The sequence below is a fragment of the Cannabis sativa genome, chromosome X, assembly GCF_029168945.1.
Source record: "Cannabis sativa cultivar Pink pepper isolate KNU-18-1 chromosome X, ASM2916894v1, whole genome shotgun sequence".
NCBI lineage: Eukaryota > Viridiplantae > Streptophyta > Magnoliopsida > Rosales > Cannabaceae > Cannabis > Cannabis sativa.
In genome coordinates, this window is record NC_083610.1 from 81073598 (window position 1) to 81145686 (window position 72089).

Below are 72089 nucleotides of genomic sequence, written 5' to 3' on the forward strand. Positions count from 1 at the left end.
GTCGAGACAAGATTTGTCAGGACAAGAGACACCAACCTTGTCCTAAACAACAAGGTAGGCGCGTAGCTTATGCCCTGTCCCTATAGGATTTGTTTTTTTTTTTTTTTGGGTTAATTAATTATTCAATTAATTCAATTAGGTAAATATCTAATTTAAAAAGTGGTTAAAGATATTTCAATGTTGTTGAGATATTCTCTCAAGTGATTGAGAGATTCTCTCATAAATATCAGTATCCGAATTTGGTTATAAATATATATTTATTTAAATAATTAAATAATGATTTAATTAAAGGAATTTAACTACTATAAATAGAAGCCTGATTTGGGAAATCATATGATCACTTACACTGCTAATTTCGAAATCTATAGAGAGAAAAAGCAAATTAATTTTTCTCTCAGTTGTTCTTGCTCATGTGTTGAGAACTCAACAAGAATAATGTTATACACTTTATCCTAATAGTCGACACTATTCCTTGTGTGTAGTAGATTGATTTGGAAGACACTGGTGTGAGTCTAAATTGCAAATTCCTCATCAACTGGATTAAGAGTGTTGACCGAGGTTTTCGGCAACCAATAAAATATGAGTATAATAATGAGCTGTACGAAAGCGAGATGAAGACTTTTTACGTGGTTGGGGCGTTAATGAGCCTTAGTCCACGAGCCACTGATATTTATGGATGTCTTTAATACAGATCTTACACTTGGGAGAATGTTTCTCTCTTTTATACAAGGAATGTTCTTGGTGAGTTTTTTCTCTGTTTGCTCTTAAGCAGCCAAGACTTTTCCGACCCCATTAAATGAGCTTTGAGGGGGTATTTATAGTGTTGTAGTGGGGCAATCCCTAGAATTGTACTTACACATGTGTCTGTAAGTATCCATAAAGTTGGGCATTTCCGATGAATATACCATGGGTGATGCATGGTCAAATCCTTAGGTGCTGTAGGGTTTTTATGAAGAATGTCCTTTTTGTCTTATGATTGACGTGACTCTTCGCAGAGTAGCCGTCGCTAGACTTAAATGATCATTACTGTAGCGCTGCTGTTTGGGGGATGTGCTGTCAGACTTTATTGCGTGTACAGTCCCAACACGCTTCCTCCCATGCGGCATTAAATGCGACTTGATGTCTCGGGAGAGACCTGACACATCCCGGAGTGCCTTTGAGTTATGCTCGCTTCCGGGAGTACCTTGTACTCCGGGTGTATCTTCCGGGACCCATGCGAATAACGCTTCCTGGTGCCATTTAAAGACTTAGCAGTTCTTCTCAAGTAGTTTGATCCACGTGTCCCTTCCTGACTGGTCCACGTATATTGGGCGATTTTAGGAGCAACATTTACCCCCCAAGCCTTGTTTACTTAGTAAAAATAAACCAAGGCTTGTCCAAGTGTCTCCAGTTGGCTCCTCGTTTCCCCAGCTCGAGTCTCGAGCGCGTGGGAGGCACATTAAATGACGTTATTTAATGCGACAATTCGTTTGTTCGTAGGAATGTTTCCAGCCGCCTCCTCGGTCTTACGATACGACGTGGGGCGCGTGAAGGTGTGCCTAATAATGGCATTAAATGCAGTGATTCACTTTTGCAGAGGTCGATTCGTTTCACGCCCCATGATTGATGCGGCGCATTGATGGTGTCAGGCGGATACTCAAACGTTTGCACCGCCTTAATGGCGGATTGATCTGGCCCGTTGATCTGTTGGGAATTCGAATCGTGCGCTTCCCCAACCGTACGATTGGTAGGTGAAGACGCCTGTTCCTCATGCATTTTTGCCTATAAAAGCCACCACCTTTCCTTCATTTCGGTTACATTCCATTCCTTACCATTTTTGCTTGAATTTCTCAGAGAGAAAATTTCCTCAAAGTAGCACAAACCGTCTTAACACTTGAACATTTTCTGTAATCTTCCAGTGTTCGATTTCGCCAGTGCTTCTCAACTCTCGCTCAACCATACCCAGTACCCCCAGTTCAACAATCAACTGTAAGTTTTTCGAATCTTTAGACTCTAGCATGCTTACATTTATTTTGTTTGTTTTCTGGGTTCGTACTCAGAGATTTCTGGAGTGTGAGTGTTTGAGCTCTTTGAGTTCTGCTCTTACGTTTTGCTGTATTAGTTGTAGTCGTACAGTTTTGTTTGAAGAAGGCCGTGTATCCTTCGTTTAGCATTTACTTAGGGCATAGGAAGACCTTTTTCTTTTCCTTTTTGCAAAACCACTTTTACTGTGATTTTACTGCACCCGACACTTGTTCAGGGATTCTCTTTCGAGTTTCCCAGGTGACACGTGTCCGGAGGGGGCCTCTTTCCAGCGGTTAGGGGACCCCCACTCCCTTTTTTCTGGTTTAGGGTTTGATATGGGGCCTAACTGCTGGGTTTTTTCTTTTCGTTTTTCTCAGAGCATATCATGTCTGCTTCTGGCTCAAAGTCCTCGAAGAAGAAGGGGAAGAGTATTGCCACCCTGGAGGAGGTTTCTCTGGGACCTGTTGCCCAGGAAGGGTACAAGTCCCGCGCCACTGGCTGGGAGGCGGCCGAGCTTCGATCGACCCTGACCTGCCCTCACCAGCTGGAGAACATCATTAACGTAGCTGGAATCAAACCCTCTACCTCAGGGACCTTCCACCGGCCTCCCCGTGACTCGGAGACACCCAACCTCAACTATGATGGCTTCGGGGCTTGGAGTCAGACCCATCTGATGGCCGGTGCTATGCTCCCGCTCCAGGACTATTTTGTTGATTTTCTTGTATTTGTCGGCCTTGCGCCATACCAACTTATCCCTCAAGCATACCGCCTGCTCTCAGGCTTATTTATTTTTTATGCCGCACGCGGCTGGGGGTCTCCCAGCCCGGCGGAGATTTTATATTTTTACGAACTTGTATCCGTCCCCAAGAAAGGGGACAAACTTAAGGACGGTTTTATGGGTTCGGATCCACCACCCTGCTAACGAAGGGGTGGTTCCGTATAATAGGCAGACTCATGTTAAGGAGTACCGCCACCGATTTTTCTTCTCCTCCGGCTTTAGGGCCGTGGACCATCCGGAGCTGCTCACGGAGTGGGTGCGGATCCCACCTTACCAGCGGACGCTCACTACTCAGGCGTTCCTTCGAAGGGCCCAAGCCTTCGCCTCTTACGACCATGCCGATCTTGACGTCGGGGGCTTGGTCACCACGGAGAATTGCAGAAAGGCCAAACTCATCCTTTCTCACCAATCCGTGGATGACTCCAACCTTTCCAAGGTTATCTGCCCTAACGTGAGGGCGCCAGTCGCGGAGAAGGCCTTCCGGGATGAGCTTATTGCTACGGCAGAGAAGAAGTACCAAGATTATCTCTACCGGAAGGCCCAGGAGAAGGCGTATTCCAGTGCCCAGGCTGCCTCTGGGAGAGGGCTCCGCGTGGGGAGCCCGGTGATGCGGAGGAGCCAAGCCATCGGCGGGAAGTCCGAGGCAAAATTTTTTGACAAGATTCTTCAAGAAGAGATTGGAGGTCCTTCCGCCGGGGGACCCCTTCGTCTTGAAGGTTCTTCCGAGAACCAGACTTCCCGGCCTCAGCCTTCAATCCCCGAACCAAACTCGGGCGCTCCTGGTGCTAGCACTTCTGGTGCTGGTGGTAAGTCTCCTTTGATAATTCAATATGTCCCTTCTGTTGATGAATATACCAGTCGTAGGCCCATAGGGTTCGACGAGCGTCTCCGTAGGTTTAAGATGCCGTCGACCCGGTGGGGGAATCATTTGAAGGAGTTTTATTTTACAAACTTAGGAGATTACCTAGGTCGGTCCCGGATGGGCCCCGGCCCTCCGGAACCTATTCCCTTAAGTCCGTCGGCTTACATAGCATCCAGCTGGTTTCGGCCCTCGGACAGTTATCTTGGAGATGATGCTGCCAGCATTAAAGTTCAGGACTTTGCTAGGGCCGAACTAGGGAGTCCGGGTAGGAGTAGTTTATTTGCTGCACCTCTTTGTAAGTAGTTTCTCACGGACTTTTAACACTTGCTTGTTTTATTGGAACAGGTACCTCCATGGATGCCATCCTGGAACGGCTGGCTGGGGTCCATACTCCGGTGGCTCCTCCGGCTTTCACCCCCTCTCCCCCGGCCCCTTCCTTGAAGGTTTCCTCCGGCGCTCCTCCCGAAACCATCGACTTGGTGGATGACGAGGAGGTGCTTCCGGGAGAAGGCCAGGGGAAAGGGTGGGACTTCTCGGAGGAAGCCGCCGAGGGTACTGGAGACCCTCAAGCTCTTCCAGTGGTAGCAGAGGAGGACGAGGAGGAGTCTGAAGTGGCTCTGATCCGCAAGCGTAAGGGCAAGATGATCGCCCAAGACGAGCCGAAGAGGCCTCGGAGGGCCGACACTCCCGCTCATGGCCTAGACGGCGGGGTGTCCCCAATGGAGGAAAATCCTGCTCCTCCTCGTATTGAGCTTACCCCGATTCCGGGGGATGAGGCAAGACAGGAGCTTCGCATAGCCAAACACAACTACGCTATGGACGAGTACTCCCGGGGATATGCCGATGTGGAGGCCCTTAGGAGAATCCTGCGAGCGGAGGTTGAGGCGAGCATTAACCATCCGGACTATCATGATCCGTGGAACCTCAACCTGGATCCTTTGGCAGACTGGTTCCGTCCCCTCCTAGGGCCCACTCTGGCTCCCTTTGCCGCGGAAATGACCGGTGAGTTCGCCTCTCAGCTTACACGCTGTGCGCCCAAACGGTTCGCCACTTGCGCTTCCCTGAACTCCATCTTCCAAGTCCAGGACCTCAGCCATTCCCTCACAGTGGTAAGTACTTTGCAATTTCTTGCGTTTCCTTTTTGGTGTTTGCATTTTGTTTTCTTCCTTTGAGAAATTTCTCCTTATGTCCCGTTATGGTTCAGCTTGCAGCTGAGGCTGGTCGCCTCTCCAAGAACATCATAAGCCATGGCTTCGCTCTGTCCGATTTTGGGGACATGAACGACGTCAAGAAGGTCCTCCAAGACCTTACTGCGGAGAGGCAGATCTACCAGGAGGCCGCCGAGCGCCAGGAAGCAGCGGCCAAGGCTAAGGAAGAGAGGGCCAAGGCCAGGGAGGAGGAGGCCATCCGGAGGGAGGCTCAGGCGGAGGATATGATCCAGGCCGAGGCCCAGCGGAGAGGCAGGATGGAGGCCCATCATCAGGAGGAGCTAAGGGCTCAAACTGAGGCTGCCGAGAAGGCTAGGCGGGACCTTCGGGAGGCCAGGGAGGCTTTGGACGAAATGGCCGCCAAGGTGAAGTCTCTAGAGGAGACTCACCAGTCGGATATTGAATCCAAGGCCGCTGCGTCGCGGAGTTGAAGGAGCTTCGGGACTATAAAGATCGGGCCTATTAGGAAGGCCAAGAGGGCCGAGCTCCTTTCTCCCGTCTCCTGTGCCCGGTGCCCGAAGCGCTTTGATGATGGTGTCTACATGGCTTGGGCCACCAACGATCAGAGTATCAAGCTTTCTTTCTATCCCAAACCCGAGGACATGATTGCCAAATTTCGGGAGAAGAAGAAGAGACTTGATGCTGAGCTTGAGGCACGGATCGGACCTCGTCTTCCGCCGCGGGCTGACTGAGCTGCCCTATTATTGACCCAGATTGTACCCGTTCTTTTCATAACTCTTCTTTTTTTTTCTTTGTACATACTTGCTGCTGCCTTAGAACAATTTACACAGGCGGCAGCCTTTATTTAAAGGGGAGACAATTTAAGGCTTGTCCCCGGGCCATTTATATGTGTATGACCTAACCTTCGGGTTAGGATATTTTATTATATATTTTTTTTTTATATATATGTGCGATCTTTTTTCCACACTTTATATATTTCAACCTGTCCTTTGGCTCAGGATTTCATACTTACGCCTTTTATTTTTGCGCATGTTTTTGACCTGCCCTTTGGGTCAGGATATTTTACTTAGCTTAACCTGCCCTTTGGGTCAGGATGTTTTACTTAGCTTGACCTGCCCTTTGGGTCAGGATATTTTACTTAGCTTAACCTGCCCTTTGGGTCAGGATGTTTTACTTAGCTTGACCTGCCCTTTGGGTCAGGATATTTTACTTAGCTTGTTTTTGTTTGTCCGTGCGGTATACCCTAGTACCCCCCTGAGTGGCATAGAAACTTTGTTTTTAAGGCACTCAGTTTTATTTAATATAGAGGAGGCATACATTTGGACGGTACAAACCCTTTGAACAAAAGCTAAGTTTAATTCGCTACTGGTAGTATTTTCTGAGGTGATCAGCATTCCAGGCTCTTGGGACAGTAGTTCCGTCCATTCTTTTCGGTTGTAAGTGCCGGGCCGATTTCGTCCTCGATTTCATATGGTCCTTCCCAATTTGGTCCAAGTACCCCCACTCCGGTTCTTGGGTGGGCCGGGAAGACCCTTCTTAGGACCATGTCACCGATAGCGAATTTTCTCGTTTTTAACCTTGGAGTTAAAATACTTTGTCACCTTCTTTTGATAAGCAGCCATCCGTATTTGGGACTCATCCCGGAGTTCTTCGACTTGATCCGCAGCTTCTTGGAGCGGGGCCCGATTGGTGGCCGATCATAAGTCGTTCTCCCGTGGGATGGGAATAATGTTTCCACCGGACCATTGCTTCACAACCGTATGCCATCGAGAACGGCGAGTGACGGTTGTGGTTCCGGGGTCGTCCGTAGGCCCACAATACCCTTGGCAATTCTTCGGGCCGCTATTTTTACAAGCCGGCGGCTTCTTTTTCAAGGTGACCTTTAGGATTTTATTATTTGCCTCACTTTGGCCGTTTGTTTGAGGCCGGGCTACCGCGGAGAAGCTTTTCACTACTCCGTGTCGGTTGCAGAAGTCAGTAAATTCCTCGCAATCAAATTGCTTTCCATTGTCTGAGACTATTTTGTGAGGTAAGCCGTATCGACACACTATGTTTTTGACAACAAAGTCCAACGCCTTCTTAGCGGTTATTGTCTTCATAGGCTCAGCCTCTGTCCATTTGGTGAAGTAGTCTACTGCTACTATTGCATACTTTACTCCTCATTTTCCCGTAGGTAGAGACCCGATGAGATCTATGCCCCAGACCGCGAAGGGCCAGGGGCTTGTCATCAGCGTGATCTCATTTGGAGGAGCTCTCGGTATGTTCGCGTACCTTTGGCACGAGTCACACTTTTGGACATAGTCTATACAATCTTTTTTCATTGTTGGCCAGAAGTATCCCTGCCTCAATATTTTCTTTGAGAGGCTGGGTCCTCCTGTATGATCTCCACAGAACCCTTCGTGGACCTCCAGCATGATTTGTCTAGCTTCAGGGTCCGATACACACCTTAAATAAGGCATGCTGAGTCCTCTCCGGTAGAGAATTTGGTCCATCATTACATAACGATGAGCTTGATACTGAATCTTTCGAGACAGTGCCTTCTCTTGGGGCAACTCACCTGTAGTTATGTATTTTATGATGGGGACCATCCAGCTGGGTTCTTGCCCAACCGTTTGTGTGGTCTCTTTTATTTTGATGCTTGGCTCTGCCAAGCGTTCCACGGGTACCATCCCCAGCTCTTCGATCTCACTATCCGAGGCTAACTTAGCCAGACAGTCCGCATGAGCGTTCTTTTCTCGGGGGATTCTTTCTATTTTATAGTCCGTGAACTCGTGGAGCAGTTCTCGGACTATTGTTACATACGCGGCCATTCTTTCGCCGCGGGTCTGGTATTCTCCGGATACTTGGTTTACGACCAGCTGGGAATCACTGTAGATTTCCACCCTCTTGGCTCCTACAGCTTTAGCCAATTTTAGCCCTGCTATTAGGGCCTCATACTCGGCTTCATTATTCGAAGCTGTGAAGTTGAATCGGAGTGCTGCCTGGAGCCGCAACCCAGTGGGTGATATCATAGCCACTCCGGCTCCCGAACCGTTTTCGTTTGAAGCTCCATCCACGAATACTCTCCAAGTGGGGATGGGTGGCTCCGGAGTATTGGCTGTTGCCTCGGCTTCATTACATTCGGTGATGAAGTCTGCCAAGGCTTGGCCTTTTACAGAAATCCGGGGCACGTAATGCAAGTCAAACTGACTCAGTTCCATTGCCCATTTGAGGAGTCTTCCGGAGGCTTCAGGTTTCTGGAGAACTTGCCGGAGTGGATGGTTGGTCAGAATTCTGATCGGATGGGCTTGGAAGTATGGTCTCAACTTCCGCGATGCCATCAGGAGGCAGAATACTAGCTTTTCAATGACCGGGTACCTTGTCTCGGCCCCTATCATGCGCTTACTAACATAGTACACGGGATGCTGGATCTTTTCTTCCTCCCGGACCAATGCAGCACTGACAGCATGTTCGGAGACAGCCAAGTAAAGGAACAGGTCTTCTCCAAGGACGGGCTTTGATAGGATAGGAGGCTTGGCCATATGGTCTTTTAACCTTTTGAATGCCTCCTCGCATTCGTCCGTCCATTCGAACTTTTGGCATTTCTTCAGTATGTTGAAGAAGGGTATGCACTTGTCCGTGGATCGTGAGATAAAACGGCTCAATGCGGCCACCTTTCCGGTCAAACTTTGCACGTCCTTATGTTTCTTGGGGGATGGCATGTCCAAGAGAGCTTGGATTTTCTCCGGGTTCGCCTCAATCCCCCTTTGGCTGACTATGAAGCCCAGGAATTTTCCCGACTTGACTCCGAAGGTACACTTCTTCGGATTGAGCTTCATGCCGTATCTTCGGACGACTTCGAAACATTCTTCTAAGTCGTTTGCATGGCTATTGCATGCTTTGGATTTGACGAGCATGTCGTCTACATATACTTCCATGTTTCGTCCCAGGAGGCTTTTAAACATCCGGTTAACCATTCTTTGATAGGTTGCTCCGGCGTTTTTCAGTCCGAAAGGCATGACTAGGTAACAGTATACCCCCTTATCGGTCCTGAAGCTAGTGCACTCCTGGTCTGCCGTATGCATCTTTATTTGATTGTACCCAGCATAGGCATCCATGAAAGATAACAGTTTAAATCCGGAGGTGGCGTCCACCATCTGGTCAATCCTGGGCAGCGGAAAGCAGTCCTTTGGGCAGGCTTTGTTTAGATCTGTGAAATCTATGCAAACCCGCCAAGTCCCGTTCGGCTTGGGCACCAGGACCGGATTGGCTAGCCATTCCGGATAGTATACGTCGCGGATCATGTCGTTGGACAAAAGTTTATCCACCTCTTTCTCTAAGGCCTCGGCTTTCGCCGAGTCGAGCGGGCGTCTCTTTTGTTGTATAGGAGGCATGTCCGGGTTGACGTTGAGGACATGGGTGATGACATGAGGGCTGATGCCGGTCATGTCCTCTTGGCGCCATGCAAAAACATCAATGGCGCCCTTCAGTGTTTTTATTATTTTATCCTTTTCCTCCGGATCTAGGCCTCTTCCTATCCGGAGTACTTTGGTGGAGTCGTCGTCGCACACTGGTATCTCTTCGACGTCCTCCATTGGTTCTACGACCCTTTCGGATCCTATACGAGGATCCAACTCGTCTTCTTCGGCCTTCTCCACTTCAGGGGGCCCCCGGACCATGAGCACTGGCAAGTGGGTGGCAACGTTGTAACATTGCCTGGCCTCTCCTTGGTTTCCCCTCACCGTTCCGACTCCGGCTTCCTGGGTAGGAAATTTTAGGCATAGGTGTCGGATAGAAGTTATTGCACCAAAGTCAACGAGGGCCGGTCGGCCTAAGATTGCGTTGTAGGCTGTTGGACAATCTACCACCACGAAGGTGCAATACTTAAACGTGCTCTGTGGAGTGTCCGGGCACAGGGTAACTGGGAGCCTGACTTTTCCCATCGGGATTAGAGTTGTCCCGTTAAACCCTGTGAGCTGCGATCCGCTAGGAGAGAGGTCCCGGTCGGTCAACCCTATCGCAGTGAAGGCCTCTTTGAAGAGCAAGTTCACGGAGCTTCCATTATCAATCAGGACCCTGGCCACCACTTTATTTGCAATGGGGGTCTCTATGACCAGCGGGTCGTGATGAGGAAAACGCACCGTCTTGGCGTCTTCTTCCGTGAACGTTATGGGTTGGTCCATTAGCCGAGGCCTTTGAGCTGGGAGTTGGGTGACCTCCCACACCTCACTGTGCCTTGCGGCCTCGGCATATCTTTTTCGCTCCTTTCGAGTGTTTCCTCCGATATGGGGACCTCCGGAGATCATGGCTACCCGTCCATTAGGCCGAGGCGGTAGTCCGGGTATATGCTGGGTGTCACCTGCGGGAGCAGCTGGAGGCAATACTCTCCGCCGTACCCCCTGGTGTTCCCGAAGGCATGCCCCCGGCCACCTGCCCCGGGTTAAGGTGGGGTAACCTATTTTTGATCCACTCATAGAGGTGGCCCAACCGGATCAGATTCTCAATCTCATCCTTGAGATTTTTACACTCGTTGGTGCTGTGACCGATGTCATTGTGATATTCGCACCTTTTGCTCGGATCTCTCCGGGAGCTGTCCCTGTACAAAGGTTGGGGTCTCCGGTAATGCGTATTCTGCCTTGTGGCAAAATAGACACGTTCCTGAGAGTCCGTGAGCTCTGTGTACTGGGTGTATTGGGGTGTGTACCCCTTCTTTTGGCGCTTCTCTCCCGTTCGGGTGCTGCCCTTGGAAGACCTCTTGCTTCTAGACCCTTGAGTGGGGCCTGTTAAGCTAGCGGTTGGGGCAGCCTGTGAAGGAGCCCGTCCATTCACCCCGGACGGATTGCCGTAATGGGAAGACGCCGGCGTAGCTTGCCCTTGGTTGTACCCGGGAGTGGCAGAAAACTGTATGCCACTAACCGGAGGGGTCGCGGTCGGGACAGTACCCGAGGGCGATACTCCTGGCATGTATCCTGCTATCCCGGTTGGATAATAGCCCCCGTAAGCCACGATCTGGGCTTCTTCGAGGTTAATATATTTTTGGACTCACTTCTGGAAGTCCTGAAGGCTAGCAGCGCCTTCTTGCTGTAATTCGTTCCAGAAGGGAGTCCCAGTACGGATTCCTGCTTGGAGAAGCGCAAGCTGTTGTCCGTCGTCAACCTTCTTGGTCTTCGAGGCTTCCTCTCGGAACCTCTTGATGTAATTTTTCAAAGTCTCGGTGGGTAGTTGCTTGATGTTAGTCAAGGCACTGACTTCCAAATTGACCTTCCTGGCGGCGACAAATTGCCTCCGGAAGTTGGTTTGGAGTTTGTTCCAACATCCCACCGATCCTGGTTCTAGTTTCTTGAACCACTCCTCCGCCGAACCGCTCAAAGTGAGGGGGAAGCATAGGCACTTGGCGTCATTGCTGACCCGCATGACGTCATGACTCGGTTGAATCGTGACGGTGATCACCGGGGTCGGAGTTCCCGCATATGCCGCCATTTCGGCATTTTGAAGTTTTTAGGGAGCTCCGCCTCCAGATATGCTTGGCGCAGGCTCCCGGTCCTCACCGTCCGAGTCGAAGTCATCTCCCTTCCGCCTCCGGAGACTCGGGCAATATCTTTTCGAAGGATGGCAAGCTCGCCATAATCCCTTCGTTTACGCACCCGAGGAGACTTCGGGTCTGTATCTTTTTTGATCAAGGTGATCCCGGAGGTCACCTTGATTCCCATTGATTTGATTTCTCAAATCAACGGGTGGACATCTCTGTCCTCCTCTTCCTCTACCCCCCGGTTCCTGGTGCACGGAAACGCTCTTTCGGTCCCCTCGATCCTGAGGGCCAAGACTCCCTCTTTGGGGCTTGCCCCTCTGCGGACCTTTCCCTTTAGGGAAATCTGAGCGGACCTTACGCGGATCCTGCGCCTTTTTCTTCCGACCAGGGGCAGAAGTAGGGTTTTTTGTTTGGTTTTCCTCAGCAGGGTGCCTTATAGGGCTAGGTTCCCTAGGCCTTTGCTGCTGGGAATTGGGCGAAGACGTAGCTGGCTCCCCCTCGAGTCCAGCGGCCATTGCCTTGGGATGCACGTGAATGCCAGCTGCCTCCATGGCTTTTTGCATGGCTAGCATCACCTCATGCATCTTTTGATTTTGCACTTTCTGAGCTTCGATCTCAGCTTCGTGATCGATGGCTTTTTGTCTGAGGAGCACCAGCTCTTGGTAGCTTCCATCATCGTAAGCGTATTCGTCGAGGTGTTCCTCGTGGTTTTCATCTGGAACTTCTTCCTCGGACTCCTCTGCTGCCCTTGAGGCTACATCCTCTTCATTGGGATCTTGAGCGTCTTCTAGAGGGCGAGGGTGACGTGTAGCTCTTGTCTCCACCATTGTTGTGAAGTTAAATGCTTGTTGCGAAGCAGCTTTCCTCAGCTCTCAATGAAAGCACCAAAATGTTGACCGAGGTTTTCGGCAACCAATAAAATATGAGTATAATAATGAGCTGTACGAAAGCGAGATGAAGACTTTTTACGTGGTTGGGGCGTTAATGAGCCTTAGTCCACGAGCCACTGATATTTATGGATGTCTTTAATACAGATCTTACACTTGGGAGAATGTTTCTCTCTTTTATACAAGGAATGTTCTTGGTGAGTTTTTTCTCTGTTTGCTCTTAAGCAGCCAAGACTTTTCCGACCCCATTAAATGAGCTTTGAGGGGGTATTTATAGTGTTGTAGTGGGGCAATCCCTAGAATTGTACTTACACATGTGTCTGTAAGTATCCATAAAGTTGGGCATTTCCGATGAATATACCATGGGTGATGCATGGTCAAATCCTTAGGTGCTGTAGGGTTTTTATGAAGAATGTCCTTTTTGTCTTATGATTGACGTGACTCTTCGCAGAGTAGCCGTCGCTAGACTTAAATGATCATTACTGTAGCGGCCATTTCTTGTTTGGGGGATGTGCTGTCAGACTTTATTGCGTGTACAGTCCCAACACGCTTCCTCCCATGCGGCATTAAATGCGACTTGATGTCTCGGGAGAGACCTGACACATCCCGGAGTGCCTTTGAGTTATGCTCGCTTCCGGGAGTACCTTGTACTCCGGGTGTATCTTCCGGGACCCATGCGAATAACGCTTCCTGGTGCCATTTAAAGACTTAGCAGTTCTTCTCAAGTAGTTTGATCCACGTGTCCCTTCCTGACTGGTCCACGTATATTGGGCGATTTTAGGAGCAACAAAGAGATACAACTTACGAGAAGTTTCGAAGATACCCTGATAGGCTTCAATAGGTATACTCTAAATTTATAATTTTTATTATTTTGATTTAATGTACACACATCTGGAGATCCTAGGGGCTATGGTACAATGATAATCATATAATACAAACTTTTCCGTTGCAGACCTGATTTAATACTATAAAACCAACAGTAAGGACAACAGTGGTGGCAAGCTCAAAGGCAAGAAGTCACCTAAGGCCATGAAGAACAAAGCTAGCTGTAAGTCCAAGGATAAGAAGACTAAAGGCGAGTGTTTCTATTATGGCGTAATGGAACACTGGAAGAGAAACTATAACAAGTATCTCTCCAAGCTTAAGAAAGGTAAATATGATTTATTCATTCTTAAAGCTAACTTAGTGGAAGATGAAAAATCTTTATAGATTGTTGATTTTGGAGCCACTAATCATATTTGTCCTTCTATGCAGATACTTGAATCGTCAAGGGAACTGGCCGATACGGAGGTAACTATGTGCGTGGATAATGGAGCACAAGTGTCTGCTAAGGGTGTTGGCAGAGTACGTCTAAAATTTAATAATAAATTTTTGTTATTGAACAATGTTTATTTCATTCCTGAATGTACCTGGAATATTATTTCTTTATATCTTTTGCATGAACAATTTTTTAATATTAGTTTTATTAATAATGAGATTATTATTTCTAAAAATGGTACGCCCATTTGTTCTGTAAAACAGAATAATGGATTTTATGTGCTCAAGCCAAGTGAGAAATTAATTTTAAATAATGAATTATTTAGAGTAGTTTTTTTTTAATCAAATAAGAGGCAAACTGTTTCAGATGATGATGAAACGTATCTATGCCATCTACGTTTAGGCCACATTGGCCTAGACAGAATAAACTAGTTAACAAAGAATGATCTTTTGAGAGAACTACAAGATGGAACTCTTCCGGTATGTGAGTCTTGTTTAGAAGGCAAGATGGCCAAATATTATTTTCTGCAAAAGGCAATAGAGCCAAAGAATAACTTGAGCTTACACATACTGATGTGTGGGAACCTATTAATATTCAAGCTTGAGGTGGTTCTGAATACTTTATCACTTTCATTGATGATAATTCTAGATACAGTCATACTTACCTAATGCCCAAGAAGTCTAAAACTTCTAGAAAGTTCAAAGACGTCAAGAGTATGGCTGAAAAACAATTAGGTAAATCAATAAAGACACTTTGATCAGATCGTGGTGGCGAGTATTTGGATTCCAAATTCAAAGACTATTTTCTAGAAGAAGGGATCTTGTCCCAACTTACAGCACCTAGAACACCTCAGTAGAACGGTGTTGTAGAGAGAAGAAAATAGACCTTGTTAGACATGGTCAGATCGATAATGTACTATTCATTACTGCCATTGAACTTCTGGGGATACGATCTTCTAGCAGCTACCTACATTTTGAATGTAGTACCCCTCGAATATCATAGGCAATACTCCAATGGAATTATGGAATGGGACAAAACCTAATTTGAAATATTTCCGTATTTGGGGTTATCCTGCTCATGTTCTTAAACCTAAGTCTAGGAAGCTTGCTTCTAAGACTTAAGTGTGTATATTTGTACGATATTTAGATGAGACTCGAAGTGCCTATTTCTATATTCATCAAGATAATAAAGTATTTGTGTCAACAAATGTTACTTTTCTTAAACATGACTACATGAAAAGTCACAAGCCACACATTCAAGTGGTTATCGAGGAAATTAGAAATGAGATTTTTGAACTAATGATTTTAGCACCATTAGTTGAACAACCAACAACGGTTATCATGGTTTCTGAAAAGGAAACCCCGATACATTGTCGTAGTGGGAGGATTATGAGACAACCTGTTTGCTACGAACATGAAGCACATGTTCTTATTTCTAACACAGACAAGGAGGATCCATTGACTTACAAAGAAGCAATGGATGGCCCTGAATCAGACATGTTATCGACTTCAAATTTCACCCCAAGGGAGTTACAAAAATAAGCTCCAACTTACCCGAAGTGGGGCTTGCCAGGCTTCGAAAATTGACTATCAGCTTCAGAAGTTAATTTTGATCGTTGGATCATCATATACAATCAAAAATAGCCAATTTAGAATTTTTTTTTTTTTTTCATATTTTGAATTATTTTTTCCTATTTTTGTGGGCCTCATTCACTTATAAAAGGAGAGCTCCCTTTGTTCATTTTTCACATTCAGAAAACTACCTACAAGGTGAGAGCATCTCTCTCTATAAAAACTAGAGTTTCAACACTTAGCCTTTTTCTGTAATACCATCTCGTGAGAAATAAAAACTCGAACTAGACGTAGCTCTATTACTGTTACGATACAGAGAGTGAAATACTATAAATTTGATGTGTCTCTCTTACAAATACTTAACAAATATTTTATTCTCGCCAATCTAGCAAGTGAGTGTGGCTTAGGAATCTCTATCCAAATTTCTGAGTCAACATAAACCATCTCTTTACTTTTTTTCTCAAATAAGCCCTTGTTTAGTAAAATTCATAAATAAGATAAAATACTTAAACCAATTAATTGAGTCTATAAGACAATATTATCTCAGATAGTGTGGGGATCGTGGATTTATATAATTAAGCTCCTAATAAGCAGTTTTAGAATTTACTAATTCTCTATCTTAATAATTCCTCCTGACTCCACTATAAATTCAGAATTGTACTCTTAATAATTCCTCCCGACTCCACTATAAATTCAGAATTGTACTCTTAATTACATAGAATGCTCTATTTACCAAGAATAGATACACTATGATTATCCAATATTTTAATTTAAACAATCAATGATCCTCTATAGATAGTCCACATCGATTAGCGACAAAATTATCGACCCCTCAATGTATTTTATCCTTAAAATACTTAGCTACTTGTAAATGATATTCCAGTAAATTATATAATTACTGAAATGAGTACTCCACCATTTAAACTCGTTTATCCAAGTTTTAAGGAAACTATCGTTTTACTTCTAAGTGTTTATAGAAGCTATAAATTCCATATCTATGATTAAAGCTCCCACTCAATTGCACTACCGTGTTCTCAAGATGTAAGTATGGGCTAGTCCTACGGGTAAGCGGGTAAGATTATGATATCTTTTCTACTGTCAATATTAGTCTAGTCTGATGTATTGCTAATACATCTGATACAGACTTACTTTGTTATGAAATGGAAAAGATATTATACTTATAGAAGTGCAAGTAAATCACATCGTTGATTATCACGTCAGTGTAAATCCAGTGCACTGATAAATTACGGGACTAAAATAGTTTATATCATATAATCATAATTACTTTCAAATACGTAAACACCACTATAATCATGAATATTAATATGATAAGGATTTATTAAAATTTATATATCAAACATATGATCAATGAAATAAACATGTGAACCAAGTAATATACGAAATAAGTAATAAAATAATTTTTGTTATTTTATTGATAATAAAATTAAGATTACATTGAAATTGAGTTTTATTTAAGGCATAAAATTCCAACACTCCTTTGCCATATCCACTTCCTGAGATGTCAATATCTTATTCTCTTCCTGTTGCAGCTGTGGAATCTGTTTTTGAGCCTTCTTCATCAGATAATGTTCCTGCAATTGAGCCTCAAAGAACTCACTCTATGGTAACTAGTTCCCAGCAATGTATTTACAAGCCAACGACTTATATAGCTACCAAGCATAAATTGCATGAGTCTTTATTGCCTAGTGATCCTAAATCAGTAAAAGTTGCACTTAAGAATCCAATTTGGAATGCCTCAATATCCAAAGAGTTTCATGCATTAAGAACTCAATGCACCTGGACTTTAGTTCTTTATGCGTCTTATATGACTCTTATTGGCAACAAGTGGATCTTTCGAATTAAGTTAAAAGCAAATTTTTCTTTAGATAAATACAAATTTAGATTAGTTGCTAAAGGATATATTCAACAACTAGAGATTTATTATGAGGACACATTCAATCATGTGGTAAAAATTGTTACTGTGAGGTCGATTCTTGCTTTAGATGTGTCATCTAACTGGGAAGTGAGGCATTTGGATATGTCTAATGCCTTTCTTAACGACACTTTTCAAGAGACATTATACATAACCATAGGGTTTTGAAGATCCAGATCACCCTACTTATGTTTGCAAAATTCACAATGCCATTTATGGCTTAAAGCAAGAACCTTGTGCCTAGAATGACAAGCTTAAACTTACATTGCTTAGTTGGGGATTCAAGGCTTTTGATGCAGACACTTTTTTGTTTGTCTATGGTTCTAACTCTAATTTAGTCATCCTACTTGTCTATCTAAATGGCATTTTGATTATAGGGCCTAGTTCAAGTCTTGTTGAGAAATTAATTAGTGATTTGAATTCATCCTTTTCTCTCAATTATATGGGACAGGTTTACTATTTTCTTGGAGTTGAGATTCATAGAACTCCTAAGGATATGTACTTATCTCAAAGTAAATGCATCATAAAACTCCTAGTCATAGTTCATTTGGAGGGTGCTAAGGTGTGTTATAGTCCTACTAGCAGCTCTCTCAAGCTTGCTCTCATTGAAGGCACACCATTTGAGAAAAAAACTCTTTACAGAGGTACATTGGGTACTATGCAATATTTAACTTGGACCAAGCCTGATGTTGCAACATCATTAACAAGCTTTCTCAATTCTTTCATGCTCCTATTAATGTGCACTAGGAAGCTTGTAAACGATTGCTAAGTTACTTGAAAGGCAATATTTTTGAAAGTTTGCTCTTTAAACTAGCTTCTGGAATGTCTCTTGAAGCCTATTCAAATGTTGATTGGGCAAGTTGTCCTAATGCTCGAAGGTCCGCATAGGGCTATGTAGTGTTCCTATGACCAAATCTGATTTCTTGGTCTACTAAGAAGCAACAAGTAGTTGCTCGATCCTCTATTGAGTCTAAATTCTATGTGTTAGCCAACACTGATACCGAGCTTAAGTGGTTGCAATCTTTCTTCATTGAACTTTAGGTTACTTTAGCTGTTGTTCCCATTATTTGGGTCGATAATTAGGGTGCAGTTGCCTTGGCTACTAATCTGGTTTTTAATGCATGCTACAAGTATATTGAGATTGATTAATACTTTGTTCAAGATCAAATCCTCAACAATGAACTCTTTGTTCGTTATGTTCATTCAGTTGATCAAATTGCTGATGCACTTACTAAATCTTTGCCTAAAAATCGATTTCACTATTTGAAAACTAAACTTAAAGTGGTTTCTACCCATTTGTTTGAGGGAGTATGATGACCAACAAACTAATTAGTTAGTTGTTTGGTAGTTAAGTTTAGTTGTATTCTTGATTTTTAAATTGTACTATCAACTAAAGTTTATATATAGTGAAATGAATTCAAAGACATGTTATGATTTTCTAGCATCATTTCTCAAATACTCTCTCTTATGTTCTAATTTTTCACACTGAAACGGCCGACATGCATTAAAGACAGATGAGGCATGCCAGCGTTTCGAGACGTATTTTAAAATCGTTTTTATCATTAATGCATTTATTAGTATTTAATTATCAAATGGTTAATTGAGTGATCTAGTATGTTACATGCACCTAAGTTTCGTATAAATTAAAATTAGTTAAATTATTTTTGTTCAACTACTAATCTCTTGTTTATGTAATTACTCTTCTAAATGTGTACTTGCTGCATATATTTAGATAGGCTTTACTTTCATTAAGTAAAATAAAATTGGGGGAGCCATTTTCATATAAACGTTCACGCGAATGAAATCGCGTGTGAATACGTTCGGTTCTGTTTCAGACTCTCAGTCTCCCCAAAGGTTGCTTACAGGAACGTGTGAGCACGCGCCTTGTAGTACTGGTGGTGGTGTAATGCATCAACCAAAAACAAAACAGTTTGGTTTTGAGTTTTGAGTTTTGATCATCTCATTATTTTCATAATTTATTCCTTCATGTAATTGCCAGGAAAATGTCCAAGGGTCGTTTGGTTGCCTAGAAAATTTGATCTGAAAAATCAGTTCTTTTGAGTGAGAAAGGTCAAACTGTCGGTTTCCATGGAAACAGAATCTATGATAGTGCTGCCCAGTGGTAAAAGGCCTCACTTCTATGCGTTTTACTCTTCTCACTTAAGCGCAGAACAACTGGTAATCAATCTTTTCATCATAATAATAGAGTTTTTTTCTTTAATTATTGTTGTATTTCTTCTTCTGCTTTTGTTTTTGATTTTTTTTTTTTCTTGTGCGTTTGAAGAAATTAGGGTTAGGGGAAATTTCTGGGTATTACAGTATGAAGATTATAATGGTTAGAAAGATTTGGTAGCAGAGAGTTAGAGCTTTGTTTTTTCGTTAGGAATTTTTATTTTCAAGGAAAAAGGGAGGATTTTGATTGGGTAAATGTTTGATTTTGGCTATTTATTGTGTCCATTTTCTCATTTGCATGCTTTGAGAGTAAATCAGGTATATGAAATTGAGTTATTAGCGGTTCCAAACCCCAAATAAGGTTCTTCATTTCATAACTAAAACCCAAAACTAGTAGTTTAGCACCTACATTTTGAATTCCTTTTCCCAGAAATCTAAGTTGGAAGTAATGTACTACCCTCTAACTATTGCACTGCCTGTGCCTACTGCCTAGTATAAGGAAGCTGGGTATTTTTTGCTAGAATTAGATTGTTCAAGACTTCATCTATGCTCAATGTTGCTGGGTTTTCTTTTCTTTGAATTTCGCTTTCGTGAAAGGAAACGTTACTATGTCTTGTCAGTATTTTGGTGGAATACCTGTTGCATTGTTGGAGGGTGACACGTTGCAATCTATCGCAGAAAATTCCTACGAAATTCATGAAACACTTGGAAGGAAGATCTTCTGGTTCTGTTGCATTAGAGGGTCCTAGCGGCAAGACATGGCTGGTTAATTTGATTCAGAACAATGGTGATTTATTCCTCCATCATGGATGGCCGACATTTGTGAGAGATAATTACGTGGAATGTGGTGACTTTTTAATCTTCCGGTATGACAGCGAGTTGCATTTCACTGTGCAAATTTTTGATCAAAGTGCATGTGAGAAAGAGGTGGCATTTCATTCCAAATGCAGTCAAAATTTCCATGATCAAGATTTGGGGAAGAAAAGAGTAAGGGAGGATGGTATCTCGTCTTCAGATAGAATTGTTGAAGGTGTTCTAAAGAAAATGAGAGAGGGTTCTCCTGAACTTTATCCAGATCGGATTCACAGAACCCAGGAAGCAGTATTGGATTTATGTCGTCAGAATGGATGCCATTGTGATGGGGTGACAAGACCATGTGAACATATAGATTATTCAAAAGAAACTCAACAATTGTCAAAGAGTTATGCGATTACCTCCCACTCAGAAAATTGTGATGAAAGGCCTGGTAAGGTGGCTGAATGTTCTCTTTTGGTTTTTCAATATAAAATTTATAGAAGCTCTTTTTTTTCCCTCACAGCAGAGACGAATCATATATAAAGTCCTGATAGAATGTAGACTAGATAAGAGCTATTATCATTTTGGAGTTGTTGCAATCTAAACTTTATGTAGTTACATCTGTGCACATAATCTCCCTGTTTATAGCATAAACTATTTGTATTATAAAATTCTGTTAGCTTAAAGATTTTTTATCAATGTGAAAAAGAATTTCTTGAATAACAAGTGTTTATGTTTATTATTAATTATTTAATTTTCTAACAGATTTTTAAGTGATAATTCTTTATTGCAGATTTGGATATAGTTTTATTTAAAGCAAAGGCCTTGCAGAGTTTATGTAGCAATGGAGACAGATTTAATGTAAATGGTGGAGGTTGTGTGCAAATGTCCTCAGCACATGAAGTGGTTCAGTCATTTACTTCTTGCTACCCTTATTTTGTGAGAATAATGAAAAGCTTCAATGTCAGTGGTTCATTTACTCTGGTGGGTTTTCGTTTTGTTTTATTTGTCTTTTAGTTTTTTTGTTTGAGTTCTTAGTTTATTGTACATGTGTGTTTCTTACTTTTTGTAGAACATACCCTATCAATTTTCAATGGCACACCTTCCAAATTGCAAAGTAAAGATTGTACTTCAAAATTTGAACGGACAATGCTGGACAGTTAATTCCGTACCATCTACTAGAGTTCATACAAGTCATACTCTTTGTGGAGGATGGATGGCTTTTGTCCGTTACAATGCTATCAAGATTGGAGATGTCTGCATTTTTGAACTTATGGGTGAGTGTGAATTTCGTGTGCACATTCTTGGAGTTGGAGATGAAGATGTTGACTGCCAAAGTGGTAAAGTTACTTCTAGTAGGCCGAACACAGGGCATGCTGTGACATCACATAAGAGTATCAAAGGTTTGTCAAAGAAACTGAGGGGAAACTCTTCTAAGGCTTATTCTAAAACCTTAAAACTGGTAGATGTATCTGATAAAAAAGTTTCAAAGAAGCTTACAGAGGCTCCCTATGCTAATGATACAAAGAAACGCAGCAGTGCGTCAAAAGCTTTAACTAAAGTTGCACTTTGCTCTCAGTCCAAAGCAGCCAATAAAAAGTTGGGTGAGTGTTCCAATTGTAATACTTGACAATAATGCCACTAAGTACACTAGTTTTGTACTTTGCAGTGTTCTTGTATGTTTTACACTATTTTATTATGGCTCTTGTTTACTGGTCGTTGAAAGGTGGAAATGGGGTAATTGTTGTTAGAATAAGGAAAGGAGAAAGTAGTAATGATGCACAACTAATTTTGCAGAACAGCATGTTAAGCTATGGTGTTCTTATAATAGTGATTCTTGTTGGCTCTTACCATCGTTAAAAGGCTGTGGCACTTGTATAATTGAAATGTTTATACTCCTTAATATTTTGGACTTGAAAAGAGTTTTAAACTGTAAAAGTGTACAGTTGTTCACAGGTCAAGAGGTGTCGAAGATGAACTAGGATCACAACCTAGAAGTGGTCCAAGATTGCTGTTAGCACTTGACGAAGAACGAGCAGCTCGATCCTTCTCTTCTTGTTTCCCCAACTTCGTGAAGATCATGAAGAAATTCAACATTAGCGGTTCTTATACCTTGGTGAGTCTTGTATCTGGGTTATACTTCTCGTAAAATTTATTGGAGATTGTTTTTTTAGATCTGAACTAAATTTGATTTATTTGTTGGTTAGTGAACCCCTGTGCAGAAGATATGAAGCTTTATGTTTTGTTTCATTTTATGCAGAAAATCCCGTACCAGTTTTCTATAGCGCACCTCCCTAATTATAAAACTGAGATTTTACTTCGTAATTTGAATGGAGAGTGTTGGACTGTTAATTCTGTCCCAGACTCGCAAGGGCGACTTGTGCACACATTCTGTGGAGGTTGGATGGCTTTTGTTCGTGGAAACGATGTCAAAATAGGAGACGTCTGCATTTTCGAACTGGTTGGTAAATGTGAAATGCGTGTACATATATCCGGGGTGGGAAAAAGAGGGTTGGATCATCAAGTTGGAGAATCAACGTCTAATAACCTCGCTCTGATTTCATCTACTAGCGATCATCTTTCGTTGTGACCTGTAATGTTCTACCAATATTAGCTATTTTATTATATATGTGTCCTTTAAGACAAGTATGATAGCACAGCAGGGTAACTTTCCTGGAAAATACATTGTGGTGAACTTAGCCTCCTTGCTCAAATTCGAGTGCATTTGCCTTATTGTCTCAATGAGTTTAGTTTTCAGCGTTTTCTAAATTAAATTTTCCTTCTAGCTGCCTCATTTGTGCAACTTTCTTTCATCTGATTTGGGTGGATGGAAGCGGCGTGGAAGCTTTAACTAATTAGGGGAAATTACATTAAATATGGCTTTGTTTTTCCTACTAATTTTTAAGTAGTTTTACTTTTCATCCTTTTTTTATTAAAAAAAACCTGAAAGTTATTTTTAAAATAATTAGTGCATGTTTGACATCATAATTAAAAAATTGTTTTTTTTTGTTTTTAAAAATATAAAATTGTTTTTTGAAAATAATTTAGCTTGTTTGGTTTTATTTTTTTAAAACAGTTTTCAGAAAATAAAATTACAAAAAAGTATTTTGAAAATAACAAAATGTTGTTTTCTGTTTTAAAAATAAATTCATTTTTGGTCAATATTGTTTTTAAAAAGCACTAACCAAACGTGACTTGTATTTTAAAATTTCAAAAACTATTTTCTATTCTCATTTTTAAAATTAACTTTTTGAAAACAAAAAATAGAAAACAATACTAAAGATGCTCTTAGTACTTTTATTTTATGAACTTTTGACACTACTTGATTTTGCACTCTTGTTAGGTTTTGATTATTTTATTGTTTTCTAATATTTTTATATCTTAAACTTTGATCAATACTAAATTTTGTCCTATTTTATTAAAAAAAAATTATCTTAAAATTATAATTTTTAATAATTTTAAAATTTTTTAAAAATTATTAAAAAATTTAATAAGAGTATTAAAAGTTATTTTCTATTTTTAAAAACTGAAACAATTTTTAAGTTATGAAGTCAAACAACCCTTGAGTTTATACAAGATATTGAAATTTTAATATACTTTTTTATATTTTAAATAGATTTTTTAATAAAAAATAATTATTTTTTAAATCGCTTCATTAGTTTTAAAATTTTAAATTTTTTAATCATTCAAAATTTAAATTGTTTAATCATTCAAAATATTTTTATAAGATATAAATTAATTTTTTAAGATCTAAAAAAAAATATTGAATGTTTCATTTTTATTTAGAGGGGGTACGATTTGATAGTTGTAGTGTTTAGGAGGTAAAATTGTTAATTTATAAAGACACACTAATATTTAAACGAAATAATGAGATGAAATCTAATAGAAAGAGAAAATTTTAACAAATCAGATATTTTAAGGGTAGAATCAAGTAGTGTCGAAAGTTCAAGAAACAAAATTATTAATTATTCTTATGTTTATGAGATTCATTTCTCCTAAAATTGACAAAAAAAAAAAAAAGAAAGAGAAATAGTGTAATTATACTATATATATTTGTTTTTTTTTTTTAAAAAAAAAATTATGCCTTTAATAAAATCAATCGAATAATTTTTGTTTTTGTTTTTTAATTTTTATTTTCTTTTACGATATGTATGCTTAAGCCTTTTCATTTACAGTAATTATAAAAAAAAACCCATTACCTTCACAATTTTATTTAATAATTTTATCTTTACTACATGTTTCCATTAAGGTAAATGGTTATATGGGTGGCGAGGAGTATGGCATGACGCTAACCTTAAGGATAACTTCTATATATTATGAGTTCTTGGTTACAATCAGATTAACATGTTACCCTCCTATAGGTGTAAATAACGGGTCGGGTTTTTGGACATGACACGAGTTTGAGAGATAAGAGTATTGTTCATCACGAAAAAATATTTGTTTGGGCACGTCACAATACGATTTTAAAAATTGGCATAATACGATATTAGAAAAAAATAAGCTTAAATACGACACGGTATGATAAGTCCGAAAGTACGACACATAAGTACGAGTAAATTAATATAAAAGCATAATACGCTAAAAATTCTTATAATTTAAAAATAATAATAATACATTATGTATTTATTAATAAATATTCAAATTCTAATTAATTTTTTTATATAATTATGTGTAAATTATTGTTGAAAAATTATATAAAATAATTGAAACTGTACAAAATACATATAATTTAGTAATTAACTTATTAATTGAAAAAAGTAGTGAAAAATAGAACATATATTCGAGCCCGTATAAGAAAACGGTTTGACTCATTTATGAAAAATGGGCCGACATGAGTAAGGCATGACATGAGTTCGAGCACGCCACGAAAATATGAGTTTACAAGGCGTGTTGGGCTTACCCTTTAAAATATTGGTACGACACGACACGACACGACACGACCTATATCTTTTATAAGCCGACACAATACAACCTCATATTATTGCAGACTTTTCAAAATATGAGCCGATTCTGCACGCATGATTGTAATATATAAACGCTTAAATAAAAAAAAAATATATATATATTTAATTGTTATTTTGGTTCGGTTTGTTTTTGGTGTTGTTTTGACTGGTTTTAGTATATTTTTAAGGCAATTTTGTATGTATTTATAGTTAATCTTGATACAATTTTTTATAGGATTAGATTTGGGGATGACACTATTATAAAAAGAGCTTCACCAAAATAAGTTCACTTTAATATTTTTGCTTTGTTTAATTTTTTAAGAAACTAATTGAGTATACTTGGTGAATTATATTACAGAGTGTAAAACAACGTCACATGTAATGGTGACACTTTTACCAATAGAGACTTGGACCTTCTGAGATATTTTTACTTGAGTTGGTTTTATAACAAGTTTTGTTCTATATTTATTGTTAAGATTTGAAATAACACATTTTCAATAAAACGCTTCATGAAGATAAGTAACTTTTCATAATAATTTTAGTTCTTTCATTTATATTTTCTTAAGAAATTATTTTCAATATATATATAATGGTTATGATAAGTTATAGTTATTACATTATAATAGAAATTTTTATATTTTTATTATTTATTTAATTTGATATTGATATAGTTTTCTTTTTGTAGATATGTTAGTGGGATAAGAACACATTTAAAAATTTCTTTTCTAATATAAAATTTTTATTATCTAATTTTTCGGAACATCTATATAAATCGTTAATGTTGTAGTTTAACATGCCTTTAAAATAAACAATTACCCTTTTTAAATAAAAGAAATATCTTCATTTTTGTTTAATATTTTTTTTTCTAACTTAAAACGGTTACCTTTAAAAAAAAAACTGACTATTTGTTATTCAATGTCGTCTTCAATGTTCCAAGTGATTGTGTATAATAAAGATACCAAGTACCAAAAAAACACAAAGATAATATGATTATTTTTACAAAAAATAAAATAAATGTAATTTTTTTTAGAGTTTTTTGCGACAAAATCTTCCTAACTATCGTTTCACTTGCATTTAACCTTCTAAACTCAAATTTTAACGGTAAAACTCTCAAAATTACTGAACTAGTAGCAAATTTAAGGTGTCATTCAGTTAGCTGTCACTATAGGCTGTTTATGTATACACTCTTATACACATGACACGTTTATATTGGTATACCTAATATTATTTAAAAATTAAATAAAATTATAAAAAAATAAAAATAAAACATTTTAAAAATAAAAAATACTATAAATTTTGAAATAATTTTTATACTTTTAAAATAATAATATTAGGTGTAACAATATAAATTTGACACATATATAAAAGTATACACATAAACAGTTCATATTGGCAACTAACGGTAAAAAATAAATGACACCTTAAATTTGCAAGCAGTTTAATAATTTGAAGGATTTTACTGTCAAAATTTGAGCTTAAAGGGTAAAGTACAAGTAAAGTAATAGTTGAGATGGTTTAGCCGAAAAAAAAAATCTTTTTTTTATAAATAATTTTGCTCAAGACAAAATTATAACTAAGATAAAAAAAAAATAATAACACATTAAGAAAATCACTATTTTTTCCCATAATTTTTTTAGCATTTATTTAAACTTTCCCACAAAATTTGGAAAAAAGTTATTTCCCCATAAAATGAAAAAAAGAAAACCGCTGTGAATAAATGTGTAAAGAGAGTGGGAAAAACAAGAAATATGTTGTGAATATGACTAATAAAAAATGGTATTTCTGCAAATTTTTTGTAAAGTAAGATGAATTGGAATGATATTGGGCCATATTGGGCTTAAAATATATTGGATTTGAGTCCAGTTGAGATAGTTAGTAACACGTCATTCTTATCTTTTGGTATTATTATATTCGCTCGCAGGTGCCAAAATCTAGTCAGTTCAAATAATATTTCGCCCAAATTCAGTTCCTCCAGTGTTCTCCTGGCTAGCCTATTATACCCTATTTTCTTCTGGTTATCGTATTTTTGGAGGTTTTTTCTCATTTTTTTCTTCTTTTTTCCGGTTCACATACATACATGGTTTATTGACTTGATTTCAACAACTGTTTAGTTTCTACTTTTACAACTCATTCTTTGTATTTGAAGCTGTTCAGATCTGTGGGGCTGTTAAAAAATGGGGGATTCGTGTGTGGAGTGCACTAAATGGGCTGAAGAAATTTACTGGACTCGTTTTCAAGACATCCACTTTTCTCAGATTATGGCCTCTGGTTTCGATCGGCATCTGGTCTGTTTTCCTTTTCTTGTTCTTGTTTGTTTTTCTTTTTGATGAATAAATTGTTAACTGAGATTTCTTTATAATTATGTTTTTCTTTTGTTTAATTTTTGGATAAATCCCTAATCTTTATTATTGTGTGTTCTGGGCAAAATGTTATTCATGTCAACCCTGGGTTGCCCTTCTTTTTAGGGTTTGGCTTACACAGACATCGCAAATCCTGTAAAAAAAGTTGATTTTGGGTTTTACTTTATTTTGGCTTTAGATTTCACAGTTTCACGTGTACCACCCCTTTGTGCATGTATTAGTTTGATCAGGCTTATGAATTTTGATTATCTTATGCTTTTAATTTTAAAGGTAGAATCTGGCTCTTATGTTTAGATGATACTCTGCATGAAATTGCAGGCCATTCCCAAAAAGTTTTCCAGTAGCCTAAGAGAGAAATTGCCAGAATGTGTGACCCTTAAAGGTCCTGGTGGTGGTACTTGGAGTGTAGGAGTAACAACCACCGGTGACACGTTGTACTTCAAACATGGCTGGCAAGAGTTTGTGAATGATCACGGTTTGGCAGAGAATGATTTGTTGATCTTTAAGTATAGTGGGAAGTCTGTTTTTGAGGTTCTTATATTCAATGGACAAAATATGTGTGAGAAGGAATTTTCATATTTTGTGAAGATTTGTGGGCATAAAAAGGATGATCATGGTACCTTGAGTAAGAAGGTATCCAGGAGAACTTCTTGTGATGAAACCAACAATGACTCTTTTGAGAATGTTGAATGCACTCAGGTGAAAAAGTCTAGGAATTTTGATGGTCTGTGGCTACAATCAGGAGACCAAGTTATCAGCCTGAGCAATGATAAGGGGGGTCACAGAAAATCTACTGTTCGTCGTCGCATAGTATCCAACAATAACGATGGCAGCTTGGTACCATCAGGAGAGGCATTCGACTTCCCAAATACTGATGAGGCTGGCATGAACTCCACTTCTACTCGCCCCGTAAGAACCACACGCAGTCACAATACACTTAACGAAGGATCCTCCCCTGTCAGTGGGGAATTGGTGTACGTCTCCGGTATGTACCGTTCTATTAATATAAAATACCTTTGCAATGTTAATCTCTTCTCTTTTGATATCTATAAATGATGACTAATTTTGTCCTGATTGTGAATTGTAAAGGGAGAGAAGAAATTGAAAAACAAACCCACCACGAAAACTCTGATTGTTGTAGAAGCTCTGTGGTTTTTTTATTTTCCAGAATTATGCTGTTAACATGGTTAATTTGATTTGTGAAATGATTTAGATGCTGAACATACACCTACCAAAAAATCTGGACCATATGGTGTGCAGTATTCATCAAATAGAAGGCCTGTAACTGAAGATGAGAAAAACTTTGCCTTGCAGTTGGCGCATTCTCAAATTTTAGAATCAAACAGTGAGGGCTTAATAGTAGTCATGAAACCCTCACATGTGTACAAGAGATTCTTTGTGGTAAAACTGTTATTTCCTTATGGATCTTGTTCATTAATGATGTCTGTTAAAATTGTGTTTCATTTAATTTTATTGAGTTTTATGCAAAGCTAAAACATTAATTAAAACTTCTAAATCGTTACTGTTGGTTGTCATTATCTTTTGCTTGATCAGTTACTCCCTACTGACTGGGTCATGAAATATATCTCTTTGGAAAACCAAGATGTATTTCTACGATATGGAGAGAGAGAATGGCGTACAAGGTTTAACTACAACCAGCTTCGCAAATCTGCGGCGCTCTCTTCTGGTTGGAATCATTTTGCTACAGACAACAACTTGGAAGAATATGATGTGTGCGTGTTTCAGCCCGGTAGTCCTGTTAATGACTCATTTTGCTTGGATGTTAAAATTTTTCGGGTTGTCGAAGAGATTACTCCTCTGACTACAATCAGTTCTTCATCAAGAAAGTACAAAAGGAAATTGATCAAGATGGATGGGCAATCTATTGTTTAGTGTGTTTTTAGTTACGTTTCTAGTTGTTTCTTTTGATATGTCTCCGGCAGACTTTGGTTTCCAGCAGTTGTACTTTGCTAACGTGGTTAAATACTGTTTGATGTTTTCATAATATTAATGCTTATTTTTCGTTGTATGTGGTTAAAGATCGAGCAGAAGAGGAAGAGTATATTCTGATTGAAACAGATAACAAGGCTTTTGTCTTGTACCCAAATTAAACTGGAGACATAATCTGATTTCGATTTAAATCCATAATTTAGGGTAAGTTTGGTGAACCGTATAAGCACCTTTTGTATTGTATAACTTTATTACAATACAATATTTGGGATACATATTGTATTGTATGTATAATCTATCATAATACTTTAATGCAATACAACTTGCAAAAAGATGGTATTTTGTTTTGTAATATTTTATCAAGTCTCGTAATATTCTCTACACTCTCACTCAACGAAACTCTCTCACAGCCTCATTCCAATCGTCAAAGATCTGATCAACATCAACTGGTTCATCTTCTTTCTAGTCGCTCTGATCTCCATGGATGAATATATATGTGGTAAGTTTCTTCTACCTCTCCATAAGGGTCACGTTTGGTATCTTCTGTTTTGGAATTCTAGTGTTATCATCTTCTTTCTTTGATTTTCATGACACTCCTTTCTTTGATTTTCATTACACTCCTTTCTTTGATTTTCATTACATTCATTTTCAATTATCTGTCTTTGAAATGGTTTTGGATTTATAAAAAATTTAATTTATTTCTTATTTCTATTTGAGAGTGGCTGTCATATGTTTGATCAAAAGTCTTCTTCAATGAATTCTCTGCTTCCCAACAGAGTTTTGGGGGTGCCCTTTATGTTTAATCCCAAGTGGGTGTCTTACAATTATTATTTGCTGTCTTTTCCTGCTAATACTTAATTAATTATTCATATGTACAGTAAAAGATTGTTATATATATATATATATATATATATATATATATTTCAAACAAGTGATAGCAGGCAAGTGCATGCATTAGCGAGAACAGAACTTTATTTTTAATTATATATTAATTACCAAACAAACACTATATGTGATAAACAGCCAAGGTCAAGAAACATTAAAATGTATGTAATCTGTTCTGTCATACAATGTACCTTGATGTTTGGTTTCGTAAACTATGTGCAAGTTCTTGGTTTAAAGTGTGTTGAAATTGTTTGGCATCTTGTAAATTCAGTGCTTTGAATTTTCATTTTCTGTTCGATTTAGTTATGATTTCCCAAATGTGTTGGTTCTGTTGCAGGTTTATATAGTTTCCTGACCCTTGATTATTTTATTTTTATTTAATTTCGTTAACGAAAAAAAAGTCATGATTTTTTTGTTGCAAATTTTTTTGATAGTTTGATTCTGAATATAAGGTTCCATGTTGATGGAATGTTGCAAATGTTATCAACACTATGGATAACATTTTTCCTTTCACACTTTCTGTTTTATACAGACTGTACCTGATTGTTGGAATCTCTACGAAAATTCCTCCAAGATGAAGTGACTTTACAATTTGATGAACCAGTTTTTAGGTCTGTATTTTCTCTTGGCACCTGTATAATGGGTTTGTATTGTATTAAATAAATACAACATCATATTTGGATAAAACTCTGTAACGTATTAATTATCACAATAACTACTTCTAACACAATACAAACCATAATATTTTATACATAAAAGTAAATGTAAGACGGTATTGTAGTATTTTACCCTCTCTCTAACGTCTCTTCGATCTCCTCAGTGCCGACCATCTATTCTGATGACGTCCATGTATTCCGATGGAGCTACGAGGAAGTTTCAGACTCTGTTCAAGAGGAAGTGAAGAAGGTTGTATTAACCTAGGTTTACCTTTTCTTCTCTAAATCTATGGTTTATACCCATTCGATATTAGATTTCTCATTCATTTCAACTTATTCTCCAAAGATCAAATTTTGATCTATGGTAGGGTTTCAACCTTCAAAATTAAAACAAATTTAAAACTTAAAACTAAGCAAGATTTTAAAAACTTAATTCGGGAATTGAGACATTTTCCCTATGCGTAAGGCGTAAGCCTCAATAATAAGAACAAAAATTACATAAAATATCATAAAACATGTACAAACAATATACAATTTTATAACAATCATATAATACATAAAATTACATGTTTAAAAAAAATTCCTAATTAATAATGGAATGTATTCTCGATAACATTTGTAGGCACACAAATGATATCTTTTGAAATTACTCGAAATAAGATTTTTTTTCTTCTTAATAGTTGATAGTAAAATACTAGATTTTGTCTAAGGTGATGAGATAAGGATAGCGAGTGCATGGGCGATATGGGAGGGTGGGTGAATGCGATAAGGAGAGAAGATGCTGCGTGCCTGTTGAGTGATGAAGGGAAGAAAGATGTTTGAGTGGTAGACGGAGTAAGGAATTTAGTTTAGGGTTTTATTTTTTATGTTTTTAGATTTATTAATATCTTATGTGTCATATGCATGGCCTAGTGATACTGCATTTCTCTTCACATAAAGGAGGTTCCAAGTTCAATGCGTCCCTCTCCTAATTTCAAAAAAAGGAAAAGCTTGAAAAACTAAAAAAAAATCCACATTGGGTTAAGAAAAACACAACCCTAGTCGTGATTGATGGAACCTCATGCACGTCAATATGTTACACCTTTGAGGTGTAGCCTCAGAGGCAGTTTTCCACCTCCTCGAATGGAGACATGCATATTTTTCCCACGGGGATGGGTCTTACAAGCATTCTCCGTCTGAATGGGGAAGCAAATGCAATGTGAATAGCCTCGTCCTCTTTGAAAAAAGGGTGCTTGAAATAGGGGCATGGACGTCGATAATTTGTCATCTTGAATGTTAAACGTGATGAGGACCATTTAATATTTTGTTCATTTTCTTAAATATCGTTTCTTGTTTTGTTTTGTTTTTTTAGTATATTCTTAACATTTACATATAAGAAAATTTATTCAAGGCAATATTTTATATTTTAAATTATGAATAATGTTTTATTTTAATTTTATGTACTCTACATTTTTTATACTAAAATTTAAATAATCGTTATTTTTAAATAAATAAGTCTCATCCCGCCTTGTCCCCTATGGGAAAGAGTATCTGCGAGGGTGGGAACGACATACAATTAAAATTGTAAATAGGGACAAAGATAGGGGTGCACTCCGCTCGTGTTTCTCGTCCCATTTCCATCCGTAGCCCTAAAGGTTTTTTAAATCCATATCTTGTTGAATATTTCATTTTAGGACACTAATTTATAATTTTGAACACCTCCCTATAAGATTTTTAGTTTTAATTGCGTTATAATTTTTTTTTTATTTTCCCTTAAGATATGAACAAAAAAAATGGCACTTTGCTATGGTTTTATGTGAAAATTTAGCTTCTTAAACGATTTTTTTACGAGGCCATCGTTTAACATCATTCTGACCACTAAAATTAAATTTTTATTTGTCTCGTTTTGACATTTAAAGTAATGTTTTCATGGTATCATTGGTAACCATCATTGCATAACATTTTGATAACAATTTAAGTGAGGCATAACTTTTAATTCGATTGTTGATTTGAGTTTTTATTTTTCAAATCTACATGTTTAGATTGCATTATACTTAAGTTTAGGATGTAGAACGTAAAATTTTAACATATGTCGATTTGTCCATCCATTTGATGTTGTAATGAAGATTGACTTAGATGATCAAAATTTTAAGTTCTATACACTTGAAGTTTAAAGTTTAACACACTCAAAAAGTGTAGATGTAATCGAAAATAGACAACGAAATGAAAAGCTATGCTATGCAAAAGTTATTTTTTAAATCAAATTTTATGCAACAAAAGTTGTATTATGAAAACATTATCGTAGAGGCCAAAATGATGGTAAACGATGTTAAAACGACAATTAACTATGTTAAAACAATAATTCACGATGATAAAACGATAATTAGCACGACTTAATTGATTTGCCTTGCAAAAGTTTTTACTACATTTTATGTAATGATGCTTAACGATGATACCATGAATACTTAATTTTTAAGGCCAAAATGATGATAAAATGATTGTAAAACGATGGTTCACTATGGTAAAACGATAGTTGATGATGTTTTTGTCGTTACGCTAAACTAAAGATCAAATGTTCTGCAAGGAGGCTACCGTAAAAATTTGATTTTTGAGGCCAAATTTGATAGTGCCATTGCAAACCATAGTTAAGTATTGATTTTGCTCAAAATTTTGTAGATCTTTGTATGCAAGTTTTTTTCTTGATTCTTATTTTATTTACAAGCTCATCTCTCTAAACTTTCTAATTCTTTTCTTTAGGATATATTATAAATGATAGTCCATCTATGGTTTTATTATATAGGTTTTGGAAATAAAAATGATGGTGAAAATTACTTTATGGTTAGGTGACTCCCATTGAAATTTGTCCAATTTAGCATTCTTTAAGTATACTCATAAAACTTAATTTGAGCTAAAAAAATAGTTGGTCTTATTACCTTAACAATCTTCTACTTAGAGATTGATTTTAATCTCTTTTCATTACTCGTAGCGATGAAATTAGAGTTCTTTTGGTATTGTTAGGAGAACTGAAGTTGAACACAACTTCAAATTGTTTATAACCGGAGTCTTGGTCAACTTATCCTTTGTAGTCTTACATCCTTGAATCTTCTCCAATATTAATATGACTAACTTTTGCTATTCTACTATTGATCGATATCTAGTTTTGTACAAACCATCACGCAGATCAAACTCCCAATGGGTAAGACATAAGGAACCTTAGTCATGAGATTTCTGTCTTCCCCTGTTGGAGGATACTGATCCTTGCATAAGGTGTACTAACTGGCTTACTGTCGTCATGTTGAATCTTTGCAAAACACATTTGATGTACTCTGATTGAGAAAACTGCAAAATCCCTTTATAATTATCCCTTGTTGTTTGTATCTTAAGAATCTTTTTTGCTGGACCAAAGTTCATATCATACTCATTTTCCATTTTCAACATTTTGATATCATTCATATCTATAATTGTTATTAACTTACATTGACAATTGACATAAAGTAGTAAAATGATATTTTCGGATCTACATCTTTTAAAATAGCAATTGTGGTCAACATTACATTTTTGGAAATCTTCCTTGTGCATGTAGCTGTCAAACTTTATGTAGCATTATCTTGGTGCTTCTGTAAGGCCATACGAGCATTTCTCAAGTTTGCATACCGTGTTCTTTTCCCATTTCTTGAGAAAATAGCTGATGTAGTATACCTCCTCATCTAAGTCTTTGTGAATAAATGTGGTGTTTACTTCTAACTATTCAAGATGAAGATCTTTAACGATGACACTCAATAGTGACCTGATAGTATTGAACTTCACAATGGAAGTAAAATTTTCAGTGTAGTCAACTCATTCCTTCTATTAGATTCTTTTGACAACTAGTCGTGACCTGATAGCATGCTCTTTTTTTGCGAGTTGCTCCTTGTTGGAGATTAGAGATTGCATCTCCTCTTTCATGGAAAGCTCTTAGTTTGTTACATCACTAGTGTGTTGAGGTGTGCGCGACATATTTTTTTCCATTTGAATCCCCTGCTCATAACAAATCTTTTTGAAAACAGTGTCTTCACATTCACATCCTTCGTCTTTTCTAAGCTTTTTCTGCTCCATACATCTTGTATTCTGTGCTCTAATAGATCTAATAGGTCCTAATTGATCAGGTAAGTTGATTGCTTTTTCCTAGAATTGTTTTGGTAAACCCGACTGTATACGAATGCCTTTGGTTTTATTTGTTAACATTCTGCTCATACACCCAACTACATTATTCTGTTGAGGATGTGACACAATTCTCTCCCTTTGACTCCCGTGCTCATAGCATGTCTTCATACTCACATTTCATATGTGGTTTCTAAGCCTTTTATTTATCAAGTATATCTCATTTTCAACTAGAGCATTTCATCTCTTGAAAGCTTCAAACACTTCAAATTTATGTTTTAGATAGTAAAACACTACCTTCTACGAGTGATCATTGATAAAAGTCACGAGGTAGTGTTTCCTAGCAGGAGATGAAGTAGTCGTTTGTCCTAATCATCATAGGAAACAAGCTTTCATTCTCTGGGGTTCAACCATTTGTTTGAAAGTAGACCTTCCTCTGCTTTCCTAGTATGTAATTTTCGCACATGTTTATCTCAATTGAATGTAGACTTGGAAGTTTCCCCTTTTAATACAAACAGTCACGAAGTTATAATATCGAGCTTTTGAAAGGCTCATCTCACCAAATTCCCAATCTTTTGAGAGGATTGGTATCTCCACAGAGAGTCAACTCTTTAATGCCAAGCTAGTTGAAATGAATCCCTCACCCCTATATTTATAGGTTCAGTCACAGTACAAAAAGATGATTGAGACCCTTAACTTAAAACAACCACTAATACAAAAATGGGGATAACTTACTAAAAGACCATAATACAAAATAATCCCCTATCGAAGCTATTCCCCCAGTCTCCTAGAGTAAACAAAGTGTACTGAGACTTATTAGGCAAATTGCCAAGTTCTTTCTTAGGTTGGGGATGTGCCTAACATCCTTTAGCTGCTAAAGGGACACATTCAACTTAATTTGCACTACATTGTTACCAACAATAGCATAAGGGGCATCTTCCTTGTGTGGACATACCTTCCAAGGTTTCTCAGGCCACCTCTCGAAGAATTCTCCTTTATAACTATCCAAGAATTCCTCGAATATTCCTTTCAAAGAGCATCAGCACATCATCTTTGTTAGAGGTGGAAGTAACATTTGTCTCTACCTTCACATCTTGGTTCTTGGATGCACTCTTGCACTGATTTTTATAGTACTTAGTGGGAAATATTGCGATTCTAAGATTTGGACCTTTTATATTTTGATCTATCTCGTTAGTTAGATCTCCCATCTCCATTCCCTTTGGTTGAGTATCCTCCTCATGACGTTATATGTAGATTTGAAGAGGTTGGTGATCCACTTGACTGTCTCAGTCGGATCTATTCACTGAGAACTAGATCACGAGCATCATCAAATTTGAACTTACTACTTCTTGACGAGTTTCTCCTAGTCATGACAATAGGATTCCACATAACTTAATTTGGACAAATAAGTTAATCTGTAATATTTTGACCAAACTATCCCTTCCATTCAAATGACCTCATCTCTCCCTTCTCTCTCACATCTTAAGCCCTTTTTATCTCCTTCTCATTTTTCACTCTCCTTTAAACCATCATTAATCATCTATCTCTCGAAATTCCAGTCTGATCAACTGTCGTACTATTCACTCTTTCATCTCTTGCTTTCTTTCCTTTCTTTCTCACTAAATAAAAATACCCGAACCATAAATCTATACATATACATATGCATATGTATATTTCAATGATTTTATAATTCAAAATCCAATCCAAAGCTTAAATTCCAAGCAAAGTTTTAAAAAGTTTATTAAGGCATTAGCCTCAATATAAGAATAAAACAGCACATAAAATATCATAAAACTCATACAAACAATAGAATAATCCTCTTTAATAGAATAGTAGAATTTAAATTCGAAAATTCATATTATATAGAAATCTTTAAAATGTCTTACAAAATAACTATCATATACTATAGTTTAGCGTAAAACGACAATTTAGTTAATTTAAATATTCCGATTACGTTTCCTAATAAAATAAACAAGATAAATAATTATTATTCTATTTCCAAACAATTTTAGTAAACAACATATTCAAAATATTAATTTCGATTATTCTTCTTTTTTTTTTTTCGTTACATTTCTCTATTAATTTATTTCAATTCTAAATACTGTATAGTAAACAAGCCAGAGATTCCATATGAGGTGAGGAGAGGGAGAGGGAAAGGGAGAGAGAGAGAGGGAGTGCATGAGTGATATGAAGAAGAGGACAGCAGATGTTGCTTGCCTATGATCAATGACTAGAAATGAGGAGATGTTATATTTCTCGAAAAAAGAAATACCAAAATTAAAATAAAAAAATTACATAAGATTGACAATTAGTGGAAAGTTATGCTTAGCAAAGCTTTTATCAAATTTTACGCTACGGTGGTTAACAATGATAGCATGAAAACCTGATTTTTAAGAGGCTAAATGATGGCTAATGGCGCTAAAATGATTGTCAACGATGGTCCTATTAATATGCTTGCCATTATTTTTGTCAAATTTTCTGCAACGATACTACTATGAATATTTTATCTTAGTTGCCAAAACGATGCTAAAATGATGGTTAACGATGGTCAAACGATATTTAATGTTGGTCCCATCGTTATGCCTTGCCATTGTTTTTATCAAATTTTCTGAATCGATTGTATCTTGAAAATTTGATTGAGAGACCATTGCAAAGCATTGTGTTTGCTCAAATTACTGCTGAAGTCTAAACCAAAAAGTCTTTTACAAAAGTGTAGTTCATGAATTAGTGTCGTAAGTGGATATTTGTTGGAGTTTAAGTTTTGGATTTGATTTTGAATCTTAGTTTATGGTTTAGGTATTTTTGTCTTGGTGAGAGAAATGGAAGAAAGCAAGAGAAGAGAGGAAGGGGGAAATTCTGTGAGTGTGGATCAAATTTGATGGATAGAGTAATATGTTGGTTTAGGTTATGTAGCATATTTTATAATTAGAAGTTTTATGATTCATGAAGCCTTAATATTATTATTTCAGTACAATACATGATGTTTTATGGAATACATGAAAAAATGGTTGTATTATTATTATTATTATTATTATTATTATTATTATTATTATTATTATTATTATTATTGTCTTTGGATTGTATTAACCACTACACAACTCTCTTCCATATTTATTTGTGTCCTCTTATTTATAATGAAATTTAATACTAATAATTGTCCCTACTTTGTGTTCGTTTTGTTTTGTACTTTGATATCCCTGAACTAGTACTTCCTTCTCATTCCTGAAAGTGTAACCAACATTGTGAGAAGGAAAATATGCTAAGACTTACAACAAAAGTACAACTTCAGCATCTATAGGTGAGAATTTAAATAAAATGTACTTGTTGAGAACATCGTTGACATTTTCTCTCCATCGTTCGTTGGCTAAGACGTTAACTACAGCAACTGCCAAATAGGACATTTTCTGTAGAAGCAAATGTTTAACTTGCATGGCATCTTCCTTCAATTTGATTAAGAAGCTCTCTAGAACAAGAACTGATTGTGTTAGTGTTTAGCTTAAATATTGTCTCTTTAAACAAGCTTTTTATTTTGTTAGGCCAATATTGTATAAGTTTTAGAGGCATACGTATCATAAGCAAATGTTTAACTTGCATGGCATCTTCCTTCAATTTGATAGCTGTATTTAATTCATACAACTTATTTGTTTTAGTTGGATTTTAATTATATTCTGAATATTAAGTTGGATAAATGGTGTGGGTGTGCCCTGCCTATGATACAAAACCACAACAATACAGGAAATTTTCAGTAAACCAGAACAAATGATTATAACTGAAATGAACTATTATTGAATTGGCTACATTACAAGACTGGAGGTTTATTCGAAAGAACATGTGCTCTTCTTGATGCAGAGAATTACTGTCTATTCATGCATGCCTTTTTTTCACTCGGCCTAGACTCTTCAATATCTGATTAATTCGTGTATATATCTGATTATGTTTTACAGAGTGCTGTTTATGGGGGCCTTGTAGCAAGCGAGGATGATCTAGGCAAGGCAGAAGAGGATGCGAAATCGCTTGAGGCAGCTGGAGGATCAGTAGATTTGTCAGTAGGTATTGATAAACTGTAAGGGAGATGGAAACTTAAATAGCAACGCCTCATCTCAGACTCTTGGGGGGAGCTGTCTGAATGTTCTCACTGGTGGGCCAGGTAATCTAATCTCATCAAAAATAGTCTCTTATATATGTATATATATATATTTTTTTTTTTGTGTGTTCTCCTTTGAAGTCTTTGACAAATATATATATATATATGCTACATATGGTTTACTTGGTTTCAATTTGGTGTTTTTAAACTGACTAACAACACGACTAACAACACGAACTGAGAATTGAGAATGTAATTTCTAGATTATTTACAGTTAAATAATTCAACTTTCTAACTAATCTGTGATATTTCTCAGGATCTGCAAATAGTTTCCCATCACGTGTAAGATGCACGTTTGGATTTATTGGAGTACTACAAGATTTTGCTCTAAATTTTTCCGTTCTTGTTAATAAATCAAGTACATACTTCCTTTTAGACAGAAAAATACCTTTTCTTTTTACTTCGAGTAACTTCAACTCCCAAGAAATACTTGAGCACCCCTAAATCCTTCAAGTAAAGCTGGGTATGAATGAAAGACTTCAGGGATGAGATCTCATCATTATTATTTACATTAATAACTATGTCATCCACATACACAACTAACAAAATGATACTAGCAGTTGATCTTTTATAGAACAAAAAATGAGCCGATTTACTGTTCAACAAACCAAATTTCTCAATAACCTGGCATTCGACTTCCCAAATACTGATGAGGCTGGCATGAACTCCACTTCTACTTGCCCCGTAAAAACCACACGCAGTCACAATACACTTAATGAAGGATCGATCCTCCCCTGTCAGTGGGGAATTGGTGTACGTCTCTGGTATGTATCGTTCTTTTTATATAAAATACCTTTACAATGTTAATCTCTTCTCTTTTGATATTTATAAATGATGACTAATTTTGTCTTGATTGTGAATTGTAAAGGGAGAGGAGAAATTGAAAAACAAACCCACCACGAAAACTCTAATTGTTGTAGAAGCTTTGAGGTTTTTTTTTGTCTAAGAGTTATGCTGTTAATATGGTTAATTTTATTTGTGAAATGATTTAGATGCTGAACATCCACCTACCAAAAAACTTATATTAATCGTGTGCTCAAAAATTTCAACGTGAATTTATGGAAGGCTAGTTTGTTCCTATTTTGAAGGGGAACAAGTTTACTGAACAACAATGTCCTAAGAACGATTTGGAAAGAAAAACAATGATGAACATCACATATGTAAGTGTAGTAGGGAATTTGATTTATGCTCAGGTTTGCATTTTGCCTAACAGTGCTTTTGTAGTCAATGCTTTTGCAGCCAAGAAAGTCATGGAATAATTTCAAAGAGGGAATAGTTTTATGCTTGTGTATAAGCATGTCGACGATCCCCGAGTTGTTTATTATTAAGATTTAGATTTTGGTGGTTGTGTAGATGAGTTGAAGTCAATTTCTAGCTATATTTTCACTTTGGCTAATACAACTAATTCTTGAAAAAGTGTTAAACAAACTTTAATCACATCATCTACTATGTATGCCGAGTTTTTCGCATGTTATGGGACATCTTTGCAAGCTTTGTAGTTAAAGAATTTGATTTTAGAAATACGACTAGTTGATTATATTTTCTCTCCTATACTAATCTATTGTGATAATAATATTGTTGTACACATGTTGTGTTGATGTTAGCAGATTCTCTAACCACATGGTTAAGTGTCGTGTTGTTTAGTAAATATGTTGTTTATATGAACATTTAATAATCTTTTGTTCCGTTGGGTTAGTGGTAGTTTCTTGTTATATTATTTGAGATTAATTTATATGTAATTTTCTTATTGATGTTATGAATTGATTGGTTTGTTTTGTGGGCTAATAATTTTTTATTATTGGATGTTTATGTTTTCAATTGTGTGTTGTTATATTCTCGAGAATCATTGCATTGAAAACATGTAGTTGAAATTATGTAGTTCATATCTTGTTGTGATTGTTGTCTTTTAAATTTAATTGCTTACGGACAATGATATTTTGTTGGCTTAATTTTTTAAACATGTTTAGTGGCCTTGACTTATTTATTTAGTAGTAAATGGTTAATTTCACTGACTTATTTATTAAGCATTATATAATCAGTAAAATTGAGGATTGATATAGAAATTAAATTATTTTATTGATCACATGTCGAACATATTTTTTTCCCACACTATTAGACTTATTGACCATGTCTATTTAATACTTTAATATTTGTTATTATGAATGACTTTTGTTGATTGAAAAACAATATGATTATCATAAATATTAAAAGTTAAATTTGGACTAGTATGTTGAAATGCTATTAAAGAACTATTGTTTATAAAGTGGCCACAAATGTTTTCCTATTGTTCAATCCATGAATTGTTTTTAAAGAAAATTATTTTGATATAACATATATGTATTAAAAAAAATTAATGTAGTCCAAGTGGAAAAATGTTCGATATTTTATTTGTCTTACGTTAACTTTTATTGGTCTTAATAAAATATGAGTTGATTAGATGATTCTTTGTTATGTTAGTCTATATTGTTAGTTATCAATAGTTAATGGGCTTATAAACTGTGTATAAAATTTAGTTGAAGTATAAGTGTTAACTTTTCTAGTTAATTGAATCCTATAATGTCCTGACTCAGTCCAACTAGAATTATGTATCTAAATCTTATCTCTAACTCTATAAATACATATTGTTTCATCTATTAAACTATCAATTTAAGGTAATTGCCATAGATCAATCAGGTATGTATACCTAATTATTTTTAATTATTATTGTATTCTAGATTATATTTAAATTTTGTATTTTTAGTTATTTTGATTTCTAACAGTCATTGCAATTGTGGAGCCTTCGCTACTGCCACCCTTCCTCTTTAGGATCTCAAGTCTCCCAAAATGAGCTCCTACCCAACTTAGAGCTCTAGTTATCGGTTAGTTGCTTTTAAAATTCCACAAATTTGATAGAATAATCTTAGAGTAAAAATATTCTATTAGCTATTTTTCAAAATAAATACTATGTAATAAATTTCTCTAGTGATTTTTATTCTAAAAAACAGGGAAAAAATTACAATATCGAGCTTTTGAGAGGCTTGTTTCTCGAAATTCCCAATCTTTTGATTGGGTTGGTCTCTTAGGCCACCAAGAATTACAATTGGATGAATAGAATTAAAATACTAATACAACTCAGCCTATGTACATAAAAGATTAAGGTGGCATTTAGTTTGAGGTAATGAAATGGAAAGGAAACAATGTTCATTCTATTCTTTTGTTTAGTTGCATATTAAAGTATTAAAATGTCATTCCAATAGAATGGTCTTTCCACTATTTTAGTGGAATGGCTATTCCATTTTGAAATAGAAGTAAAGACCATTATACTACATGATTGGAAAAAATTTAATAATTTTTTATCAATTTTTTTTATGCATTTAAAATTTTATTCCATTTTTATTCTTATTCCTATTTCTATTCTTATATTTTTATTATTCCTAACTAGACACCATTATTTTATTTAATTCTTATGTGATATATAATATAAATCTTAAGGCTTACCGAAATTTCATATTTCTCTGTTTTGTTTCTGATTCTAAGTTTTGTTCAGGTTGTTCCAATTATTGATGTGTGTTTGGAACGGAAAGCTTTCAACTTTAAGGTGGCGTTGGGTTGGAGGTAATGAAATGGAAAGCAAAGTATTAAAATGACATTCCGATGGAATGTTTTTTCCATCATTTTGGTGGAATGACTATTCCATTTTAAAAAAGAAGGAAAGACCATTCTAATGTAACAAGAGGAAAAATTTAATGATTTTTTTATTAATTTTTTTTATGTATTTTAAATTTTATTCCATTCCTATTCCCATTTCTATTTACATTCTTATATTTTCATTCCTTCTAACCAAACGCCATCTAAGGTCCAATCATACCAATGCCATTTAGATTTTGAATAAAAAGTCCTTTTTTTATTTCTAAATTCGACAAAGCTAATAGAATTGGGACATTTGCTTCTTCTGTTGATGTTCCTGATATAACAATTGATTTCTATAGTGAAGTTGCAAATGAAGTTTTCGTACAGAATTGTGGTCCATTATACTGCAGCAAAAAAATTTGATGTATATATATAAACTAGCGGTGTTTATATATCTGAGTATGTTTCAGAGAGTGCAACAAGCGAGGATGATCTAGGCAAGGCAGAAGAGGCTGCGAAACTGCTTGAGGCGGCTGGAAGATCAGTAGACTTGTCAAGGGAGATGGAAACTTACATAGCAGCCTCTCATCTCAGACTCTTGGGGGGAGTTGTCCGGGTGCTCTCACTGGTGGGCCAGGTAATTTAATCTCATCTAGTCTACTATCATATTTTTTTTGGAGTAATTTGCGGCGAAACCCCTTTATGTTTTAATTTTTATATAGTTAACCCCTTCATTTTTTTTTTGTGGCAAAACTTCCTTATATTTTAGTTTTTATACACTTAATCCCTTTCTTTTTTTTTTGGTGGCAAAACCCTCTTAAGTTTATTTTTCTTTGTAAATTTAAAGTTTTAGTTAGATATTACTGTTAAATACTAACTGGATTACTACTGTATTGACTTTGAGGTTTTACTGTTACATATACACAGGTGTATACAGTAGTCATCCAGTTGATATTTAACAGTAATATTTAACTGGCGCGTTAAATTTGCAAAGAAAAATAAACATAAGGGGTTTTGCCACAAAAAAAAAAAGATAAGAGGGTTAAGTGTATAAAAATTAAAACATGAGGGGATTTTGTCACCACAAAACAGATAAGGGGGTTAAGTGTATAAAAATTAAAACATAAGAGGGTTTTGTTACAAAAAAAAAATAGAGGAGTTAAGTGTATAAAAATTAAAACATAAGGGGGTTTTGACGCAAATTGCTTTATTTTTTTTTTTTTTTTTGTGTTTGAAGTTTTTGAAAATTATTTATCAATGCTATATATGGTTTATTTGGATTTAGTTTGGTGTTTTTAGCATCATATGAAAAACTATTATACTTGTGAAAATTGAACTGTTGATGCTGAAAAATGGTTAATACTCGCTTGTTAAAATTGGCGAGATGAAATAAGAATTGAGCAGAGTATATAGAATCTAACTCTTATGTTTAAATGATGCTCTATATGAAATTGCAGGCCTTTCCCAAAAAGAATTTCAGTAGTATTTACTGAGAATTTTTGAAACTAAATATTTAAGAGCTAAAAAAATAATAACTTGCAAAAATTAGAAGGTGATGATTTTTTACGTTGTTTGGGTAATAAACCTTAGTTCATGAGTCATTCTATCAGCCTCTAAGGGCAAGTATTGATGTGTGTTTACAGTATTTTTGCAGGAAACCCTAACTCTTTACCCTTAGTTTCTTTTCGAAGAACAAGATCAATGGTAATTACAAAGAGTTTTAGTTATGTGTTTCGGCTCGCCCCCTTTGCATGAGAATAATGGGGTATTTATAGGCTAAGTGGCGGGTATGGACAGACCTATGACCTGCCTAAGATTTCTACTTAAATCCCTCTGTTGGGATAAATTACATGCAATGTAAAGTTGACTAGATGATCCTGTGGGTAGCATTGTGCCCGTGCGTGCAATAGCTAAATAATGGGGACCATTTTGTTTCACTTGGACACGTGTCACTCAAAGGTTCAACCTTTAAAAGCAGGGAACACGTGTCGCTCAAAGTTCGCTCCTTTACAAGCAGCAGTCCGTAATGTCCTAGTATGGTGGTTGTGGTACCCGCACTATCATGCTTGGATGTAGGAGACAAGATCTGATTCTGTCAAGAAAAGCATAAGGTGACCTGGCGTGTGTAAAAAGTCGACGTCCGCAACGCCTCATGAAGGTCGATATCCGCTTTAGGTTTTTCTACTATCTATCTGGACTTAAGCTAAGAGAGCTCCATTAGACCCTTCCAAGTCTAGGGGAAACACTTCGCCTTCCATATTAGGGAAGTAAAGGCAAGCGTGAGTAGTCTTCTGCATGCTCTTTCATTCTGGATGCTTCTTAGTTTGGGGAAGCCCTTCAGCAATGGAGCAGTATTAAAAGACTTTAATCAAAGGAGGATTAATTTCGCCTTCTCCATTAAATGCCACGTGCCATATCTTGCAGAAACAAAGATAACATTTACCCCAAGCTCTCAGTACGTAATGCGGTCTGGGAGCTTGCAATATTCTCCCGCTTATGCATGACAAACTCTTGACATGTGGTGCTGGTTGGAATCGCTTCTCATCCCACGAGCTGTCGTCAGTTGACAGGTCAATAACCGCAGGTATTACTAGCATGGCACATGGACATCGGTTTCTTGGGAGTTGTTACATAGATGACAAGTTGATTGAGATGACCTTTCTTTTAATAAACACATCACACGAGGCATGCAATGATGAATGTTTAATGTTTGGGCTGATCATTGAATCCAACCTTTTCAATTGCAAAGACTTCAGCCGGCGTATAAATAAGTTTCGAGAGCCTATTCACTCTCTTTTCATCACTTTCAACCTACAGAAGTCCCTCTGCATTCTTCGAGCTAGAGCTCATAAATCCTGATTTGCTCCATCCCTTGTCAGACGATAACTGCTACAATTGCGCGATAGACGGGGTTTAACACACTTGAGCCAACTCGCATGGCATCCTTCTCTATTTTGTACTTCAACACTCTGTTGACTTTGTGCAATTCTGTATCTAGGATAGAAATGCTAAATTCAAGCTGGGTTTAGTACATACTGCATGTTTGATTGATAGAATGTTGTTTGTAGAAACACATCGTTAGACATCAAAGGGCCTTTTCGCCATCGTCCCAGTTGGGCCGATGGTAGACATCAAGGCTCTAAAGAAGTGACTGGCGGCCAAGGTGGGGCCGATCGTACCCTTTGCTGCCGATCTCTTAAACCAAATGGCCAGTAGCGCATTCGTACTGTCCTTAGAGACATGAGCAACTTGCAGTAGCGTTGATCCTTTTTCTCGCTATTGTATATTGTTTTCTTACATTTAATTGCTTTATCATGTGGCCTTGATGGCAAAGAGAGTCACTAAAGAAGTAGGCACCCTAGTCATGGAGCTTGAGCATGCTAACGTCAAGAATCACCAGCTGCATGCCACTAACAGGGCCCCACTGGTTGAGCTTGGGGAAGCCGAATCTTAGATTGCTGTCAAGGTGGACAACCCTAAGAAGGATACTGAGGAGAGAATTAAGAGTGTGCTGGATGAGAACGAGGCTTTGAAGAGGGACCTCGAGGACTTGAAAAAGGAAAAAAGAGTTGTTGGAGGTCAACTATAACCAGCAAGGTATCCTCATAATCAGTGACCATCACATAGAAACCATAGAGAGGATGCGAAGGGAAGCCTCCCATCAACCATCCAGCAACACTCTGAGATTTGAAGCTTGAATTATCAGCTGAGGTAGTGATTTCCTCCGGGCTTGCGATCCAAAACTTCTTGGAGCTTCGAAAGGTCTGGCCTTTGTACTTCTCAATCTCAACCAAAGAGTGACTCTCCTCAACCAGTTCTCTTCTTTTTTTTTTGTTTGCTTTAATTTTGGTTTTGCGAAAACAATTTTAACTGTACCCTAACCGTGGGGCTGTTTGTGGTTTTTAGAAACATTTGCTTTGCTTATGCATGCCCTCTTTACTTCCATGCTTAATGTTTTCTTCTTGTGCCGCTCCATAGTTTACTTTTAGGATTTTTCAAAGTTTTTGGTTCCCACGGTCAAAACTTGTCAGTTTTGATCTTTCTGACTTTGTAACTATCTTGTTGAACCCTTTGAAGTATGTGAAACTACATATTCTGCAGGTGCCAACTTCTATCAAAGTTCTCGTCGTGGCGATTTACAAGCTTTTGGCGAATCAACCTTTCGCGGAGGAATTGTAAATTGTGTCCCCAGACCGCTACAAGAGTCGCGGAGCTTACCTCCCGTCTACATTTTTCTTGGTTAATTTCCTTAAGCATGATCCTGTAGCAAACTTATGTTATTTGGATTAGTGAGGGAAGGAGGACCAAGCATGCAACCAAGTCTTAGCCAGGTTCTTTTCAGGGAGACAAGGCTGTCTTTAAGCTAACGTTTTAGACTATCCTTTCTCGATCTAAAGTAACAAAGCTGACTTAGCATTAGACAAACTTTTTCGAAATTTGTAATAATAGAGCTGTTGGGCCACGGAGGGCTTCCAAGCGTGCTTCTTTTTTCTCACTCCTCGTAGGAAACTTGTAAGCGTGGTCAATAGACCAAGGCGACTGCAATAGCATTTCGAACAATGTTCCCTTTTCAAGGATTATGTTAAAAACATATTGGTTGTGCCTTTCGCGAGAACCAAGTTGGATATGCAGCAGATTTCAAGCGGTTCTTCCTTCTAGGAAGGAGGGTTGACTACGCATTGGAATCCCCAATAGCTTAGCCATTTTGACAATTTTTGAAGTAAAGTACAATTATAAAATTAAATGTAAATATGGATAGGAAAGCAATAATTTAGGCACTTGTATGTTTTTGAGGGCCCATAGCTAGGTATACTCCCCCCGAGTGATCTAGGAAGTTTGGACGTCTCCAAATTCGTGGTCACTTGTTTAAAACATAACTTGGCCGGAACAAACATGTGAACTCTTGCGCAAGTTTCTTTTTTTTTTTTTTTTCATTTCATTATACTCGAAGGTTCACATTAAGAAAGAAAGTTTACAAAAAATTCACAAACAACTGTAGGGGAGTGTCATATCTGGATACCCCCAGCCTATTAGTAATAACGGCACAAATGATCTGCATTGTAGGTGCGAGGGATTTATGATCCATCCATTCTCTTAAGTTGAAACGTTCCCTCTCCTACTTTGTGCTGTATCTTGTAGGGTCATTCCTAGTTAGGTCCTAAGACCCCCACTTCTGACTCTTGGGAAGTTGGGAAGACTCTTCTCAAAACAAGATCTTTAACGTCAAATGTACGACTTCTAACTTTAGAATTAAAGTGCATGGCAATCTTGCCCTAGTACAGCTTGATTTGAACTTGTGATTGTTCTCGGAGTTCTTCAATTGGGTCTAACGATTCTTGGAGGAAGAAATAGTTCCAGGTTGGGTCATAAGTGTTTGGTCTGTGAGAAGGGACCGTGGTTTCTACTGGGATGACCGCTTCATATCTATAGGTCATCGAATATGGTCTATGCCATGTTAAAGTTCTCTTCGTTGTTCTGTATTCCCAGAGAACTCACGGAAGCTCCTCCGGCCAATGAGCTTTATAAGCTTGGAATTTCTTCCTCAACGTTGTCTTCAAGATCTTGTTCACAACTTCGACTTGTCCATTTACTTGTGATTTAGCCACAGTTGAGAAGCTCTTCACGATTTCGTGTTGATTACAGAAGTGGGTGAAGAGATCACTGTCAAACTGCTTCCTGCTTCCCATTGTCTATGTTGGTGGAGTGATCACTATCAAACTGCTTCTCATTGTTTGAGGCAATCTTGTGTGGAAGTCCGAAGCGACATACTATATTTTTGATCACAAAGTCCATGGCCTTTTTGGAGGTAACCGTATTCATGGGTTCTGCTTCTACCCACTTGGTGAAGTAGTTAACAACGACTATGGCGTACTTGACTTCACCCTTCCCAGTAGGAAGGGATCCCACTAAGTCAATTCCCCAGACAGTGAAGGGCCATGAACTGCTCATGATTGTGATTTTCGTTGGCGGTGCGCGCGGAACCTTGACATATCTCTGACATTGCTCACACTTCCAGACATATTCTATGCAGTCTTTCTTCTTGATAGGCTAGAAGTAGCCTTGCCGAAGGATCTTTTTAGATAGGCTTGGTCTGGAAGTATGATCTCCACAGAAGCCTCCGTGAATCTCATGTATGATGGCACTTATTTCGGTCCCGGCCACACACCTAAGGTAGGGCACAGATAATTCCTTGCAGTAAAGCCTTCCATCTAAAATCACATATAGGGGGGCTTGGTACTAAATCTTGTGAGAAGCATCCTTATCTGGAGGTAGATGGGCCATATCCAGGAGTTGGAATGATCAACGATGGCATTTACCCCTGTGTTTTGATGCTTGACGCTTCAAGACGAGCAACAGGTACTACTCCATATTGAATGATCTTTGGGTTTGTAGTAAGTTTTGCCAACATATCCGCGAACGAATTCTGATCCCCAGGGACTTGACAGATGTTGTAGCCTTTAAACCCTTGCAACAATTCTCGGGAGACCATTACATAGGTATCCATCCTTTTGCCTTTGGTCTGATATTCCCCAAATATCTTATTTACCAATAACTGGGAATTACTGTGCACTTCAATGTGTTGGGCTCCAACTTCTTTGGCCAACTGTAAGCCTACTAGCATGGCTTCGTGCTCGGCTTCGTTGTTGGAGGTAAAAAATCTAAAACGAAGAGCGCTTTGTAGCTGGTGTCTTTGCGGAGAGATTAATATAACTCCCGCTCCAGCTCCCTTTTCATTGGATGCTCCATCAACATATACTTTCCAAGTGGGTAACTCTAGGACTGGCTCGTCCGGGAGGTCACCTACCCTGGAGCATTCTATCACGAAGTCAGCTAGGGCTTGACCTTTGATTGACCCCCGTGGCTGATATTGGAAGTCGAATCGGCTAAATTCCTTTGATTTATTGGTGAAAAATACATGAATTTAGTTTTCCAAAACAATAAAGAATAAATTGGAAAACTAAACTAGTTTCCTATAATCTCTTATCAGTGTGTGTCAATTCCACAAAATAGAGATTTTATATGAATAATTAAATGAAGATATATTTATTGAAAATATCATTGAAAATCTTATTCAGTCGCGTTATCCTGCTTAGAGGATCTGGCTTCACTAGATAATAAAGATTTGTGCAGACAATCAAGTACAAACTTATTAGTTTTAAGTATAGAATGCTCTGGCCGGGCCGTGGAGAGAAAATTACTCGTCCAGAGTTCTCACTATTCTCCATGTGTCACCATGCTGGATGCCACATCTCTTTGTGCGGAATTTGAGATAACACCCAACTTTTCCTCAATAGCCTCTTATAGTTCCGGTTCTACATCTTTATCTTGTATAAGGATAATCTTCAATATAAATTTTTTACACTGATGTCATATTAGACCACTTCCTGTCACACTTGAAACAAACATATTACACTTTTTTCTTTTTCTCTCACTCCAGCCTTTCATTAATGGCAAAACCCCAGATTTGTATAGTGAAGAAAAGGGTATTGAAGGAGTGACAAAAGTGCTCTTGGACCTTATTCCACCACAAGTAGTAAATGATCAGCGGGGTGATTAGAGACCAATAACATGATTGGGGTTAGCTTCAATAATTCGAGCTAATTCCATTGTCTTCTCGACACTCGATGACTCCAAAATACAGAGCTCATTTCATTATCCCACCACAAGTAGTAAACTCCTCTAACAACAACCCAAATTGATTGACAAATATAGTTCGCATTCAATTATTAAATGCTGTCACAATTGCTAACAAACTGCAAAGAAAGTCCTTTGCAAAGAGAACCAATGAGATGTTAGTCCCATCGGTTTCTACAACACAAATGAACAAATAACTGGGAGTGACCAAACAACCAAACATGCAGCATTTAACAGTAAATTAGTTTAAAAGACTAGTGCCCTATTCACAGGTTGATTAAACTGTTATGTTAATAGAAGGTTTGGCAATATGTTTATTATATAATGACAGGAAGATAGGAAAAAAGCTAAAGGAATTCTAAAGTTTCAATATGGATTGCTGTTGAGATCATACGTGATTGTATAATTAAGAAGAAGAAGATGGAACACAACTGCATATAGGATTCCTCATAAAATATTTGCTAAAAGAACAGAAAGAATAAAGAATTAGAATGTTAGTTAACAAAGATCAGATTTATATGGTGGTATTGCTCCTTTATTATTGAACCAATCTAAATGATCAAAGAGATTGATAGACAAAAACATAATGAACATAAAATAAACTCATATTTGACTAGTGACTAATGTAGAGAAACAAAGATTGATATTAAAGATCGATGTAAATGTACTTTTCAAGAAAACAAACAACCAAAATAAATAAAATATATAACAAACCAACCAAGCCAATCCAAGGACAACCAGTACAATGTCTGATGAGGAGAGTGGAATAAGATGGATGAGAGAAGTAGAATAAACGTATAAGAGATTATAAGTAAACCTGGTGGTCCTGAACGGGTGTCAATGGCGGAAATAATCATCAATTTGAGATGTCCCTTGATGCGAAGAACATTGGTAACTCTGAAGGCCTTACTGTTGGTAGTAAGTGACTTATTGCAAATATTGATTGATGTGAGCAGTTACAGTTATTCTTACAGAGAGGAGTTTAAAAAATAACCGCTCCAGAGCAAAGTTTTTTGAGGTATACTATTCCAAGTTTAATGTTGTGTGCATGTTTTCTAATTAGAAGAAAGCATTAATTTATGGAATTACATAAAATAACGGTTGCATATAATAATATACGGTTGTATTGTATTGTATAACTACAAACCACTTCTCTCCTCCTCTGGCTGAGACTATCTTAGGTGTTAATCTTCTTTTTTGTTTGATTGTGATCTGATACTGTAAATAATATCTTATGTATATTTTGCAAGTCTCTCAACATAATTTTGATGTGAAGCTACTAAAATTAATTTTGGGTTTATAAAATGTTAAAATTAATGACACATTCAAGGTGGGATTCAATGGAACTAGAAGAAAAAGAACTTGGATATACTTTTTACATGTCTCTTAGATTTAGCTGTAATATGTGTGTTATGTATATGCTAGAAGACTTTAAATTTGATAATCTGAGAATGGAAGCTGCAATGAGTGTTTATTTATTATTAATATTTTCTTTAAGCCAGTCATGAATGATTAAGCCTTGTATCCTCTCATGCTTTAATTTTCTTTTCAGACAAATGGGCAGTTCCCACAACCACAGGCTATTAATGTAGACGTAGAAAACAGATAAAAAAGAAAACATAATATTAATACAACCTTAACCTTAATGTGATATAAGGTAACTGTTAATTGCGTTATCCTTGAATAACTTGTTGCAGGGTCGCGATACTGTGGAGCTAAGTAGAAAGCGAGACAAGTGATAGTAGAAACCGCAACATAGTTAGAACACAGAGATCTCCAAGCAGTGGCTGTATAATCCTCTTCCACTTGTTATAGGCCACACATGTTCCCTTCATTTCTAAATTTTAAATTTCCTGTAGTATTTTGTACCATGTTTATTTTGTTAGCATATTCCATTTTGAAGAGTTTAAAGGTGTAGCCTGACGTCATATTACGCAAGACAACAGTGCAATTGGTTTTGGTGCTTGGTGAAGAAATAAGACGCCTGTGGGAGATGGTCTTATGCATCATATCAGGTTCATCAGATTTTGTTTTGTTTATTTTCTTAGCTTTGTTCTTATAGGCTCGTCTTTATTTAACTGAACTGTATTTGTGGGTGTGGGGGTTGAAGATAGTTTAGTTTGAAACTTTAGTTGTTTAGAATCCATGAATGCTTTGCAATAAGCCTTCTATTAATTAGCCTTTAAAACCCCATGTTGGAGTAAGAACATTAATAATCTAATCATTAATTGGGTGTTATAGATTTTGTGTAATATATCTGTCATTGGTTTTTATTCATATTACCTCAACTTTTGTTCTGTGGAAGAAGCCATTATTGTCTTTACTTTCTATTTGCAACAATCTGTTGATCTGCCAAATAAAACATGCCGTTTGACTGGGGCTTGGAGGTAAGGAAGACAGCCACAATCTTTAATTCATTCTCTGGAATTTCCAATAAAGATTAAACTTTCATGCACAATACTTACTACTTACACTCTCATCTTGGCTGAGGTATGCTTATCCATAACTGATAGATCGTATTCGTAGTCAGACCATGTCTTTTTAAATGTATAAAAATCATCTGTTTTGTTTTTTAGATCATATCATCCATCCATACCAGGATAGGCATAGGGGTGCATTTTTTTTAATTCCTCTATCCCATGCATATTGTTGTGTACTGTATATATGAGTGTAGAGATTGAATCATGAATATTTCTTACAAGTCCTTTATGTTATTTTGTTATTACTGCTGTTTATATAATTTATAAATAGCAACAGCAGGTTTTCAATAGACCTGCACTCTCCTGTGCTGTGATACCTACATATTTGGACTGGACTCTTAATCATATTGTGCATAAGTGTAATAATTAAGTAAAGGGTCTAACAATATACCATGTCTTTAATTACCCTCGTAGTTTGGTTGTCTCATTGATCTGCCTAATCATGTTGTGCATGCTTGATCATGGTGCTTCATTCTAAAGGCTCAAAGTAAGAAACATGTAGAAGAGTACAGCAACACCAACCAACAAAATCAACGAATTGATGATCGTCCTACTACACTACAAAGCTACATTAAGTTTTGAGTTTAACTGACTAAAGAGAAGACTGCAATGCAGAGAAAAAGAGCATGAGTGTTTGGATTATGACTCAGGAGGACACATTTCGTATACTATATTTCTGGACTTGTCGTAATTCTTCTTTATTTATTTATTTTGTAATAACTGAAAGATTTATGATCTTTACTTTCTTACAAATTTCGTGTTTTCAGATACCAAGTGTGAGACTATAGTAACATGACTTGGGATTACTATCAATAGATGTCACAAACTATCAAAATAAACTCGTAAATCTCAAATCCATTAACCTTCAATCCAATCCATCAACCAACAAATATAATATTACACTTGGTCATTGTTAGTGGAATTTTGAGTACATTTTTATGTGAGTCATTGATAGTCTATACATAAATTAGTAAATTACATACAAACTTTAAGTGGTAAATTGCCTTTAACAAGTGAAAATCTTTAATAAAGATGATTGGTTAAAGAAAATTTGTAGCATAAATGTATGTCAAGCTTGCTGTCTACAAATCTCTAAAAAATGTGTATGCACATATCACTAAATATAAATATATCATATTCAAGCTTGACATCAAAATTCAAACTCATAAAACATTGAAAAAAAAAAGTGAAACCAAAAATGAAAAATAAAATATTACTTAGCGAGTTCGGCTAGTGCAGTTATTGGATTTAGGTATCACCTTCACGTCGTTAAGCTATTCTTTCGTCTTCAGCGACAAATCTTGTCGTCAAGGGTCGTGTCGTGTGTTGCCCTCCATTGGCTACCTAGGACATGGAGCTTTCTGTCGCCATCGTTGGCTTCCTAAACCATTGACATCGTCGTCGTAAGCAGCCATGCTCAGAAAAACCCATGAATTTCTCTTCAAATAATTCAGTTCAGCTTTTTTTTTTTCTTAAATCAATAAATTAATCTATTTAAAAAATAATTAGTGTTAATTAATATCTGAAATTAAATTATGTTAGTTATTGTTTTAAAAAAAAATTCTTTGGGTTCAAATTATTTGAGTTCCAATTGCTAAAAACAGAATCAGTGAAAAAAAGGCTAAGTTGAATCTAATTAAACACTAAGACAATTTGATCGCCCAAACATAAATTAGGTTGGGTACATACATCTATAGTCTACAAGTAACTCTCACTACCAGACCAGTTCATAAGCTTGCATTCTAAGATTTAAATTAAACCAAAACAGTTATTATCGCCTGGCAAAATAAAATAGAAAATGAAGTCTTGATATCACCCGGTAAAAGAAATCCAGCTGCAAAGGAAGTTAGGACTAATGTTGGGATTGAATCCTCAGTTTGAGGGTCTCTGACAAGCTGAAAAGAGCTGACAACTGATCAAAGCCATCACTAAAGAAATGGATAGTTGGAAGCCAACCACTTCTAGGAAGTGCCATCCCAAGCCTCGCTTAAGATAGCTGAAAAAACATCAACAGACATGATCAGGCCAATAAACCATGCCAGAAGGCAGGGACATTGTAGGTGGAAACTTTAAGCTTTCGAGCATATTTTACAAACTGAAAACGACACAGTTAAACTGAAATACAGAAGACACACAAACACACACACAGATCATAGAAACACCAAACCTTGTGATGGATGGCATTGTTGCTACAATCACTGCACATGCGTATATTATTGGAATCAATGTCTTTGGTTTGTTTTTTCGAAGCCATATCAGAGAACCCAATGCAACAAGAGATATGCTGAACACCTGAATACAACAAGTGAATACAAATAGGTAAATAGTGATACTAATGCAATGGAAATTTCACTCCAAAACTCAGGGAAAAGCATGCACTGAATTCATATGACAGGTCTTAACAATAAAAAGCAAATAACTTTACCAGATTTGCATTTGCTTCAAGGCCTTGTAGGATGAAATCCCAAGTAAATTCCAATCCTCTGGCACCTACCCAAAGAGGTGCCAATCTATGCAAAACAGAATCTGCGAAAGCCCATCCTGCAAACAGCGAATTAACATTAAAAAAAGTTAAAAGCTTTCCCTCAAGTAAAAGAAACTACAAGCTAAGATAACAACTTGAATTTCGACTTGCAACTCTTTTTATTTATTTGTCCCTTAACATTAACATATATTAATTTGTTTCGGTACCAAATTCACAAAGGTCTTCCTTACCAAGTCCAACTGCTTGAAATTTATGATTTTGAGATATATTTCTTTGAGTCGACTGAGTCAGTGCAAACTAAAGGCCAGCAACATCTATAAAACCAATTAAGGCTTTCAAGGCTTCCTGCAAGTAAAATAGCAGAATTAGGTGATGTAACTGCAACCCAAATTCATGAACAACTGGAATTATTTTAGAAGATTTTAAGTATCCATTTAGCATCTTATTATTTAAAATGATGAATGGTGACCAATGTTAATCGTTTCTAGATAAATGAAATGCATGGTAATGCACACTTGAGAATTTAGGAGTCCAAATTTGTGTCGAAGATCTTCATTAATTCAACCAATTAAGATAAAAAAAAATGGAACTTTGAAGGGCCTCCACTCCAGTCAAGCAATTACTCGGTGGGAAGTCAAGCACCTTCATTTCAACATAATCCACAGTCCATTTTCAAGCTTAAACCAAATCAATCTTAGTGAAGGGTTTTTTCAACATATATTATATAGTTTCAATCAAGCCAACATCACAAACGGTAAAAGCCAGTTTAGGAATAAATCATATAAAAAAAGGGGGGGCTTTTCTACTAATTGAAGTTATGAAATGAAGATCGAGCAACAAAGTAGTAGGTAGAGAGCAAAATTAGAGTAGAAATTACCTGGTAAGGATCAAAGTTGTCAGTCTCCAATACCTTAAGAAAAGTTGCAAGACAAACAAGCTGCCAACCCAACACACAATTTATTTTAGGTATACAAACAAGTTAGATGCAATTGAAATTAATAGAATATGAAAACAAACCTTGAGTAAATCTGTAATGAGATAAACAATAGCAGATTTAATAGAGGTACCAAGCGTATCATACTCGGATCTGAAAATCAGTTGTCATGAATTGAGTAAAGGTAAGATTTTGAAATTGTAAGTAGATCTATACAAAAACAAAGATGTAAAAGAAGAAGAAGAAGAAAGGTACAGAGGCGTGGCGGAGTAGTAGACGGCGTGAGGTCCGAAGGTAAGAATGGCACAGTTGAAGAAGTGAAATAACGTCATTCTCAACAAATTAAAGCAAAGGGGTTTCAGTTTCAGAGCTCAGAGAAGACAACAACCAACGAAAGATTCAATATTTCATCTCAGGCAGGCATGGTTACACTGTAACTTTTAAGATGAAAAAATTGTTTAATGGTATTTGGCAAAATATAAATGTGTAATTTGGTATTATTAAAAACTACATGTGTAACTGATTAGAGTAACAAGGAGGTAATTGGTTATTCTAAATTATTTTCCAATTTTTATTATTATTTTTTTTCATAAATTTTATTGTGCGTTTGGAAAGCCACAATGTAATTGGATTTGTGTGTAATTAGAGGTAATTACACAATTTGACATGTTTGTCTGACCATATAATTAAACTGTAACGGTGTAATTAGAAGTAATTGAGAAGTTCCAATTACACTCTCCAATTCTCATGGCCCCAATGAGAATTGAATGTAATTACACTGTGTAATTACTAAAAACTTTCTATATTAAACATTAGATACTAAAAAATATTATTTTCTCATGTAATTACTAACTATTTTGCCAAATAAAATATTAGAAATTTATATGTAATTACCACCTCATATCCAAACGCATCTTGAATTTTAAAATATAGTGTAATTACTAAACTGTGTAATTACCACCCTAGTAATTACCCCATCTAGTAATTACACAGTTACTTCCAAACACACAATCAAAACAGAATAAAAGCTACACAAACCAGCATTTACAGTTCAGTAATAGATCGACTTACTTATATATTACAAACAAAATCAAAAATTTATTGATCACTTTTAAACATTTTCTTCCTATCAATAAGAAATAATCTCGCTTTAGCGCTATTTTAATTAGATTATTCACATAAGAAATCCTAAATATTTTTTGCTAAAAAGTATAAGTATTCCAGTTCCACCAAATAAAATAAATTGTTGTCGCACGTAGTCGCAATAATCTTTTTAAGCATGCTACGATCACGTTTAGTATTCAACCACGCCAATAAATCAAGGTAAGATTCTGGCCAAATAACATTACCTAGCCAAGACTTAATTACTTGCAGAAGTTGCTTGGAAAATAGACACTCAATTTTTTAATTTATATATTGGAATACTTCTTAATGGGTATTACTCATTAATAAATTTAACTATAAATATTAATTTTAAAAATATTAAACAATTAGATCTTAGTCCCATAGCGAATAATAAAAGAGAAATTTAAATTTCTATACTTAATTTAGCTACTTAATTAAAAAAAAATATCAAAAAATACCTCTTTTTTACACTATATAAAAAATATGTTTATATGTAAAATATTTAAGTAGAATTCAATTTTTTTTATCACTTTTTTGTCATTTTTTTATTATTATTATTATTATTATTATTATTATTATTATTATTATTATTATTATTATTATTTGGGCTATTTACAAAAATATGGGAAAATAAAGATAAGTTTTGATATATATGGCATAAAAACTTAATTACACTAAATATGACATTTTTTTAAAAAAAAAAACTTACAAATATGGGAAAAAGTCATGAGAAATGCTATAAAAAACTTTAAATTTGTGTTTCTTTTTATTTATTTTTTCTTTTTTAAAAAAATAAAACACTAAAATAAATAAAAAATGATCTCAACTATAGATATTTTTTTTTACAGAAATTAAACTTATTTTTTTTATTTAAATTGCTATTTTTTTTCTTTGTTTTTTTGTTAAAAACGAATTATTTTATTAAAAGCAGCAGAAAAAAAAACCAGTTTCATCACCATCATCCTAAAAAAAAAACAATATAAAAAATTATAATCTAAAAATAATATAAACTTTAAAAATCAAATTCATCAACATTGAAAGAAACTAATAATTTCATTAAAAGTCCCTCAAAAAAAAAATTCATTAAAAGAATAAAAATAGGGCCAAGATGCAAAATGACCCTAAATCTAACAATTAAGTTAATAAATGTCATTTTTTAAAAAAAAAATTAACAAAATGTCATTTTAGTTAAAAATTTGATGATAAAATTACAATTATAACCTTGAATAATTAAGTGTTTGGTATAGTTATTTTGCACAATAGTATATCATTTTTATGTGCAATAATATATTAAAAAAAACTGAAAGGCAGTATATATATATATTGAAATAACTGAAAGGTAGTATATTAGTTTAAGATTGTAGTATATTATTTTAATGTGTTATGGTATATAATGAACGAAAGACGGAAATTAAAAATATGAAATATTAGTTTAAGTTTGAAGTATAGTTATATTTCACTAGGAAATATTGTCTTTATGTTCATTAGTATATCATGAAGGAAAGAAAAAGAAAAAAAAAATATTTGGAATATTAAATTAAGTTTTTAGTATATATATATTTTCTACTATATTGGTGGTATATTAATTTTTTACTATAGTATTTATGCTTATGATTGCAGAATATAGTTTTTATATGCTATTATATATCGTGGAAATAAATCATTTAATAGTATATTAATTTAAGTTTATGGTATATTTATATTGGTCTAAGGTATATCGTTTGTATATGATATGTATATCGTGTAGGATATAAAGAAAAAGAAACTATTAAATATTAAGTTAAGTATGAGGTATAGTTATATTTGACTGAGGTATATTAATTTTATGTTCATTGGTATTTCATGAAGGAAAGAACAAGAAAAAAAAACTTGTGAAATATTAAATTAAGTTTTTTGTATAATTTTTTTTTTCACTATGATGGTGGTATATTAATTTTTGATTATGGTATATCTGCTTATGATTGTGATATATAGTTTTTGTATGTTACTGTATATTGTATAAAACAATTCATTTAATAGTATATTAATTTAAGTTTGTGATATATGTATATTGGTTTAAGGTATATTGTTTGTATATCATGCGATATATTAATAAAAAATTAATTATTGTTATAAATAGTATTAATTATGTGGATGTCCAAATCTTTTATTTATTACCATTAATGTAATCAACATTCCCTTTTTTCCTAGTTTCCCTTTCTCTTAGTTTCTTAATATTTGACTCTTGTATGTGTATAAATAGGAGATCACCTATTGGAATAAAACACTGAGAAAATTCTCATCTCTTCTCTATTTTCTTTCTCTAAATTATAATATTACATAATACTAATATTTCATAATACGTTATCAGCACGAGCCTCTAACCAAGGTATGACAATGTTTTTGTTATGTGATCTCGAATTGCTTCAAAGTCATGATACACTAAATATATATATGTATATATATATACTCATCTGACTGAAACACATTCGAGTTAGCCATTTTTTTTTTTATGAATTAATATTTATACAATATATGTCTATGCTTATATATATATATATATAGATGCTTATATATTATATATGTGTGTTGATTTGTTTATCATATTATATTGTTTAATCTTATTATCTTATTCTATATTGTACTATATTTTGTTGTATTTTTTTTCCAAAATTTATGTATATGTCTAATAATTTACACTTTATATTGATATAGTTTTCTCCATGACAAACCTTGCAAAACTTGATTTTGTGGCACTTGATATTTCTGGAAAAAACTATTTGTCATGGATTCTTGATGCTGAAATCCATTTAGATGCTATGGGTCTTGGAGACACCATCAAAGATCAAAATACTGAAACAAAACAAAATAAGGCCAAGGCTATGATTTTCCTTCGCCATCATCTCCATGAGGGGTTAAAATCTGAATATTTAACCGTAAAAGATCCTCTTGTGCTTTGGCAAAATTTGAAAGAAAGATATGACCATCAAAAAACTGTCATATTGCCAAAGGCTAAGAATGATTGGTTGCACCTGAGGTTGCAAGATTTTAAATCAGTAAGTGATTATAACTCTGCAATGTTTAATATCACTTCTAAATTAATGTTGTGTGGAGAAAAAGTTACTGACTATGAAATGTTAGAAAAAACATATACTACTTTTCATGCCTCTAATGTGCTCCCCGCAAAGAAGAATATAGAGAGCGAAATTTTAAAAAATATTCAGAATTGATTTCATGTCTTCTAGTAGCTGAGCAGAATAATGAACTTTTGATGAAAAATCATGAATCTCGCCCAACTGGGTCTGCTCCATTCCCTGAAGTGAATGCTACAATTGCTGACAATCATAATCATAGTCGTAGTCGTGATCATAATCGAAGTAATAGACGTGGTCGTGACCATAATCAAAGTCGCGGTCGTGGTCGCGATCGCGGTCGAAGCAATGTTTGGCATCGTAATGGTCAAAATAAAAATTCATATACTCCAATGAAAAACACAACTACTGAGAACAAGGGAAAAGGTCCTCAAAATAATAATCATAGAAATTCTGAAAATTTATGTTCCAGATGTGGAATAAAAGGACACTGGGCACGTGCTTGTCGTACGGCAAAACACCTTGCTGATCTTTATCAAGCATCTGTGAAAGGAAAGGAGAAAATAGAAGCAAATTTTGCCCATCAAGATGATGGTTTTCTCAAAGAGCCTTTGGATATTACGCACTTAGATGTTGCAGATTTTTTTTAATGAAAATCTCATTAATAACAACATGAATATCGATAATAGAAATGTGAATGTCCACAATTAGTCACTTTTCTTTGTTATGTTTTTTTTTTCTATTATTATCATTTATTTACTTTAAGGTGTTTATTTTATTTGGCATGTTTATGTAATGAACTTTTATTATTTAAGCATTTATATTTTGAACTTATTATGTTTTTTTTTTAATGAAGTAATGGACATTTGTCATTCTATACATGATTCTACAAATAATGGTGATGATATGTGTTTGGTGGATAGCGCAACCACTCATACAATACTTAGAAGTGATAAATATTTTTCAAATTTATCAAGAATGAAGGCAAATGTTAATACAATATCAGGCACTGCAAATTTAATTGAAGGCTCCGGAAGAGCCATTATATTGATGCCTAGAGGAACAAAAATTATTATAGATGATGCCTTATTATCCACCAAATCAAAAAGGAATCTGTTGAGTTTCAAAGATATACGTCGTAATGGATATCATATTGAGACAATAGATGAAAATAATTTTGAATATCTTTGCATTACATCTATTGTTTCAAGAAAAAAATGCATAATAGAAAAATTACCTGGTTTGTCTTCAGGTTTGTACGTTACACGTATAAGTACAATAGAAACTCATGTCATTGTGAACGAGAAGTTCGCAAACCAGAAAAATTTATTTGTTATTTGGCATGACCGGTTAGGCCATCCCGGTTCAATTATGATGCGTAGAATAATAGAGAACTCACATGGTCATCCATTGAAGAACCAAAAGATTCTTTTATCCAGTGAGTTCTCATGTGCTGCTTGTTCTCAAGGAAAGTTAATCATTAAGCCCTCACCGGTAAAGGTTGGAATTGAATCCCCTGGATTTCTTGAACGAATTCAGGGCGACATATGTGGGCCTATTTGCCCACCATGTGGACCATTCAGATATTTTATGGTATTGATAGATGCATCAACTAGATGGTCACATGTTTGCTTATTATCTACTCGTAATGTAGCATTTGCAAGATTGCTTGCTCAAATAATCCGATTACGAGCACAATTCCCAGACTATGCAATCAAGACAATCCGCCTTAATAATGCTGGTGAATTTACATCACAGGCTTTTAATGATTATTGTATGTCAATAGGGATAAATGTTGAACATCCTGTTGCTCATGTACATACACAAAATGGTCTAGCAGAATCATTTATTAAACGCCTCCAATTAATCGCAAGACCATTACTTATGAGAACAAAACTCCCAATTATAGCTTGGGGACATGCTATTTTACATGCTGCGGCACTTGTACGCATTAGGCCAACATCATATCACAAATTCTCCCCACTACAATTGGCTTTTGGTCAGGAGCCAAATATTTCCCATCTAAGAATCTTTGGTTGTACAGTATATGTTCCGATTGCTCCACCACAACGAACAAAGATGGGTCCTCAAAGGAGGCTGGGAATATATGTTGGGTATGAATCTCCATCTATCATTAAATATCTCGAACCCACAACTGGAGATGTATTTACAAAGACGTTTTGCTGATTGTCATTTTGATGAGACAAGTTTCCCAGCTTTAGGGGGAGGGGAAAAGAAACAGTTGGAAAAAGAAATTATATGGAATGCACAATCATTATCTCAATTTGATCCTCGTACAAATCAATGTGAACTTGAAGTTCAAAGAATAATTCATTTGCAAAATATTGCAAATCAATTACCAAATGCATTCACTGACCCAAAGAAAATTACAAAATCACATATTCCAGCTGAAAATGCTCCAATTCGAATTGAAGTCCCAGAAGGACAATTAATTAATGATTCTAAAGCACGTTTGAAACGTGGTAGACCAGTCGGTTCCAAAGATAAAAATCCTCGAAAAAGAAAGGGAGCAAATAATTAAGATGACCCTAATGATGATGCTAAAAATTTCGAGAAAGATGTTGACATAAACAAATCTCTTGAAGAAATTCAAATACCCGAAAATATTAGAAATAATGAGATCTCAATAAATTATATCAATACAGGAAAAGAATGGGGCAGACTCGAAGTAATTGTCAACAATATTTTTTGCTTATAATGTAGCGCTAGAAATTATGAATGAAAACGAGGATCTTGAACCTAAATCTATCAAAGAATGTCAAAATAGAAAAGATTGGCCAAAATGGAAAGAAGCAATTCAAGCAGAATTGAATTCACTTGCTAAACGCAAAGTATTTGGACCTATAGTCCAAACACCTGAAGGTGTGAAACCCGTTGGATACAAATAGGTATGTTTGCGTAAAAGAAATGGGAAAAATGAAGTTGTGAGATACAAAGCAAGACTGCTAGCACAAGGTTTTTCTCAAAGACCAGGTATTGATTATGAAGAGACCTATTTTCCTGTGGTGAATGTAATAACATTAAGATATTTCGTTAGCCTGGCTATGAGTAAAAAACTCGTTATGCGATTAATGGATGTAGTCACAATTTATTTATATGGATCACAAGATAGTGATATTTACGAAGGATTTAAGATGCTTGATGCATATAATTCAAGCAATCAAGAAATGTGCTCAATTAAATTACAAAGATCATTGTATGGATTAAAACAATCAGAACGCATGTGGTACAATCGACTTAGTGAATATTTATTAAAAGAAGGATATAAAAATGATCCTATTTGCCCATGTGTTTTTATAAAAAGTTCAAGTCCTGAGTTTGTTATCATTGTTGTATATGTTGATGATTTGAATATTATTGGAACTCCTGAAAAACTTTCGTAAGCCGTGGAATATCTAAAGAAAGAGTTCGAAATGAAAGATTTAGGAAAAACAAAATTTTGTCCTGGTCTACAAATTGAGCAATTAAAATGTGCATTTTTCATTCATCGACTAACTTATACTGAAAAAATTTTGAGACGGTTTTATATGGATAAATCACACCCATTGAGTAGCCCAATGGTAGTCAGGTCACTTGATGTAGAAAAAGATCCTTTTCGACCTAAAGAAGAACATGAAGAGCTCCTTGGTCCAGAAGTACCATATCTTAGTGCAATAGGAGCATTGATGTATCTTGCTAATTGTACAAGACTCGATATAGCTTTCTCTCGTCAATTTATTAGCAAGATTTAGTTCTGCTCCAACATATAGACATTGGAAAGGGATTAAGCACATACTCCGCTATCTCCAGGGTACTATTGATAAAGGATTATTCTATTCTAATAATTGTGGGTCACAACTTATTGGCTACGCAGATGCAGGATATTTATCTGATCCACATAAAGCCAGATCTCAAACTGGCTATTTGTTCACTTGCGGTGACACTGCTATATCCTGGCGATCAACAAAGCAAACTCTGGTGGCTACTTCCTCAAATCATGCTGAGATACTTGCAATTCACGAGGCAAGTCGAGAATGTGTTTGGTTAAGATCAATGACACAACATATTCGAGGAACATGTGGATTAACATCTAATAAAGAAGTACCAACAATTCTCTATGAAGATAATGCTGCTTGCATCGCTCAACTTAAAGGAGGGTACATTAAAGGAGACAGAACTAAACATATTTCACCAAAATTCTTCTTTACACACAATCTTCAAGAAAATGGTGATATCGATGTTCAACAAATTCGATCAAGCGATAATCTTGCAGACTTATTCACGAAGTCATTACCAACATCAACTTTTGAGAAGATGGTTCACAAGATTGGAATGCGTCGATTAAAGGATCTCCACGAATGCCAAAATGAGGGGGAGTAATTTCATACTGCACTCTTTTTTCCTTGACCGAGTTTTGTCCCACTGGGTTTTCTCGGCGAGGTTTTTAATGAGGCAGTTATTATGGACATCCAAGGGGGAGTGTTATAAATAGTATTAATTATGTGGATGTCCAAATCTTTTATTTATTACCATTAATGTAATCAACATTCCCTTTTTTCCTAGTTTCCCTTTCTCTTAGTTTCTTAATATTTGACTCTTGTATGTGTATAAATAGGAGATCACCTATTGGAATAAAACACTCAGAAAATTCTCATCTCTTCTCTATTTTCTTTCTCTAAATTATAATATTACATAATACTAATATTTCATAATAATTATATGATTAAATAACATATTAGACAAAAACAACAACAGCAAAATCTAAAAGAATAAAATATATAATACCTTTTATATAATGAAAAAATAGTTGACAAAAATTCAGTAGAGAGGTTTTGATTTATTGCTTTTCATAATTTCTATTAAAGGAATAAAATATATAATACCTTTTATATAATGGAGGGTATTTTAGGTATTAAAAAGTAAAAAAGGGCATTTGTTTTATTATTTTAAAAAAGGGACATTAACTATCTGTAGAGTTAGAAATAGGGTCATTTACTTACATTTCTCATAAAAAAAATAGTTTCATTATGTTATTAGAATTTTTTTTCAAGTTACTTTTTTTAATTATTTTGTTCTTAGGTTCGAAACTTACACTTATATTTTGTTATAAAATTATTGGTATGCATTATGTGTTGTTTTGATTATATTTGTGATTAGTATTTTTTTTTTTTTTTGTATTTTTGTGTGTGTGTGTGTGTTTTTTTTTTAATTTGATTGTCTGATGAAACTGGTTTCAATTAACTTTATTATTAACATTTGTATTTTGTTATGATTTTTTATAGCGTTCAAAACTGGTTTCACATGTCAAAACTAGTTTCACACGTTTTAACTATTTTGTAATGGGGTTGCTCCATTTTTATGATATTATTGTATATTTTTTAGTTTGTATAAAACCAGTTTTATTATTGTATGATATTTGAACAATAATTTTTATTTTATTTTAATTAATCAGTTTCTGACACACATATTATTTTATTATTTTCATAATTGGTTTTTTTAAGTAACTAGTTTTTATAACTAATTTTTTTTATTGTTGTTCATAATTGAGTTTTATTCAATTTTTTATTAATTTATTTCAAGAAACTGGTTTTTATTTTGGTTGTTTTACTAACTGGTTTCTCACATTCCACTGTTTTTTTTTTTTGTTATTCTTTTATGGTTTTTATTGCATTTTTGTCTCTTTCATTTTCTGTGTTTCTTTTTTTTCTCTTTGATTTTAATTTATGATTCTCTTTGTTATATTTGCTGCATATTGTATGTTTAAATTAACTCTAATTTTTTAGCAAGCAAATAAAAAAGTAAATGCCAAAATAAAGGATGAAGTTAGAAGTTTGATTATTAGGTATTGATATAAAATTTATATGTTCGAAACTGGTTTTTAAATTTAGTATCGTTTGTAAAAGTTTAGTTATTAGGCATTGTGTATTTTTTTATTATGTTATTTATGAAACTATTTTTTTTTTGTCTCTTTTAATGAAATAATTCGTTTCTTTTAATATTGATGAAACTGATTTTTAAAGTTAGTATCGTTTTAGATTGTAATTTTTTTCATTATCTTGTTGATGAAACTATTGTTTTTTATTCTTTAAATGAAATTATTAGTTTCTTTCAATGTTGATGAAACTAGTTTTTAAAGTTTGGATTATTTTTAGATTATGATTTTTTATATTGTTTTTTTTTCAGGATGATGTTGATGAAACTGGTTTTTTTTCTGCTATTTTTAATGGAATAATTAGTTTTTAACAAAAAAAAAACAAATAGTAGTTTAAATAAAAAAAAAAGTTTAATTTTAGTAAAAAAAAATGTACACTTATTATACATATTAAGAGAAAAAAAATTAGTTTAAGAAAAAAAAATTAAAAAAAAAAAAGAGAGAGACACAAAGAGAAATTAGAAAAAAAAAATAGAGAGAGATAAGAGAAAGAAAGAAAAAAAAAGTAGCAACTGACTTAAAGATTGAAAAGAAAAAAGAGAGCCAAAATTGACTAAAAAATATATAAAAAAGACAAAAAAAAAAAATTGAAGCTTCAATATGTAAAAAACAGTAAAAAAGAAAAAAAAATTAAGAAAAGTATAAAAGTAAAATGTTCTTGTCAAATTAAAAATATAATATTTGAAAAAAATGTAGTATTTGGTGTAAATTTTCCAAATAGAAAGAAACCCTAAAATGTAAATGTAAAATAAATTAAAAAATAAATAAAATTAATTAAGCTAAAAACAAAAACATAAAAATATGAGTTTGGATAATACGTTTATAAAAATATGGCATATCAAATACAATAAAAAATCTTAAATGTAAAAAAAATACCATAGAAGAGTGACAAACCTATAAATGTCATATTTTTCTAACTTTTTTATGAAATCTCATATTTCATGTAATTTTCACTTTTTTTTTTTTTTTTCAGCTGATGGACCAATCTCAGCCCTTATAATGTAAAAATGATAAATTTTTGTAATTAAATAGAAAAATTAATCATAAAAATCTAAAATTTTCTAATATTACCCATTCATGGGTAATACCCACTCCCAATTAGGGATGCACACGGGGCGGGGAATTAGCGGGGAGTGCTCTCCCCGTCCCCGTCCCCGTTAAGGATTTTAATCCCCATCCCCGCCCCATCCCCGCTTATTCCCCATCGGGGACGGGGCGGGGAATCCCCTAATGGGGCGGGGACGGGGAGGGGAATCCCCTATTGTAAAACTAAGTTTATTTTAAAAATTTAATTGTATAAAATTATTAAATTTAATAAAAGATAAACTATTACATATTATTTACTATTCAAAATAGTAATTATTATACAAAAATACAACTTTAAAAATTGGAAAAATGATATTAATATACTAAAAAAAAATACAAACGCATATATAAAATATAAAATATTAATACAAAATAATTAATAAATTAAACGGGTCCCCGTCGGGGCGGGGAGTGTCATCCCCGTCCCCGCCCCGTTTAACATTCGGGGACAAAATTTGATCCCCGTCCCCGCCCCGTTCCCCATTTAGACGGGAAATCCCCGCCCCATTAGGGGCGAGTCCCCGCGGGGCCCCGTCCCCATGGGAAAATTGTGCATCCCTACTCCCAATATGTATTTTTTAGAGAAATTTACATGGTATACTAACTTTTGCCATTTTTTTACAAAAATACTGTCAGGCGGTATTTTTTACTTTTTTACTGTGTTTTTTTATAAGTTTCATACTGCAGTATACTGTGTTAAGTTTTCACTGGTGTTCTACTGGTGTTTTACTGGTGTTCTACTGTTGTTTTAAGCTGTTATGCTTTGTGTTTTACTGGTATTTTATAAAAACACAGTATTTTTGTAAAGATTTCCGTGTGAGAGTATTTTTGTAAAAGTTAACCTAAATTACAGTATTTTTGTAAGTTTCCCTTTTTTATTTATAGGTATAGGAAGCTAAAATATTATAGACTTAGTAAATTCTCTAAGAGAAAAAGATAGTGACTTTGAGTACCCAAAAAAGATTAGTGAAACATAGAAAATAAAAAGAAAAAGAAAATATATCCATTCATTGTCACACCATTGCCTCATGGAATTTTCTTGTCAGGTGTAAAAATTCTGACCATCGAAGGACCACTTGGGGCAACGATAGACTTTGGCCAACGACTCCAATGGATATATGTCTTTCTTGCTAGATTTCAAGGATGTTGCCTTCTTGGCCAACCATGATAATATGTGCAATATATCTGCCTTTAGCTAGCCTTCCTTGGTTTTGTGCTATCAACTCTACAAGAATTAGTGTCAGTTGAGAACATATTCATTTTTGTGGCCACTTTGCTAGAACATTACAATATGTGATAATATGTGATTGGTCTGGAACTACGGCCCATGTCTGAACATTTAATCTTAGGAATAAGAGTTAAGATTGTGGAGTTTACTTTCCTTAACAACTTTCCCTAGTGTAGAATGTCTAGGATGGCCTTATTAACTTCCTCACCAATAATATCCCGATTATCTTGAAAGAAATAGCTCTCATATCCATTCGGTTCTAGAGCTTTGTTACTTGGAATTTCAAACACTTCTACCTTAACATCTTCTTTACTGTATTCTTTTAGTAGCAAAAAAGCCTAACCGTTGAGAGTATTGGCCCTTACGCTACTATTCTAGTGAGAACTACCTTCTTCCTATTCTCCAATTTTGATCTAAAAAGGCTCTTGTAAAATTGCAAAAAAGCCGCAGTGACCTCTCCTGCATTATCCGTCTATTTGCCATTCATGTCTTTTATGGAATATATCCAATTTTGCACTCTCCTACTTCAGGTACACACATGGAATATATTAGATTTTTCATCTCATTCTTTTAGCAATGTATCTGATAGGAATTTTCCTATCAAAATTAATCAATTGTAGAAAATAGAGGAAGAACAATAGTTTTTTGGATAAAAATGGTGGAATGCCTTTCATAAATACCCAGGATTTCGAGAGCCTGATTCTCTCCCAAAGTTACAAACTAAACTAAATTCTTCACACCCTTTTTTTCACTATTCTTTCCTATATATAATACTAGTTGAGATTGTATTCGAGAGAGAGAGAGAGAACAGAGAAAGAAAGTAATCTTGCTTCTTTATTCAATGAATAACAGAAATTACAGGATAGTGTATTTATAGAGTAGAACAGAGAGAACTACCAGTACACAACTAATAAGTAACTGTTATAACAGAATAAACTGACTTAACTACCAAACCAACTAACTGCCTATTCGATCTTATCCTCAACATCCCCCCTCAAGGTGGAAGGAGGGTACTCCAATGACAGCTTGTGACATAGAAAATTAAATTTGGGTAGAGTAAGAGGTTTGGTGAGTAAATCTGCTGGTTGTTCGTCTGTGGGAATGTAGGCAATCTGAATTTTATTTTTGGCAAGTAGTTCTCGAACATAGTAAACATCCACTTCTATATGTTTGGTGCGAGAGTGAAAAACCGGATTAGATGCCAACTGTTGTGCTCCCTGATTGTCACACCAGATGGTGGGTACTTTAGACAATGTTATTCCCATTTCAGTAAGAACTGAAGTAATCCATACTACTTCGGTTGCTGTTGTGGACAGAGCTCTGTATTCAGACTCTGTACTAGAACGAGCTACAGCTCGTTGCTTTTTAGAACCCCAGGTGATTAGATTATTGCCAAGCATGACAGTGAAGCCCGTAGTCGATTTTCGATCATCAAGATTGCAGGCCCAGTCAGCATCAGAGTAGGCTTCGACTGTCATTGTTGTTGCAGGCTGAAAAACAAGACCAAGGTTGGTGGTGCCCTTGATGTATCTCAGAACCCGTTTGCATGCATTCCAATGTATGTTGGTTGGGTTCTGCATATACTGACTGAGTCGATTAATTGCAAAAGAGAGATCTGGTCTGGTGAGTGTTAGATATTGTAGAGAGCCAATGATACTTCTGTAGAGCTTAGGGTCATGAAACAAGTCCTCTGTATTGGTAAACAACTTATTACCAGGACACATAGGAGTGCTACATGGTTTGGAATCTTCCATATTGGCTTTCTTTAGGATATCTTGAGCATACCTTGACTGATTTAAGTATAGGCAAGAATCAGTTCTGTGAGCTTGAAACCCCAAAAAATAGCTAACAGAACCAAGAGTTTTGAGTGCAAACTTGTTGTTGAGAGCTGTGATAACTTGCTGTATGGCATCCGAATCATGACCAGTTATCAATATGTCATCGACATATACTAAGACAAGTAACAGATGGCCTTTGTTGTTAGAGATGAAGAGAGAGTTGTCCGAGACAGAGTTGACAAATCCCCACGATAGCAGTGTTGTTTTGAGGTGTTCATACCAAGCCCTTGGGGCTTGTTTAATGCCATATATGGCTTTTTGAAGTTTGCATACATGAGTTGGATGTTCCTTGTCTTCAAAACCCTTAGGTTGTTGCATATAAACTGTTTCTTTGAGTTCCCCATTTAAGAATGCATTGTTGACATCCACTTGTTGTATGTCCCAATTATTAGTGACAGCAAGAGTGAACATAATGCGAAGAGTAGATGGCTTGACTACTGGACTGAATGTATCAAAATAATCAACTCCTTCAGTTTGTTGAAACCCCTTGGCTACTAGCCTTGCTTTAAGTCTTTCCACCGATCCATCACTGTTTAACTTGGTTCGAAATAGCCATTTGTTTTGAACAATCTGCATGCCATCAATATATGGTACTAGGATCCAAGTTTTGTTTCGGATTAGAGCATAAAATTCATTGTTCATTGCTGAGTTCCATTTTGGATCAGCTAAGGCCTTTTTGACAGACCTAGGCTCAAGATAGTGATGATTGGAACTCGAGAGTATTGCAGCAAGTATTTTTGGCTTGTGAATTCCAGACTTAGATCTGGTTTGCATTGGATGTTGGGAAGCAGTGGTAGTAGGGAGATTTGAGAGAGCAGTGGTGGTGTGACATGTGGAGGTGGGAAGGTTGTTTGTAGTGTGTTGGTTGGACTGAGTTGGAGAGGGAACAATGTTGCAGCTGTTGGTAGGTTCAGGGATTTCTGTGGACCTGTTAGTGGGAAGACAGGGAGCAATTGAGGGTGTGGGAGTACAAATGAGATCACAATGTGTGGTTGTGGTGGGCACTGGGATATTAGGCATGTGTACACCAGTAGAGGGACTGGTTTGAGTAACAGTGGGTGGTTTAGGTGGAAATAATTGCTGATATGGGAAATTGGTCTCATCAAAGTTGACACTTCTTGCGATATAGATCCTACCCGAGGGATGTAAACATCTATATCCCTTGTGGTGTGGACTATATCCAAGAAACACACACATAGAGGTTTTAAATTCAAATTTGTGCCGATTGTAGGGTCTTAGAAAAGGGAAGCATGCACATCCAAAACTTTTAAGAAAATTGTAGTCAGGCTTTTGGTGAAACAGAGTTTCATAAGGTGAAATAAATTTGTTCCTTTGGATAGGTAATCGATTGATTAAGTAAGTTGCAGAAACAAAAGAATCCCACCAGTGAGAGAGGGGCATTTGAGCTTGTGCAAGCATGGTAAGTCCCATTTCTGTGACATGCCGATGCTTACGTTCAGCTCGGCCTTGTTGTTGATGTGTGTGAGGGCAGGGGTGTCTAAACACAGCTCCTAGATGTTGAAGAATGGGTTTTAGGGGTCTATATTCCCCACCCCAGTCTGCTTGTAGACTTTTGATAGGGACACCAAATTGTCTTTCAACATACTTGTTGAAATATTGGAAGACAGAGGTGGTATCAGACTTTGTTTTTAGAGGAAAGATCCAAGTATAT

General features: G+C 35.7%; 2 protein-coding genes, 1 long non-coding RNA gene and 1 pseudogene across 6 annotated transcripts; 3 read left to right on the top strand and 1 right to left on the bottom strand.

Moving 5' to 3' along the window:
• Positions 1–18645: 18645 nt before the first annotated feature.
• On the top strand, positions 18646–22679 carry LOC115699925 (B3 domain-containing protein Os11g0197600). 3 transcript variants are annotated; one of them, XM_030627476.2, is made up of 7 exons: positions 18676–18873; positions 18970–19148; positions 19821–20388; positions 20731–20921; positions 21010–21541; positions 21884–22053; positions 22198–22679. In XM_030627476.2, the coding sequence occupies exons 2-7, from the start codon at positions 19059–19061 to the stop codon at positions 22525–22527; spliced, it is 1881 nt and encodes a 626-aa protein (XP_030483336.1). In that variant the 5' UTR covers positions 18676–18873; positions 18970–19058; the 3' UTR covers positions 22528–22679. The 3 variants fall into 3 exon arrangements, with proteins under 3 accessions (XP_030483334.1, XP_030483336.1, XP_030483340.1); XM_030627474.2 differs by having other exon boundaries at positions 18646–19148; XM_030627480.2 differs by lacking the exon at positions 18676–18873 and having other exon boundaries at positions 18894–19148; positions 19763–20388.
• Positions 22680–26783: 4104 nt separating this feature from the next.
• Positions 26784–29522, top strand: LOC115699937 (B3 domain-containing protein REM16). 2 transcript variants are annotated; one of them, XM_030627485.2, is made up of 5 exons: positions 26784–26912; positions 27035–27165; positions 27559–28225; positions 28454–28641; positions 28795–29522. In XM_030627485.2, exons 2-5 carry the CDS (start codon positions 27055–27057, stop codon positions 29131–29133), a joined length of 1305 nt encoding a protein of 434 aa, XP_030483345.1. In that variant the 5' UTR covers positions 26784–26912; positions 27035–27054; the 3' UTR covers positions 29134–29522. The 2 variants fall into 2 exon arrangements, with proteins under 2 accessions (XP_030483345.1, XP_030483350.1); XM_030627490.2 differs by having other exon boundaries at positions 26789–26912; positions 27027–27165.
• A 14293-nt stretch (positions 29523–43815) lies between these two features.
• LOC133032448 (uncharacterized) lies at positions 43816–53572 on the top strand. The gene is made up of 2 exons (XR_009685085.1): positions 43816–51256; positions 51936–53572. It is a non-coding gene; the product is annotated as an uncharacterized LOC133032448 (long non-coding RNA).
• A 756-nt stretch (positions 53573–54328) lies between these two features.
• Positions 54329–56592, bottom strand: LOC115699946 (uncharacterized; annotated as a pseudogene).
• Between the last annotated feature and the right edge of the window lie 15497 nt (positions 56593–72089).

What these genes read in the sequence shown, in the direction of transcription:
- LOC115699925 (XM_030627474.2), top strand. Translation starts at nt 19,059, where the DNA reads ATGGAAACAGAATCTATGATAGTGCTGCCCAGTGGTAAAAGGCCTCAC. An exon ending in ACTTAAGCGCAGAACAACTG is followed by an intron (nt 19,149 to 19,820) that starts GTAATCAATCTT and finishes AATCTATCGCAG; the next exon opens with AAAATTCCTACGAAATTCAT. An exon ending in AAATTGTGATGAAAGGCCTG is followed by an intron (nt 20,389 to 20,730) that starts GTAAGGTGGCTG and finishes TCTTTATTGCAG; the next exon opens with ATTTGGATATAGTTTTATTT.
- LOC115699937 (XM_030627485.2), top strand. Translation starts at nt 27,055, where the DNA reads ATGGGGGATTCGTGTGTGGAGTGCACTAAATGGGCTGAAGAAATTTAC. An exon ending in GGAATTGGTGTACGTCTCCG is followed by an intron (nt 28,226 to 28,453) that starts GTATGTACCGTT and finishes GAAATGATTTAG; the next exon opens with ATGCTGAACATACACCTACC. An exon ending in TGTACAAGAGATTCTTTGTG is followed by an intron (nt 28,642 to 28,794) that starts GTAAAACTGTTA and finishes TTGCTTGATCAG; the next exon opens with TTACTCCCTACTGACTGGGT.